At 49.5% G+C, this 67,695-nt stretch overlaps 1 protein-coding gene across 2 annotated transcripts; it reads right to left on the minus strand.

Moving 5' to 3' along the window:
* Positions 1-15,802: 15,802 nt before the first annotated feature.
* TEKT5 (tektin 5) lies at positions 15,803-60,574 on the minus strand. 2 transcript variants are annotated; one of them, XM_087449623.1, is made up of 10 exons: positions 59,999-60,574; positions 57,041-57,124; positions 56,350-56,420; positions 44,181-44,324; positions 40,130-40,352; positions 32,751-32,767; positions 32,384-32,401; positions 20,516-20,663; positions 20,273-20,427; positions 15,803-16,178 (listed from the first exon to the last, which is right to left on the minus strand). In XM_087449623.1, exons 1-10 carry the CDS (start codon positions 60,572-60,574, stop codon positions 15,962-15,964), a joined length of 1,653 nt encoding a protein of 550 aa, XP_087305749.1. In that variant the 3' UTR covers positions 15,803-15,961. The 2 variants fall into 2 exon arrangements, with proteins under 2 accessions (XP_087305749.1, XP_004438132.2); XM_004438075.2 differs by lacking the exons at positions 20,516-20,663; positions 32,384-32,401; positions 32,751-32,767.
* Between the last annotated feature and the right edge of the window lie 7,121 nt (positions 60,575-67,695).

Consider the following 67,695-nt stretch of genomic DNA (forward strand, 5'->3'; position numbering starts at 1 on the left):
GTGCGGACGTCTGCCAACCAGCCACCCACAGAGACAGAGAGACTCACCTGGGGCTCGTTAGCCAGCACCCAGCCCCCTCTCCTGGAGGTTTTGACTCTAGGGGAGGAAAGAGCCCAGGAATCTGCATTTTTTAACAGTACTTCACATGATTCTTATTATTGAGGGAGTTTGGAAACAAAGAATAGGAATTATAAACAGAGCTATGCACTGGGAAGGAAAGGAAGAGGAGAGGACCCATCCAGGAGATCAGGTGTGGCTTTCCTGGGGACTGACTGCGAGCTGAAGCACAAGGCTGTTAACTGGGTGAAGAGGGAGGGAGGCGTGTTCCTGGAGCAGGCACAGCATGTGCAAAGGCCCTGGGGTGGGAAAGAGGAAGAGCAGTGTGGCTGGAGCTTAGGAGAAAGGAGGAGCTGGAGACGTGGGTCAGCGTTAAAGTAGGGGTGGGGGTGACCCTAGGGGTCCTGGGGAGCTCTGGAAGGGCCTTTTGTGAGAGGGCTGACGTGACTGATGCGTTGAAATGATTTTTCATTCAGCAGATAACACACTGAGCCTTACAGGCCCCGGGAAAGATTCTGGTAGACTCAGGCTTCTCTCTGAACTCTTCTGTGGGGCCCGGGCAGAGGGAGGCCCCACAGGGGCACGGGAGCCCAGAGGCCCAGGCTCCGCCTGTCTCCTGGCCTTGGCAGACAGGAGCCTCCGCACCTGGTTTCTCTCCCAGCGGCTGTATCCACCTCTGCATCCCCCAGGCCCAGCAGCCAGTGGGCAGCTCCAGAGTGAACGTTTTCCAGTCCCACTGCCGAGACCCACCACTGGCTCCCTTGCCCCTCAGAAGGCAGTCCTGGGACCGCCCCCCCCAACATCCCCCCACCTCCTCTGCCCTCTGGGGTCACCTGCCAAGATGCTAACAGATGGGCCAGGGGAACGCAGAAGAGCAGTCAGCCCACCCCTCAGGGGACTCTCCTCCCCATCTCTGCATCCCGTTCTCCCACCACCATCCGCGCCCTGCAGTCTGGGCTGGCAGACCCTCCTCAGTCCCGCGGAGGCTGGTGGGTAGGAGGAGGCAGTGGGGGAAGGTGGGCAGTGCCCACAGAAGGTTGAGCTGCCAAGTTGGCAGGGAAATGGCCTGGTGACCCAAGTCCACTCAGGGGCCTGGGGGGCAGGGCTATAGCCTGGGCTTCATTTGCATACAACCATGAGGGGCAGGGCCCCAGGTGGGTGGGGCCAGGTCTCTGGCAAAATTCTTTTTTTTTATTGAGGTCTCATTGGTTTATAACATTATATAAATTTCAGGTGTATGTCATTATATTTCGACTTCTGTATAGACTGCATCGGTCTACTACCAAAATTCTAGTTTCCATCTGTCACCATATGTATGTGCCCCTTTACCCTTTTCACCCTCGCCCTCCCCCTTTCCCTCTGGTAAGCACCAATCTGTTCTCCCTATGTGTTTGTCTTCCACATATGAGTGAAATCGTTCCGTAATTGTTTTTCTCCATCTGACTTACGTCACTTAGCATAATACCCCCAAGGTCCATCCATGTTGTTGCAAATGGCATGATTTCATCTTTTTTTTATGGCTGAGTGGTATTCCATTGTGTGTATATATACCACATCTTCTTTATCCATTCATCCCTTGATGGGCTCTTGGGTTGTTTCCAGGTCTTGGCTATTGTGAATAATGCTGCAATGAAGACAGGGGTGCATATATCTTTTTGAATTAGTGTTTTCATGTTCTTTGGATAAATCCCCAGAAGTGGAATAGCTGGATCATATGGTATTTCTATTTTTAACTTTTTGAGAAATCTCCATACTGTTTTCCATAGTGGCTGCACCAATTTACATTCCCAGCAGCAGTGTATGAAGGTTCCCTCTTCTCTACATCCTCTCCAACACTTGTTATTTCTCGTCTTTTTTATAATAGCCATTCTGACGGGTGTGAGGTGATATCTCATTGTGGTTTTGATTTGCATTTCCTTAATAATTAGTGATGTTGAACATCTTCTCATGTGCCTGTTGGCCATCTGTATATCTTCTTTGGAAAAATGTCTGTTCATGTCCTCTGCCCATTTTTTGATCAGGTTGTTCATTTTATTGTTGTTGAGTTGTATGAGTTCTTTATATCTCCTTGCCTGCACAGTAGCCAGGCCCACCACCCCCATAACCTGGGGGACACCTCTGCCCACCCACCCAGCATCTTTGTCTCCTCTTCAACTAGATTTAAAGCTCCTGGACCCATTCCTAGAATCCAGGATAGGTGGAGGGGTGGGGAGGAATGCCCCCCAGCCTGTGAACTGGTGAAAATGCTCCTGGGACCATTTCTGGGAAAAGCCAAGTCCACTGGGGTTTATGAGAAACCAGGATGGGGAGGTGGGGTGGGGAGAGCGCTAGATCCCACCAGCGTTTTCTGGGTCCTTCCATTCCAAGTGTGGCTCACCCCCTTCATTACCCTCCTGGGGGCATCAGACTCTCTCCTCCTCCTCTTTCTTGTTCCAGGGGCAGCAGTGAGGCCCCCGTCACCAAGCTCTCTCTGCCACTTGCTAAATCCGTGTGTGGATCAGCGAGTCCTGGGCTGGCAAGGCCTCTGAAGGGTCCCCCTTGCCTGGAGCTCTCCTCGAGACAGCAGGGGTCGCTAACAGATACTGGGCAAGCGGGACCAGCCTAACCATCACGACCAGCTAGCGAGCCCCTGCCGTGTGTCAGCCTCTGCGGCCAGCACTTTGTAGACATTATCCCAGATAACTGGCTAAGTCCCTGTGAGCAGAAACTATTACCACTGTCCCCTTTTACAGATGAGGAAGCCGAGGCTCAGAGCGGTTAAGTGAGCTGCCCACAGTCACCCAGGGAGCGAGCTGTGGTGCCCAGATTTAAACCCAGAACCCCTCGGGAGCTGACTGGGGGCAGGGCCGGGACTAGGTAAGGCAAGTGAGGAACAGAATGTAAGGGGGCCCTCGGGGTCCTGCACGTGTGGCCCCTGAGTCCCGGGGTTTACATTTGTGTGTGTGTATCAATTTATGGTATAAATTTGCAAGATACCTTCCAATTTTTCAGTCCATATGTTTTCTCCTATCTCGTGGAAATGTTCCAGAGTCCACACAGGTATTTACTGAGGTAGGAGAATAAGGTTGGAGGAAGGAGGAGTGGGCTGGGGGCTCCAGCCATAGCTGATTCTTTTTTTTAAATTGAAGTGAAATTCACATAACATAAAATTAACCATTTTAAAGTGTACAACTCAGTGGTGTTAGTACTTTCACAAGATTGTACAAGCATCACCTTTATGTAGTTCCGAAATATTTCATCACCCCCAAAGGAGACCTGTGCGCATTAAGCAGTCACTCCCCCCATCCTTTCCCCACCCCCACCTCCCGACCCTTAAAAGTGAGGTCAACCTGAGAGGGAGCACCTCCTTATGTCCTGCCCTGCTAGGGCGGGAGGGTTCGCTGGCCTGCCTCTCAGTTCCCGACCAGGATGACCCCTCGTGGGGACAGGAGGCCACACCCACCTCAGGAGGGCCAGGTCTCTGACTCACGTCCTCAGCTGATGGGTCTCCCTCGCCTTCTGAGACCACCGACGGCCTGGGCTGAGCTGTGCGCAGCTGTGAACGCTCTCCCAGGACACACACACACTGCCAGGCCCACACCTGCCGGGCACGTGGCAGGGGAGGGGCCAGGCCGGCTGCCCCTCGGACGCCCCTGCTCGGGCTCTCCTGGGCCCTGCTCCCCATGTGTGCCCACCCCCGAGCCTGCCCCCAGAGGAGCGCCAGGAATCCCAAGCAGCATAGCTGGGTGGGGAGGAGGGAGGGACCAGCTGTCTCCGGGACCCAAGAATTCCTGCTGGGAGCCAGTCTGCAGTCACATGGGCCGGAGAAGGTGCAGCCAGGGGCTCAAAGCCCAGCCTGGAGTCCATGTGGAGACCAAGAATGTTCTGGGTGTTTTGGGGGAGGAATGGAAGGACTCCACATAGTTCCTTAGGAATTTTAATTGTGTCCTTTGAACCTGCCTCCCATTCCTGCCCCTCCCCCCGAGCCTGCTGGAGGGGACACTTGTCAAGAGCGCCCTGGAACCACAGGAGCAAACAGCCCGGACTTTGTGTGAGGGTGACGCGCCTTCTGGGCAAGGCAAAAAATGCAGGCGCCTCCTGCCCAGTGCCCTGTCGCCTGACACTGGCTGGGTGTGTGGGGTGGGGAGTGCCAATGGGGCCCATGTCAGCTCATCTTAGCTGTGCCGCTGTGGGCAAGTGACCTCATCTCTCTGTGCCTCAGTTTCCTCACCTGTAAAATAGGGATAACGACTTCAAAGGATGGGTGTGGGATGACCTGAGATAGAGGATATAAAGCAGTGGGAATCTTACAAGCATTCAAGATATCGTCTCCAATTATTATTATTATAGTTGCTGTTTGTTAGCAGAGAATGGAGAAATGCTGTTCCCCTGGGTCAGCTGCTTGGTGAATAAGGCTATGGGGTCTTCTGTTCCTTTAGACCACCCTGAAGGGCTGGCCTTCACCAATGGCCTTGCCAGACCCCTCTTGGACTCTAGGTCCACCCTAAAGGATCGCTTTTCCTTTATTTGGGAGGCTGTGGTCAGCGGTTCAGACCTTGAAGTCACACAGCTGGGCTTAAGTCCTGCCCCTGCCATTTATTCACTGTGTGACTATGGGCAAATTCCTTAACCTCTCTGAGCCTCCATTTCCACTTCCATAAAGTGATATGATAAACAGAACCCATGTTCTAGGGCCAAGTGATGATTAGATGAGATAGTACTTTTTAAAATGGCCTGTCACATAGTAAGTACTGAATAAATGTGAGGTGTTATTTTAAAAATACTACCGAATCCCCTTTATATGCAAAGTCATACTGAGCCTTAATGATAACCCTATAAAAGGGTGTTTGGCTGCCAACAATGAAAGAGTATTGTTGGCCCCATTTTCTGGATAAGGAAACTGAGGCTCAGAATGGTTAAGTGGTTCTCCCGACAGCAACACAGGTAGTAGGCAGTGGGGTCCAAATTAGAACCCACATCTAACTTGAAAGTTCTGCTTTCACCACCCGTTTTAAACATTGACTAGGAGACCCCTTCCCCACATGAAAGAGTCATTGTTTTTAGGATTTGTCAAGAAAAATCGGTCACAACAGAAGGCCAGTATTAATTCAATCATGTATCGGGTTGAACACAGTGGCATTCACAAACATTAGAATAGCAGTTCAAACACTGTTTGAGATATATTACGTATTTTTTCTACCCAGGCTCAAGGATCCTCTCCTGACTGGGCCCAGGCCACAGTCAGGGCGGACTCATCTTCACCTGCCACCGTGCCTGTCCCCCACTGAGAGATGATGGGCGCTTGTCTAGGGTGGTGATGGAGAAGGTGAGCAGCGGTCACATTCTGAGGTGATTACGCAGGGAGAGCCGCCGGGACCTGCTGATGGATGGACGTGGGTGTGAGAGGCGGCGAGGAATGACTCCCAGGTTGGGCAGAGTGAGTGGGGGGCGTTTACTTGGGGAGAGACAGGTGGTGGCTCTGGTTCTGGGCGGTGAACCTGGAGATGTTTTCAGGCGGGGATACAGGAGTCTGGGGTCAGGAGCCAGGAGTCTGGAGTTCAGTAGGGCGGAACGGGATTAACGGGGACTGCGTGAGATCACCCCCAAGAGCAGTAGGGGAAGGAGGAGACTGCAGCACTGGGCCTGCTCATGTTAGAGGCTGGGAGGGTATCTGAACAGACTCTAAAGGTCCAGGGTCCCTGTTCCCTGAGGGGTGGCTCCAGCCCTGAGTGGGCAATGAGTCTTTTTATGTTGATTGAGACCTGTGCGGGCCATGAGGTAGCCGTCACCAAACCTACAACTGAGGGAGTGTGCGGGGGGGAAGATGGGGCGAGGGTCCAGGGAAACGGATGCTGGGGCTCAAGGGTCTCCTTTCTGGGGTCCTCTCGATGGAGTGGAGCCAGGCCTCTGAGTATAAGACAGCAGGCAGTGGAGTGAATGGAGCCCTGGAGCTGGACTCGGGTCTGCAGGGGGTTCTGGTCTCAGTTACTGCTTCTCCAGTGGGAATTAAAGTGCACTCCTTGGCTCAAGTCTAGACATCTTACTAGATATCCTCAGGTTTCTTCAAGCTCTGTCATTGGTGGATGACTCCATCTTTGTCTTATTGAGAGTTTGTACCTGTTTTTAACCTGCACCTAAGCATCATGATGGAAATGGGTCGTCCTGGGTTGTTCATAGTGGCATTCATTCATTCATCCATCCCACTCTTACAGAGCTCACACACTGGTGGAGAGACACACAATAAATGCAAGAGCATGATTACAGGTGGTTGTAAGTGCTGTGAAGTATGTAAAATAAGGTAATGGGATAGTCACAGAGGTGGGGGGAGCAGTGAGGTAGAGTGGTCAGGGCAGCCTTCACTGAGGAGGTGATATTTGAGCTGAGACCTGAATGACAAGCTGGAGCCATACACATGGAGTGTATTCCAGGAAGTGAGGACCACAAGTGCAAAGGCCCTGGGGAAGGCATAAGCTGAATGCATTGAGGAATGGAGAAAAAGAGTATGGCTAGCACACAGTGAGTGGGGAGATGAGTAGGAGCAGAGGCTGCGGAGGGAGGCAGGAAGCAGATCATGCAGGTTTACAGAACACAGATGCCTGGGTTTTACTCAGATCACAGTGGGAAAGACAGTGGACTACTCAACAACAAAGAGGAACCAACTCTGAAGGCAACAACGTGGACGAATCACAAAACAATTATGCTGAGTGCAAGATGCAAGACAAAAAAAGAGTACATAGTGTATGACTCCTTTTATAGAGAATTCTAGAAACCACACACCAATTGATAGTGACAAGAAGCAAATCAGTGATCACCCGGCCGAGGGAGGGATTACCAAGGGGAAGGAGGAAGCTCTCGGGGGTGATGGATTCATTCGCTATCCTGACTGTGGCTGTGGTTTCCTGAGTGAACGCTTACATTAAACGGACCACGTCGTACTCCTCACATATGTGCAGCCTGCCGTGCGTCCCTCACAATCCGTGCAGCTGGAGAAGACGGCAGTGGGAAGCGCCTGGGGGTTCAGTGGTGAAGGGACATGTGGGTTCAGTGGCAGATCTAGGGCAGAGGCCGGGGTTCAGGCGGGGCCTGGAGATGTTCCCAGGCAGAGGGAAGGGGGGAAGAGGATGGGTCTGCGTGGAGCTAGCGGAGCTCAGCTTCTGGGCACCTCACACCCAGGTGCCTCTTCTGACCCGGTGTTGAGTAAAAGACGGCCCTGCAAATTCACTTTTCAGGACATGAGGGTACATTTGAAGCCCATTTTTAAAAATCTCATGTGACTCCTCAATGAAACAGAGTTGTTTTCCCCTGGGATCTCTGACAGAAGACTGTGGCTGTGAGTCCCACGAAGGCAGGACTCGGCCTGGCGTGTGCCCTGCTGGGGCTGCAACGCCCAGCACGGATGTTGACATGTGTCAGGTGCTCGGGGAGTATTTCAAATGAAGACGTGAATGAAGGAAGGAATGAATGAATGAATGGAAACCACCTCATTTGGAGCAAGGCCATTTCCAAGGGCAGCCCTTCTATGTGTCCTAAGCCACAGCCGCCTTCATTCCCAGACCAGACGGTACAACTCTGGGGCCTTCAAGACCATGTTCAGCAAAGACAGACTCAGTCTGACCCCCCAGCTCTCCTAACTGGGGCGAGAAAGTGGACCGAGACCCTTCTGCAGGTTTCCTGCAGCAGGCCTGGGAATTCTGAAGAGAATTCCCTAACTCCACCTCTAACTTGCTGTGTGACCATGAGCAGGTCACTGTGCCTCTCTGGATGGGTCTTTCCTTTCTGAAAAATGAGGGCTTGAAAGTGTCACCTCCTGAGGCCCTCACTAGCTCCGTCTACTCATTCATCCATTCACCCAAGAAACAACCTGTGATTCTAAAGGTTAAAACCAAAAAACAAGGGGCTTCTGGATCACTTTTGTTAGCCAGAAAATGAGAAATCCCCAGGACTTTTGCATTCCTAGAGCATTGCTGTTGAGGTTTTACTATACTTTTCCTGGACTCAGTTTTGCTGAATTAGTGAAATGGAATTGAGAAAGAGAATAGTGTTCAAGTTGTTAAGTGTCCTGGCCCCCAGCAATTCCAGGCGTCATGTGTCAGACCCCATGCACCCCAATTGGGAAGTGGACTGCAAGGATAGAGGGTCACTTTTTGTGTCTGGCACAATAATAAATTCTGAACAATTTACACAGGGAGAAGCATGGTGTCATAGGAACTCAACTGGACAGGAGCAAAGTGACCTGGTCCTTACCCAAAGTCTGCCTCCTCTGTAGTTGTGTGACCCCATCTGAAGTCCCTTCTCTCCAGCTCCTGGGCCTCAATTTTCTAGGCTGGATCAAATGGTCTTTCAGGGAGCCTCAACAAGGTGGAGTGACAAAATCAGTTGCCTAAAGGGTCAGCAGGCAACATAAGTGAGTGAAGTAGGACCAGTGTGTGGCAATAGGGAGTGGTGGGGACTGTGGCAAAGTGAATGTTCCAAGCTCAGCATATCAGCTACGCAGGGGAATGTGGCTGCAGGGTAGCCAGACAATCCCATCTTTGATGCAGAATTTATTTAAATGTTGGCAATTAATTCAATACAGTCATGTGCCATATGATGACGTTTTGGTCCATGATGGACCGCATATACAATGGTAGTCCCATGAGATTAGTACGATAGAGCCTAGGTGTGTAGTAGGCTATATCATCTAGGTTTGTGTAAGTACACTCTTTGATGTTTGTACAACAACAAAATCACCTAATGATGCATTTCTCAGAATGTGTCCCTCTCATTAAGCAAAATTTGACTGTACATTTTTGAAGGCTTCCTACAACTTGGGACTCAGGTCCATGCCCATCAACCTGTCAGTCCCTACATCTTCAACTCCATCTCCTTTCTTGTGGTTTCTCATTTTTTCTCCAAAGCCTGCTGGATTTCTAGCACAAGTCTGCTCTTCTGAAAAATGCTAAAATGTTGGATTAGGCCATGGAGGCAGGGAAAAGCTAGAAGCATGAGTACACGCACGCACACACACACACACACACACCCTACTTAGGGAGTGGTGAGTTCCCTGAAGCCAGCTCGACAGCATCCCTCCTGAGCCAACAGGGAAAGCAAGTCAACTGGAGATCCTCCAGGTTCTTCTGATTTGTTCTCAGGCCTGGCAGGGAGCCACACTCGGGGTTGTCTCTAGGATTTCCTGCCCGGGCTGCAGCGGGGATACACCCTGTGAGGCTGTTCAGCGTGCCAGCTCCTGAGGGCCCGGAGGGATCCCGCATCACTGGTCCCTCAGTTGTAAACAGCAGACAGGTTGGGGGGCTTACCTCCCCACATCCAAATGCAACCACACTCTTTTTCTCTTAACACTCAGAAATAACCCAGTGATCCAAGATGGGTATACATGCATTTGTATATACTTGTTTGGCCATTTACTGTTCGCCCAATAAAGCATTTATGGGACACCCACTGTGTGCAGGGACTGAGGGTACAGAGGTCACTAAAAGCTCAGGGAAGCCCCATTCCCTCCACTTCGCCTTCCTCCCCCTCACTCTCCCAAAACCACTTCCTCCAGCTCATCCAAAGCCTCCTGGGCACCAAAATTTTTTTCTTATTAAAAAGATTTCTTGGGGCTGGCCCTGTGGCTTAGCAGTTAAGTGCGCACACTCCGCTACTGGCGGCCTGGGTTCGGATCCCGGGCACGCACCGACGCACCGCTTGTCCGGCCATGCTGAGGTGGCATCCCACATACAGCAACTAGAAGGATGTGCAACTATGACATACAACTATCTACTGGGGCTTTGGGGAGAAAAAGGGGAAAAAAGGAAGAGGATTGGCAATAGATGTTAGCTCAGGGCCGGTCTTCCTCAGCAAAAAGAGGAGGACTGGCATGGATGTTAGCTCAGGGCTGATCTTCCTCATTAAAAAAAAAAAAAAAGATTTCTTAAAAATGAGCAAACCCAACATCACTAATAATTAGGAAAATGCAAATCAAAACTACAGTGAGATACCACCTCACTCCCATTAGAAAGGCTACTATCGAAAAAACAGAAAATAACAAGAAGTATTGACCAGGATGTGGAGAAATTGGAACGCTTGTTGGTGGGAATAGTATGGTGCTTCCTCAAAGTTAAACATAGATTACCATATGACCCAGCAATTCCCCTTCTGGGCATACACCCAAAAGAATTGAAAGCAGGGTCTCAAAGAGACATTTGTACACCCATGTTCACAGCAACATTATTCACAGTAGCTAAAATGAGGAAGCAACCCCAGTGTCCATCGACAGATGAATGGATAAGCAAAATGCAACACATACATATAATGGAGTATTATTCAGCCTTAAAAAGGAAGGAAATTATGCAATATGCTACAACATGGATGAACCTTGAGGACATTATGCTAAATGAAATAAGCCAGTCACAAAAGACAAATACTGTGTGACTCCACGTATATGAGGTAGTTAGAGTAGGAAAAATCACAGAGAGAGAGAGTGGAATGGCAGTTGTTAGGGGCTGGGGAGAATGGGGAGTTATTGTTTCATGAGCACAGAGTTTCAGTTTGTGAAGATGAAAAGAATTACGGAGGTGGATGGTGATGATGGCTGCACAACATTATGAATGTATTTAATACTACTGAACTGCATACTTAAAAATAGATAAGATGATAAATTTTATGTTATGCGGATTTTACCACATTAAGAAAAATTTTTTAAAAAATTCTTAACACTGAGCACACTCAGCACCCATACCTTGGTTTCTAAATACTGTTCTCCAGTAAAGGAATCAGGGTGTCTTGGAGAAATGGCTGATTCTAGGGCTGGAGCAGAAAAAAAAAAAAATTCAAGATGAGCCTGGCGTATCTTGTAGTGCCAGAAAGTAAAAAAGTGCTCAAAAAGCAAAAGGCTGGGGGCGTGTCAAAGGGATACAGGAACCAACCTGAAAGGGCTCCCGCCCGAAGCTGGAAGGATTGGAGCAACATAATAAATAACATAGTATTGGATTATAAGCTAAGTATAAAATAAATGTCCATGCGTACATGTTGATACAAATAAAGGATAGGATAAACAAGGGTGAAGGGACACACCTCTCTTAAGGAAGAGTTACAAATAACACATGTACATTTTCCCCTTCCAACAGGTGGAGCTGAATCCTCCCTGCCCTTGAGTGTGGGCTGACTTAACGACTCTCTTCTCAAGAACAGAGCATGGAGAGGGAAAGGCAGTAGCCGTGCAGTAGAGGAACCTGGCAGACACCACTTTAACCAACTGACCAGGGTAACGTCACCACGGCATCACGCTGACGTCACCAACATCACCAGCACGCCATGAGGACGTCATGCACATCACGAGCGACGCCGTGCGGACGGCATGACCATCACCAGGGGCGCCACGGACGTCATGAGCTCCCTGATATGAAGGGATGAGAAGGGCACTCCACCTCTGTAGTCTTCCCCCAAAACCTGTAACCCCGGACTAATCATGAGAAAAACATCAGACAAACCCAAATTCAGGGACATTTGGCAAATACCTTCAGATACCTACCAATACAGGTACTCTTCAAAACTGTCAAGGTCATGAGAAATAAGGAAAGACTGAGACACGGTCATAGCAGAGGAGGCTAATAACTAAATGCAGTGTGATACCCTGAATTGGATCTTAGAAAAGGGGTAAACAGTGGAAAAACAAATAAATCCTGGAGTTTAGTTAATAGTGATGCACTAATGTTAATTTCTTGGTTATGACAAACGCATCACAGCGAACAGTCATGTAAGATGCTAACATCAGGGAAGGTGGGTGAAGGGCACGTGGGAACTCTCTGTGTCGTCTTTGCAACTTTTCTATAACTCTAAAACTATGGCAAAATAAAAAGTCTATTTAGAAAAGCATTTCCTGCTGATTAACGAAGGAACACATGTTCACCGTAGATAATCCATAATATAAACAAATAAGAAACCGGCAGTTGCTTACAACAACTTTGTTAACATTCCAGGGCATTTCAATACGGTCTTTTTTCCTGTGCACATCTGACACAATTGAGAACAGGTCAAATCACCATTTTGCACTCTATGCTTTTAGCCTTACAAGCACATTCCTTCAGCGTGCAAGTATTTGGTGAGCATCATTTTTGTAGCTACTTAATATCCCATGACTTGATTGTCCTACACTTTACTTAGCCGCTCTCTCTGCCATTGGACATAACTTTCAGAGGTTTCTTATGATAAATAACTCTTTAGTGCATACCTCTGAGTTTGCATTTGGGACAGTTTTCTAATGATAGAGTCTTAAGAAAGACATGCATACATCGAAGGGCATGGATACTTTTAGGTTCTTGAAACACAGTGCCAATTTGCTTTCCAAAAGTGTACACCCATGGGTACCCAGGTCAGTGGTGAAGGGGTTCAGAACAGGCCTCCCCAAGGTGCGCCACGTGGGCATGTGGAAATATTTTGAGCTAAAGGTAATTGAGACCCCCATGGGCTCAAAAGAAACTTTTGCCTCTCCCTTAAAGAATTTAAATTAGGGACCTTGCCCACAATAAGAGTTATTACTCTTATTAAATACTGCTATGGTCTATGGTGCTATGGACTCCCTCCTGCCTGCAGCTGTGACTCATAGGTGGGATGTATTAAATAAATTTTATGATCTAGCTGAAGGGCAGGGCAAACCTCTAATTATTGAACATCTGCTCTTCTTATCGTCCTCTGAATTACCGTCCTCCTCTCTGAAGCCCCAGGCCCCTATCCCATTCCTTGGCTCAAGATGGCATAAATACTTCACTTTACATTTCTGTGTCCTCCCTCTCATGTATGTGGGGCCTCTGACCCTCTTGTGTATGTGAGGTTCCCGTATGTATGAAATTAAATTTGATTTTCTCCTGTTAATCCATCTTATGTCAATTTAATTCTTAGACCAGCCAGAAGAACGTAGAAGGGTACAGGAAAATTTCTTCCTCCCTTACAATGGTATATTTAGGATGCTTGCTTCCAAAGGACTTTCTTTATTCTTCATCTGAACATCCCCACTCTTACAACTCCCTCTGCGATCCCCTTGACATTGCTTCTTCCAGCCTCTGTTTGCCTCTCTGTACCCCTGCCCCGGTCCTCTGCCCACCCCAGCATCCCATCCCACCAGTGGACCTCTCTCTCACTCTTCAGGATCTCCCTGCACCAGCCCATCTATTCCTGAGTTTTTGGCTTTCTCCTGTACCCCAGGCACAGCTTCTCTAGCCTCTCTCGTGAGCTCCATGACCACATTTCCACTTGCCTTTCAGGTACTTACACCAGGACATCCCTTGGGTGATGATTCAAACACCACACATGAACGAGAAGTTGTCAACTTCTCTCAGCCTCTACGTACTGCCCCCCTCACTCCACTCCTCAAGGGCACAGCATCCCCCAGCACCAGCTGCCCAAGCCTGGCATCTTTGCCCCATCCTGGTCTCCCACTTGCCCCTTACACCCCACACTCTAAGGATTTTGCCTTCAGCCTCATGAATGTTCCCCAAGCACTTGTCCTAATCCTGGCCCTCTGCATCTCGCACCTGAAATTCTAACAGCTTGGTCTCCCCACCTTCCTCCAACTTCCTTCTCCTCTGCATGGGGGAATTATTTCTAAAACAGTAATCTGGTCATGTCACATCCCCACTTTAAAGATGCTATGGACTCCCTCCTGCCTGCAGCTGTGACTCGTAGGTGGGATGTATTCAAGGCCTTAAATAGCATTGAAACTCATTTGGAGGAAAATTGACTTTTCTATCCTCTTTCAAGCAAACTTACCTCAAGGACAAGTCTCCAGTGGATGCTAAGAAGTCTTTAACGTCTCTTTAAGACTTGCTGATCTCCCTTTTGAACAAAAGGAGAGAAGGCTTCAGACAAAATGACCTTGGCCAGAAAATATGACCTAACTGGACATCATCAACAGTATTTTGTTCTGTTCAACACTGGGCAAAGCAGTTTTCCTGTTTACAGTCATACTATAAATTTGCCTTTAAAATAAACTTGAGCTTTTTTTTAAGCACGACAATCTAAAGATTGAGTGAATAATAGTAAAGGTGGTACTTGGTTATAGCAAAAGTTGTGGGAGTGTTATCTGAATTCTTGCTACTCAAAGTGTGGTCCTGGACTATGAGCATCATCTAGGAGCTTGTTAGAAATTTGGAATCTCAGACTCCATCTCAGACCTACTCACTCAGAATCTGCATTTTTAACAACGTCTCTGGGTGATCTGTGCATGCACATTAAACTTTGGGAAGCAATGATGTGAATAATGAAGTCTGGGAGACACTGACCTCAAAAGTCTCAAATATTTGTCCTTCATGATCTGGCCTCAGCCAACCCTTCCAGATGATTCACACACCTCTCCGAGGGCTTCTCCCCCCAGGACAATGGCTCCCTGCCTTTATCCATGCTGTTCCTCCTCTCACCCTCTTCTGCCTCAACCTCCTCATCACTCACAACTCAGCCCCAACAGCACTTCTTTTTCCTCTTGTTTAATTGAGATGAATTTCACATCACATAAAATTAACCACATAAAGTGAACAATTCTATGGCATTTAGCACATCAACAATGTTGTGCAACCACCTTTGTCTAGTCCCAAAACATCTTCATCACTCCAAAATAAAACCCTGCACCCACTAAGCAGTCACTTCCCATTCCCCTCTCCCTGGCAACCATCAATCTGCTATTTCTGTGGATTTGCCTATTCTGGACATTTCATATAAATGGAATCATACAATATGTGGCCTTTTGTGTCTGGCTTCTTTCACTGAGCATGACGTCTTCAAGGTTCATCCGTGTTGTAGCAGGTATCATTGCTTCATTCCTTTTTTTTTTTTTTTGTGAGGAAGATCAGCCCTGAGCTAACATCCATGCCAATCCTCCTCCTTTTGCTGAGGAAGACTGCCCCTGGGCTAACATCTGTGCCTATCTTGCTCCACTCTATATGGGACGCCACCACAGCACGGCCTGACAAGCGGTGCATTGGTGCATGCCTGAGATCCAAACCTGGGTCACCAGCAGTGGAGTGCACGCGCACTTAACCACTATGCCACGGGGCTGGCCCCAACTTCATTCCTTTTTAATGGCTGAATGATAGTCCATTGCACGGGTGGACCACATTTTGTGTTCCCATTCACCCACTGATGGACATGTGGGTTGTTTCCACTTTTTGACTACTGTGATCAGTACTGCTATGAACATTCGTGTACAAGTATATGTTTGAGTATCTATTTTCAGTGCTCTTGGTTATATACCCAGGAGTAGCATTGCTGGGTCGTATGGTAGTTCTATGCTTAACTTTTCAAAGCAATGTCACTTCTCCATAGAGCTTTACCTCAACCCTTATCTGCTTCCTCCTGCCCCATCCACAGAATTGATTTTGCCTCCTTCTTCTCCCAGAGCAATTTCTAAGACACCCCATCTAGCAAAGCTGGGATTCAAACCCAGGACTTCTGATTCCAAATCCTATTTTTCTGCACTGCCCCCCCACGGCTGACAGTCACCTCCACCTTGGACTGACCTGATGAGGACGCTCAGGTCGGGAGCTTGTTCAAGGCCACACAGCTCCTCAGTGACAGCTGGTCTCAGGACTCTCAGCTCCAGTGTCCAATCTTTGGACACCATGGTCTATCCTGTGCTCCTAAATGGACAAACAGTGAAATACAAATGCGGCCTCTTCCTCCTGGGGATGCTGACATCCCTCCATCCCCGAGGGATCACAGTCTGTCTCCTCCTGGGACCTGCCACGATGCTGGTTCTGCAGCAAGGAATGACCTCCAGGATCTTCTGTTTTGGCACATTTATTTTGGCTTTTTATATATATATATGTTTTTTTTTCATGATAGGAGGAAAGGGAGAAAAAGACACTTTCTTTTGTTTTGTTTCTCTGCCTTTTCAAATTTTATGCTGCATAAGGACCCAGCGTGGAGCAGCGCGCCAGGGGCCGGTGGCGACGGCTCAGGTGTAGCCCGCCAGGCGCGGGGTGCAGGGGAAGGTCTTGCGCATGCCCATGCACTTCTCCTTGTCGATGCAGAGGGTGTTGGCCTTGATGGCCAGCTCATGCTCCAGCCGGCACTTGGTCATCACCAGCAGCTGCAGCGTGTCCTGGGTCTCCTGCAGCCTCAGCTTGAGGGTCTGCAGGGTGTCGTCGATGGTGAACACTTCGTTCACGAGCCTGGGGCGAGAGCAGAGGAGAAGGCACAGTTCATTCAGCCGTTCCACACAGATGCACCTACTATGTGCCAGGCACCGCGCCAGGTGCTGGGAGATGGCGGTGAGCCAGACGGGCAAGGCTTTGCCATCAAGGAAGACAAGGGCAGAACGGGCAGGTAAGTAGATACACAACAGAGCTACCGAGGGTGATAAGCACAAAGGGAGAAACAGAAAGGATGTTTAGGGAAACAATCTGGTGGCTCCTCAGCAAGTTAAAGATAGACTTACTATATGACCCAGCAATTCTGCTCCTTGGTATAAACCCACAAGACCTGAAAACAGATACTCAGACAATACTTGTACAAATACTTGTGCAGCACTAATCACAAGGGTCAAAAGGTGGAAACAACCCAAACGTCCCTCAATGAATAAATGGATAAATAGAAGGTGGTCTGTCCACACAATGGGATATTATTCAGCCAAAATAAAAAGGAGTGAAGCCCTGATACCTGCTATAATATGGATGAGCCTTGAAGACATGATGCTGAGTGAAAGAAACCAGACACAAAGGTTCTATATGGTAGGATTCCATTTATATGAAATGTCCAGAGCAGGCAAATCCATGGAGACAGAAAGTAGATTAGTGGGTGCCAGGGGCTGGAGGGAGGGGATAGGGAGTGACTGCTAATAAAGGATATCTTTTTGGGTGAAATGAATGGAAATATTCTGGCGGTGGGTGCACAACACTGTGAATGTACTAAATGTCACTAATGGTACATTTTATATGTGTTTTATTACAATTTTTTTAAAAACCTAGATAACAGGGCCAGCCTCATGTAGATAAGATGGTCACGTGTGGTGTCTGGTCTTGGTGCCCTGCTCAGGTCCCCTTACTGGCTGCGGCACCTGTGTCCCAGCTGCTGTGAGTGTTGGCTGCTGATGGCTCATAGGTCCATCCTTCTCCAGAGAAGCCCATAGCTCACCGACGTGGGGTGCAAAAGGGCGTCCCCCGCCTCAAGGTGGGAACAGCTCCGTGCGTGGTGTGATTGGTGCTCCAGAGCCCCCCGTGGGATCAGGCTGAAGCTGGGCTCCCCTGTCCCGCTCCCCACTCCCCTTCTCCTGAAGCTCTGCTTCTGTGGAAACTTCCAAAGCCACCAGGAAAGATCCTTCTGAGGAGGGAATTTTCGAGCTGAGAAAAACGATGAGAACGAGCTGGCCATGTGAAGACCAAGAGAGACGTGTCCTACAACAGCGCTGCCCCAGAGGACTCTGCAATACTGGAGATGTCCTATATCTGCGCTGCCCAATACGGTGCCACGGGCCACACGGGTTCATGAGCACCAGCCCTGTGGCGAGATCAACTGAGGACCTGAATTTCTAACTGCATTTCATTTTAAATCATTTAAATGTAAATGGAAGGGCCACATGCAGCCAGCGGCTACTGAACCGGACAGCACAGGTCTAGAGAGAAGAGCATGGGCAAAATCGAGGGGCTCAGATTTTGTTCCCAGTGCAGTGGGAAGCCATTGGGGCAGGGGATTGAAATGGGGGGGATGACGTGCTGATTCAGATTTGGGGATAACCTCCAGGCTGCTATGTAAAGATTAGACTGGAAGGGAGCAAGAGTGGAGAGAGGTTAGGAGGTTATTTTGATATCCAGATTGAGTGGGTTGAAGAGTGTCCCCCAGTAGTTATGTCCAAGTCTGAACCCGCGGTGCCTGTGAATGTGATGCTCTTTGGAAATAGCATCTTTGCAGATGTAGTTAAGGATCTTGAGATGAAATCATCCTGGATTTAGGATGGGCCATAAATCCAGTGAATTGGTCTCCTTGTAACAGAAAGGAGAAGGAGATTTGAGATCCAGAGGGACCCACAGGGAAGACCACCACAGGGAGACGGAAGCAGATGCAGTGAGGCAGCTACGAGCCAAGGAAGGCCAGGGATTGCCTGTGACCCCCAGCAGCCAGGAGAGTGGTGTGTACAGATTCTCTCTCAGAGCCTCCAGGAGGAGCCAGCCCTGCTGACACCTCAGTTTCAGACATCTGGTCTCCTAAAGTGTGAGAGACTAAATTTCTGTTGTTTTAAGCCACCCCGTTTGTGGTAATAAGTTACAGGAGCCCTAGGAAATGAACACACCAGGTGAGCCGTGAGGGTGGCTTGGTTGTGGGGCTGTGCTGTGGGTCCCACCTCTGGGGGGAAGGGACAGTGAACTGTGCTCAGGACTGGAGAACATGCTGCTGGAAGGACTCAAGTTAGATATGAGGGTGAACTTCCCCACATCAAGCCTGGGCTAGGGAGAGGTGACAGAAGCAGCTTGGAACCCCTTCCCTCCTTGGAGACCTCTAGATGAGCGCAGTCCAACAGAACTTTCTGCAGCCATGGAAATGTCCTGTTCTGTGCTGTCCAACACGGCAGCCCTAGCCACACGTGGCTACTGACCACTTGAAATGCAGTTTGTGCAAATAAGGAACTGAATTTTATATTTGATTTCATTTTAATTAATTTAAATTCAAATTTAAATGGGTGTTCATTCTAGGGAAGTGGGCATGGATGGGACCTGAGCGATTAGAGGGGGTCAGGAGAAGAGGGGCCACCTGTAGAAAGGAGGGGAAAAAGAAGGCCCAGAGGGGGCAATTCAGCTGCGGGAGAGGCAGACAGCTCGAGTCCTGCTATCTGCTCAGTTCCCAACACAGTCGTGCACACACACATACACACAGCATGCACACATACACACATATACACACCACACACAGACACAGACACGCACATACCCTGCCCAGGGCTCCCGAGCCAAGCATGCCCCATCCATGCTCCCTGTCTACCCCTCTCGGTGGCACAGCTGGTGGGCAAGGAGGCAGGGAGCTTGTCCCAGAGCGTTGGGTCTTCCAGGACGACATCTGGCCGCTCCCCCACAAGCCCTGTTCTGTGTGAGCCCCCTGGGGTGGACAAAGGGGTCATCAGAGCCCTCTGCCCCCCGCCCCCGGGGGTGCTGGAGCCCAACCTGAGGGGCTACGAAGCAGGGGCGGGTGGAGGAGGGATCAGGAGAGCCTTCCCCAGCCCCTCGCCCAGGACCTGGACCCCTCCCAGCGCAGCTGGGTCGGGACCCCAGCCACACCGGGCCCACTTCCAGGGATGAAGACCTCGCAGGCCTGCAGCAGGCTGAGGAGCAGGCGGCCAGGCCTCCAAGTTCAATGCCTGGGGTCACTTTGCCTGCCCACTCCCCCAACACACACACCAGCTTTCCCTAGGTGATGACCTCAGGCAGCACCCGAGGCCGTGTAAACATCCTTACGTGGACCCACCCGGCATTTCTCTCAGCATATTTTCCCCCTCTCTTTACTTCTCCAGCTCTCTTCTCCACATCTCTCCACTTCTTGGCTCAGAAGGAGGATAAGCCATCGAGTTGTGGGGAATTTGTTACGCAGAAATAGAGACCTAATACAGTGCCCCTAGCATGGAGGGAAGACAGCAGCCAAGTGGCCTGCCCCGAGTCACACAGCACATTCACGGGAAAATAATCCCCCGTGTATGAGGACCTGTTCCTTCTATGCCTGACCATCATCCCACTCCAAACCTCTACCTCACGCTCACGAACCCTGTCTCTGGGCCTGTGTGAGCTTTTCACCCCCTCTCCTGTGAGGAGGCCCTTTGTCAACAGAAGCAGCCCCTCCTTAGCTAAGTGGGTCAGGCGGGTTAAGCTACTCCAAGGGCTCACAGGTGAGAACTTTACAAAGAGGGCGATGGAGAATGAGTGAGGTGTGAGCTGGGCTCCTCTTTCACTGGCGCCTGGAGAGAGAGGGGGTAAAGCAGCCAAGGGCCCAGGCCACATCTCTGGCCTGGGAGGCTGCCTCTCGTTGGCTTTTAGGAGAAAGCTAGAGGGTCCGGGAGCACAACAAAGCTACAAAACCGTCCCTCGTTAGGCAAGTGAGAAGGCTGCAGTGCAGAGGGGCGGGCCTCCGTGATGGGGAGGCTATCAAGGGCACCCCCAGAACTCCACACCCCCGCCCAGTGCCCTGTTGGGTGTGGGACTAGATGTTCTGCAGGGTGGGTGTCTGTTGCTCAGGTTTCCTGGGGGCTCCCCAGACCCACCCCTCCCTCCCGGCCCCCACCACTCACTTGAACTGCGGGATGTCCCTGCACAGCTCCACGTTGGGGCGCCAGGTCCGGCACTGCAGCCTCGTCTGCGCCACCTTCAGCGGGCACTCCTTGGCCATGATGGACCTTTCCAGCAGCATGATGGTGTTCTCTGCCTGGAAGATCTCCTGCAGCGTCTGCAGGGAACATGCGAGGTGTCATGGAGGGAGCGCAGGTCAGCTAGTTCAGCTTCCCGTCAGGTGCCAAAATGACTCCTTCCCCAACCTGGAACACCTGTGGGCACAGGGACCTCGCTCTTCCCAAGACAGCCTTGGGAAAGCAGCTTTGGGACACTGAGTGCTGTGGGAGGAGCAGGCGCCATGGGTGGTTTTGTTTCCAATCTCCAATACCCACCGGAGTCAGCCAATGAGTGCTCAGTGCGGGGGGAGGCCAGGGAAGGAAGGCCTTTAAAATGAACAGAGATAATCCAAAAGAAGAGTTAATCTCTAAATCCACTTTAATCTGAATTAATCTAGGTGGTTCTGTATCTTTTTACAATACAGAGTTTACCTTCCTAATAACTAGGTCAGTAAATAAACTAGGAAGAAAGAAAGGAAGGAAGGAGACAGGAAAGGGGGAGAGGGAGAGTCAAAATTTTCTATTTATCTGTGGAAATATTTTCCCCAATAGAATGCCACCATTGTGCCCTGCAATTGATGAAAGCCCAGAGCCCAGGGAGGGCCAGGAGGGAGCCTGCTGGGGACTGGGAATGTTCTATATCTTGATCCGGGTAGAGGTTTCATAGGTGTAAACACATGCCAAAAATCATCATCAAAATTCATCAAGCTGTGCCCTTTACTGTGAGACTGTTGTACCTCAATAGAAGATAAAGCAAAAAACAGGAAAAGGTCAACCACAAGAAAAGATTGGCAAAATGTCGATATTCTTGTTGGGAACAGGGAGGAGGGGAGTCTCTTATAGGATTCTCTCTACGTCCGTGTGTTTGAAATTTTCCATAATAAAAAATAAAGGAACAAGAGGATGGATAAAGAACTGGCATGCCAGTGCAGTCCATCTCCAGGAGGAACCTGATCTTGCCCTTAGCCAACCATGACCACACCGTCACCTCACTGTGGAGGAAACGTCCCTTCTGCTCCCTACCACCCCCTGATAGCCCTCGATGTGTGAGCAGTTCTAGCTGTCATGGTGACCTCTCCTACAAGAAGGCTCTTTGTGGGGGGACTGTGCTAACACCCCTCCCAGACTTGGCAGGGCCCAATGGCGAGGTGATGTGTGCTCTGTTCCTGACAAGCGTGAAGCGGTACCCTGCCACGATGCCCTCCTACATCCTTCCTGCAGCATCTGTTTGCTGTCTCCCTCACTAGCATGTAAGCTCCTAGAAGTCAGGGCCTCGTTTCATCCACAATGTAGCTCCATCGCCAGGAACAGTGCTCGGTGCAGATTGAGGGCTGCCAGATGAAATACAGGACGCCCCGTTAAATGTGAATTTCCAATTGACAAGAAAGCATTTTTCAGTATATGTCTCAACCATTGCATGAGACATACTTAGACTAAAACATGATCAGTTGTTGATCTGAAACTGAAGTCTAACTGGACATCCTGTATTCTTATTTGCTAAATCTGGGAACTCAACTCGTTGTAGGAGCTCAATAAACATTCGTTGAATGAATGAATGAATGAATGAATGAGTGAGTGAATGAATGAATGAATCACAGTGGGATCTGGAAGTCTTGATTTTTAGCCAGCTCCCCAATGGTCCTTATGTACACTAAAGTTTGGGAACAACATGCCCTAAGATTTATACAGTCCCTCCATCTCAGATTTCGATATTGGGAAAACTTGTTTGCACGTGAACACACCCTTGCTCCTGAATGGGGTGGGGATCACAAGTGCAGGACCCAGTCCCCGCCTTCAAGGACTTCACAATCATGCTGTGTTTCCCTTTTTTGTGAGCTATGAAATATTAACAAATCATAACAGGTACTGGGAAGACTATTTTAGCTGGGTTGGGCCCATATTCTATGGGCACCAAAAAATTGCTTACAAGACAATTTTTGCCAAAGAATTAAAGTCCTGGCTTCTCTACAAGCTTAAGAAAAAAGCCTAGAAAGAGAGCATTTTGCTACTTCAAGAGGATAAAAGGACACCCCTTTCCTACTAGGGTTGAGATGACTGGCAGAGTAACCAGCAGGCAGAGGGCTGCTCTGCTCCTTCAAAGCCCACCGAGGAGGAAGGCCAGCGCCCTCGCCTGGTCCTCAGAGAGCCACCCAGAATCAGAGTGACGGCAACCACACGCTGGTTAAACATTATCCCATCAGAATGTTCTGTGCTGGCATGTAAACACTCTGTAGGGGAGCACCTATTAGAAGTCCTGAGGATTTTCCTGAGAAACATGCCCCAGATATGCAAAGCTCAGAAAGCCCCAGCCCAGGCTAGTACAGAAGAAAACCGAGCCTTCTATAGATGAACGATGCTTCTTGGCAACACACTGCTCAGCGGGGAAGATAGCCCCTCACTCTACCATCTAGATGTTCCTACTCAGGGGGAGCCTGTTGCTGGGGTGGCATGAGGGGGACGTTACCGAGGGTTCAGCTGCTGGTGGTGCCCGCCTGCCCTGCCCCAGCCCATGAAGGCAGCTCCCAGGATGCTCCTCTCTCCCTGGGGAACCGAGGCTGCACTTATCCTGGCTTCTTTTGTGTGCTCGCTCCACCCCCTGGTCCCCAGCTCAGGGCTCGGCCAGCCTCAATGGGAGCCTGAAAGTTTACAAAGGGCCTGTCTCTTGAGTCCAGGGCCAACACTCGTTCATGTGCTCAATCATTTCTTCATTCACTCATTAATTCACGGACTCACTGATTCACTTGTTGACTTAACAAAGTTCACTGAGCAGCTATTAAGTGCCAAGCACTGTTCTGGGCAGTGGATATAGCAGTGAACAGAACAGAGAGAAAACCTGTCTTTGTGGAGTTTACATTCTAGCGGATCATTCACTCACTCCTTTGCTCCTTTATGCAACAAACATTTGTTAGGCACCAACAAGCGCTCACTATAATTTCGCCATTGCTTTCTACAGCATCACGGAAGTTCCAGTTCCTTCCCCCTCCTCTCTGTTAAAAACACGTATTGGATGCCTTTGGTGTGCAGGACACTGGTGGGGGACGCGGCCACAAAAGAGGCACCCAACACATGTTTGTTTCAGGCCTCCAGGAACTCCTGCGAGAGCACAGCGGAGGGACAGGGACACCGCAACACGATGAACGGGAGTTCCTGGAGAACTGACACTTATCAACTCTTTTCCCAGCCTGCTGACCACATCCAGGAGCGAGCCCCAGTGTGCTGCCAGCCTGCCTTGAGCACGGCCTCCCCAAACCTGCTCCCCTCCCTTGATCAACAAAGAGCAGCTGCCAAATCAAGAGGCTTCTGCAGGCAACAGGCTCCGGCTACGTTTTATCAAGTCTGCTCTGCTTTCGTTAGTGTATCTTCCCAGCCACCCTCCGTCTTTGCAAGTGCTGCTTGTTTTCCATTTATAGAAGTGATATAAATACATTTTAAATGACTGTATTTTAAGCATTTTTCAGTGATTCCATTTAAACAAAAATATACAGTAAATAACAGCCCAGGTGGCACATGGATATGGCAAAATCGGGAAGGTGTCCAGGACTGACTGAATTTGGGAGGCCCCATATCACACCGCGTGTCTCCCAGGTGCACAGATAGAGCAGGTGGGAGAATCGAGAGGGAGCTGGGGAGCTAAGCAGGCAGTGACAACCAGAACGAGGATGCTAAGAGGATCCACGGCCACTGTGAAGTTCCCTGCTTCCCAGTTCCTTCCAGGGCTGGCGTCTGCTGGTGTCGGGGCGGCTGGAACCAACTGCTGCTTGTGTCTCCATGCCACCACCCCCGTCCCTGCTGGCACTTCTTGAGCAGGCCCGCCAGTAGATTTTCCAGAACAGTAGGGGTTTCCCAGAAGTGGCCGCTCGAGAACCGATCAATGACTCACACCCAAGGCAAATCTGCCCAGGAGGGTGTGTTCTCTGCCAGAAATGTTCCCCGTAACCTCTCATCTAGCCTCTGTCACTTACAGCCGGGGTCATCTTCATGGGAAGGGAGAAAACCCCACACACACACATACACACACACTCCATCTTGGGATCAGCCCCTGCCACCCACCCCAGTCCTCCCAGCCTGTGCACCTCCAGAAGTCCTGGGTGCAGTGACTCAGCCTCCAGAAGTTTGAGGAATGTGACTCCCCAGGGTGGGGAGGCAGAGACCCCGTGGGCTGACCAGGGGCAGGAGCTGGAGACAGAGCAGCCTTGAACTTCACGCTAAGGAGGAAACTAAGGATTTGCTCGGTGCCACTGCAATCTTCACGTGCCAGCCTAGCCCACCCTGGGTTTTGGCCTTGGCATCTGAGCTTTGAGCTCTAGGTCAGCTTGGTCCCAGGACCCCAAATTCCATGACGTCCCCTGGGAGAAGAGCCCCGAGTCTAAGAGGGTGACCCACGTATCCCAGCAAGTCCACTGCTGGGTATATGCTGGAGGAGACCTTTACCCAGGACCACTAGGGAACATCATTTTTTTTCCTTTTTTTTTTTTTCCCGCTGACAAAGATTAGCCCTGAGCTAACATCTGTGCCAGTCTTCCTCTACTTTATATATGAGTCGCCACCACAGCATGGCTGATGAGTGGTGTAGGTCTGCACCCGGGATATGAACCCATGAACCCTGGGCCGCTGAAGAGGAACATGCCAAACTTAACTACTAGGCCACGGGGCTGGCGCCTAGGGAACATCATTTTTAATCTACCAATTTGCAGGTGCTCAATGAACACTAGCTCCCTGGAAGGAGGAATACACACCGTGGGGCGTCTGGTTAAGACAAGAGTACAGACATTGGCATCAGACTGCTTGGGTCCACCCAAATCCCAGCCCCAGCATGTCTAAGCTGGTAGACCTTAGGCAAGTGTCCTAAGCTCTCTGAGCCTTTCCAGTAAAATAAGGATCACAATCATTCCCATTCCACAGAGAGGAGGTGAGGGATTAGCACTGGGCCTGGGAGAAGGAGCTCTTGGAAACCTCAGCGAGTGTGTAAACCCCTTCCTTCCTCCCCAGCACACAGCTGGTGAGACGCATACACAAGTTCTCCTTTGCAGTCACACACAGAGCAATGGTGCTGCCTCCCGCTCTTCCCAAAGCAAGTGTGTATGTGTGTGTGTCTGTGCGTGTGTGTGTTTCTCCCACAAACACACCCTGGAAAGTGTCACAAGAAAGTCATCATGCCCCGTCTCCGCTTTCTCTCTCTCTCTCTCCCCGCTCCACCAGTCCCTGAGCCCTAAGCTCCGAAGGGGAGCCCTGAGCCCCAGGAACGCCCCCACCCCCTGGGTCCCCAGCGATGTTAACCTTTCTGCTCCCATAAAGCCGAAGAAGTGGGGAGAAAGAGGCTCCTTGGGGCGCAGCCTGGCTCACCCGTGGCTGGGCGGGGTCGCTGGGGATTGGCCCAGGGGGTCACCCCATGGGAGGAGTCTCGCCGGGAGCTGGAACTCACTGGAAGGGGTGGTGGGAGAAAATGGCTCCAGCTTGGCTCCCCAGCCTCTCTCTCGCTCAGTGCTCAGCAAGCAGCAGGCTGCCTGCCAGTCAAGGCTTCTATACCGGGGGAGGAGGAGTCCCAAGCTTCTCATGTGCAGTGCAAGGGGGGCGGGGAGGGGCGGGTCACTTCAGCTCACTGAGCCCCTCTGCAGTCACACAGATCTAGGTTCAAATCCCAGCTCCTGCTCCTCCCCGCCGTGTGACCTTGAATGGGTCACTTAACCTCTCTGTGCCTCATGCAATCACGTACTAGCATCTACCGAGCCCCTTCACTCAGGAGCCCCTTCTACCAGTGCAGACACTGTGCGGGGCACTGGTTTTCTTGTTTGTAAAACTGGCACAATAATAACAACTCACCCACAGGGTTGCTGTGAGGATTAAATGAGATAAGGAGTGTAAAGGGCTTAGTCTGGTGCCTGGCATATGCCATGGGACTGCCCTGCATCCCCACCCACCCCCAGCCCCCATCCGGCAATGTTCAGTCTGGGATGAGATTTTTCCTTTGGGAGCATTGGTCCTTTTTTTTCTTTTTAATGTAAGACAATAGGAAACTCAGATTCACTTGACAGTGAGCCTTCACATTGCAGGCAGCCTCAATTCCCTCAGATCCCCAGTCCAGGGCTCAGGCTTAACCCCCATCAACCCACTTATTTGGGAGTAAGGGGTCAAGGCAGGGGTCACCTGCAATGGAGGACGACGCCCTCTTCCTCAGCATCTGGAATGAGGGGAGGCTGGAGAGCGAGCTACGCCAGCCGGAGGCAGATGGGGGCCACCTCCCCCACTGGGGGACCAGAGCTCTTTTTGCTAACCACCCCCTCCACGCAGGGTGCCTTGGAGGTGGGAGTCCTGGGCGGGAAGTCAGGAGATCCGGGTTCCCACCCAGGTCCTAACACAAAGCAGCTGTCGAGCTCACACCCCCTCAGACCCCTGGGCTGCAGGGGCCCGACATTCCATTATCCAGCAAATAGGGACTCGAGGTCTGTGCTTCCTTGCTGGCTAGGGTGCTGCCAGTGCTCCTGGACCAGATAACGTGCTCTATACAAGCCCCAACCCATCATCCATCTCCCACACGTGCTGGGAGCCACTTCCTCCGAGACCCAGCCTGAGACCTGTTAGCTACAGGTATGGCTCTGGGGAAGTGTCTGTGTGTTTGATTTTGTCTTTAAGTCTTCAAGTCAACCCCCTTCACATGGCTGGAAGCCCCAATGCACAGCCATCCGGAGCATCTTGACGATGCTCTAGACAGTGGACAAATTTTTCTGTAAAGGTCTGGGTGGTAGATATTTCAGGGTTTATGGGCCACGCACGCTCTGTCACAACTACTCAACCTGGCCATTGTAGTGCGAAAGCAGCCACACCCAATATACACGTATGGGGGTGGCTGTGTTCCAATAAAACTTTATTTACAAAAACAGGTGAGGGGGGCAGCTTTGGCCCTGGGACCAGTCGTTTGAGACGCCTGCTGTAGCCCAGCATGGAGGAAGTCCTGATCCATCTAAGCAGCCCACCTCATACAAGGCTGCTGCTCCTCTGAGGTTTCTAGCATTCAGAGAAGAGAATCATTTCTCTAGTGCCTCGCTACTCAAAGTGTGGTCCACAGATGAGCATCGCTCGACTTGAGCGCTTATTAGAAATGCAGAATCTCAGGCCCCAGGCCAGAGCTACTAACAGAATCTGCACAGTAACAAAACCCTCAGGTGGTTCATATGCACATTACAGTTTTAAGGCTGGGGAAGGACATGGTGGGATTTGTAGTCTGAGGCAGATCTCTCTGGCCGCCATTTGCAGGGTGGACAGAGGCGGACAGCAGGAGGCTGGTGAGGAACTGAGAGGCAGGAGGACCACGCCAAGGTGGGGGGGAGACGCAGAAGGAACGAGGCCCCAGGAGTATACAGAGGCAAACGGGGAGCGCGGGTAACCGATGGAGTGTGCCCAGCGAGGAGAGGCAAGATTCCACAGATTTCAGCCTGCCCAGCCCCTAAAATCAGGTGGAGCATTCTAGAAGAGAGGCTTGGGAGCCACCAGCCTGCATCTAAATGCCAGCATCACACTGTCAAGCATGTGGCCTTGGCAAATCGCCAAACCTCTCATAGCCTCAGTTTTCCCCAACAGTACAATGGAGGTAATAATAGTATCTACCTCAGAGGGTACCTGCAAGGATTGAGTTAGGTACCCCATGTTTAGCACTGTGACTGGCACATAGCAAGCACCCTATAGATCTGGGTTTCTAAACCTCAGTATTTTCTAACCATCCATCCATCTATCCATCCATCCATGTATCCATCTACCCATCTATCCATCCATCCATCCACCCATCCATCCATCCATCCATCCCTCCATCCATGTATGTATCCATCTATCCATGTATCCATCTATCTACCTATTTACTACTTTTATCCTTTCTTTTTTAAAATCAAACCTTAATGCCAGGAGACCAGGGCTTCCCAGCCTCGGCACTATCGACATTTGGGGCTGGGTTATTCTCTGTTGTAGGACCGTCCTGTGCACTGTAGGATGTTTAGCAGCATCCCTGGTCTCCACCCACTATATGCCAGTAGCACCCCTCTGCCAAGTTGTAACAACCAAAAACATCTCCAGGCATTGTCAAATGTCCCGTGGGGTGCAAAACTGCCCCATTTGAGAGCCACTGATGTAGATGTTACCTGTTATTACTGTTGCTGTTATTAGGCTGTGCTGGAGGAGTGGCAGAGATGTTCACATTAACTTAAACCATGAACTCTGGAGCCAGATACCTAGATTCAAATCCTGGCTCCAACATTTACTAGCTGCTGGTGGGGGTGGGGGTCACTTTAGGCAAATCACTTGTCCTCAGTTTCCTCATCTGTAAAATGGGGCTAATAATGATCCCTTTTCATAGGGTTGTAGGAGGGGAGGATGAGTTAACATAAGAACAGCACTCAGAACTCTGGCTGCACACAGTAAGGTTAATACATCTTTTGTGGTTATGGGGAGTTTTTTCTTCTTTCTCCTTCGCCTTGCAGCAGGATGGCATACTAGACCATGATCACCACCCTCAGCCCTTGTATGGGACCAGCTGAGGGCAAACCCCACCCATCCCCTCCTGCCCCAGCCCCCAGAATGAGGAAAGTGTGAGGTCTGCGCTGGAAATGGTCTCTGGCCTTGTATGGGGTGTGAAAGTCAATTGCCAGATCTGCCTCGGATAAAACCGACCTCGGCTCAGCGGAAAAGTGCACTGATATTCCTGACTGGAACAGAAATCCACCTGAAGGCTTTGAAAGGGGGAATGTGTTTGGCAGCGTTGTCTGCCCTGTAAAACTATCTGCCTGCGTCTCGTCTTGCGACAGTAGAGAAAGACTCTAAGGCCAGGAAATTACTTTTGATGTGGAGGAAAAACACGGATTTAGCAGTTCCAACCGGCTTTTGGCTTCTGGGTGCTTTGTGCAACCTTTGCAAATTTATTGTTTTCCCAATTGCACGAAGCCAAGGGGTTTCCAAGGAGACGCCTGGCTCGGTGCAGCTTTCTCAGCTCAGGAAGAGAGAGGGCAGCTTGGAATCCTTCTTTTGGTCAAGTGGTGGAAGATTTCCAAGTGCAGCCAAGCCCAGGAGCCAGGAGAGCGAGGAAAGCTCCAGAGGACCTCGCCGGAAATTCAGGACCCGGAAGCACCAGAGTCAAACTCTGCACTCTTGACACTTGGGGACAGATACTTCTCTGTTGCGGGGGCTGTCCTGTGCCTTGTAGAATGCACCCCTGGCTTCTACCCACTATCTGTTAGCAGCACCCCTCTTCCGAGTTGTGACAACCAAAATGTCTCCAGACATTGGCAAATCCACTGGGGAGTATTCACCCAGGGCGAGAGCTCCTCCTCCTCCGGGAGACAGATGTTGCGTAAGCCCTGCTCACAGCTGCTTCTGTCCAGAGGTGGCCACCTGCCTCAGACAATGCCAGACCAATACAAATGTCAGCTGCTGCGAGGCTGTCTGGGGTCAGGGGTCCTGAAAGTCCTGGAGGGGTTTGGAAACGGCTGGGGGCCCCCTGCTAGAGCGGACACTTGCGTGATTCTGTGAAAATTCAGGGTAATCCACTGTCTCGGTTTGAGCATCTCCTTCTTAACATCTAGCACAATTTTTAATTAATTGTGTGTTTACTTCTTTTTTCAATCAATCTCCCTACTAGAACATAAGACCCCTGAGGGCAGGGATCTTGTCCCGGTCATGTTGTATCCCCAGCACCGAACTCAGAGTCAAGTACAGGGGGCGCGCAAAGTAAATATCTGATTCAAGGAGGGAGGGAGGGAATTAGGGAACACCTGTTGCATGCCTGCACCTGGGAGACATACCTGGAGGACTTGTTAGAACCCAGATGGCTGGGCCCCAGCGTTTCTGATTCATTAGGTCTGGGATGCAGCTTGAGAATGTGCATTTCTAAGTTCCCAGGTGATGCTGATGCTGCTGGTCCAAGGACCACACCTTGAGAACCACTGGTCTGAACTCTGAACCTTTGGTTCTCAGCCTTGGCTGGGGAGAGTTTAAAAGGCTGGATGCCCAGGCCACAGCCCAACCAACGAAATCAGAATCCCTAGAGAGGGGACCCAGGCACCTGGGTGATTCCAACGTGTAGCCAAGGTTGAGGACTGCGCAGCTGTACCTTCTCACTTGATTCTCACAGCTGGCAGGATTATTCCTTTCTTACAGATTAGGAAACTGAGATTCAGAGGAATGGGTTACTTCCCAAGATCTTTAGCCATACCAAAATTCAACCCTGGACTTTTGATCCCAGATGCCACGTTCTTTCAGACACTTTGCTTGCCCCTCCCCTTCAGCAGGTCATAAATCAGACCATGGCTTTTTACCATTTTTATAGCTAATAGTCACTGAGCACTTACGAGGTGAGCAGCGCCGATGCTCTTATTCTCACAAAAAATATTTGCCAACCATTATTGCTCCCATTTGACAGGGGGGAAACTGAGGCACGGAGAGGTGGGACAACCTGACCTTACTCATGCAGCCAGGAAGTGCTAGAGCCAGAGTTGAACCCAGCCGCCTGCCCTGCACTGTGGGGCTCACGTGCGGGAGATAAAGAATGTCGAGATGGAAAGGGACTCTGGACCAGGATGCAAAGCAGATGTGAAAGCCGGGGGCGCAGGTGAGGTTGGGCAGCAGGTCCCAAGCAGGTGAGTAGCCGAGGACTCAGAGGTGGGCAAGTCACAACTTGGAAGAAATTAGGAGCCTGCTGGGACATACCTGTACCCAGGAGTTGCCAAGGCAACACTGTGCCTCTGCCACACTGCTTCTTATATTCTCATCTCAGCAGTAACCAATCCCAGTGATTGGCTTCCAGTCAAAGCATATGATTGGCTGACACCAACTGAAGAGTGCAGGAGGAGGAGGGAAGTAATAGCTTCCTTGAGCATCAGTGGTGGTCACTAAATGAGCTCAAAACAGCCTCATTTGTACTGTCCCCCCGCCCCCACCCCACCACGCTGACCCTTGATCATTCTCTCCCCGCCTCGTCTGGTCCCTCCAACTTTCTGCATTTGTTGGCTACCTTCCCAGCTCTGAACCTTGGCTCTGTTTTCCTGATCCAGCAGCTCCTCTCCCATTTGGCACAGTGTCACTGTGGACAGATAACTGGTGACACAGCCCCACCCCAACCCCCGCCACCCTGCCATTTGGCACAGCCCTCAGAACCACCCATATCTGAGCTCTCGTGGACCCCTCATGCTGGATGTCCCCAGGCACACACTGCCCAGGCACAATGATGAGACCTGAGCCCAGTGACACTGAGAGCCTTTGATTGCTCTTAGCTAAGATGAGTATCCGGCAGAGACCTACCACATGTGGCCCTGAGAGTTAACTTGCCATACCTACATATCATCTATACAATTATTTAATATTTTTGTTCAAATCAACTCCCTTTCAGCCTTTGACAAATGTATTTGAAATGGAATCTTTATATTATTGCCACAAGTGGAAAACTAGTGTCCCTCACCATTAATAGAGGGTATAACAATGAGAAAATAGAAAAAAAGAAATTAATTCTAAGTTCTGCTGTCTTTCAAACGTTCAAAGCCTGCCTGAGGCTTGACGCCTTGTTGTTAGAAAGGGAGATGGCAAATGGAAGAGATGTTAAGGACAATTAGCATCACCTCCAGTCTTGCTCCTTGACACCATCAGGATCGATGGAGAGAACTTGAAAAGAGAACTTTCTCACCGAAATGCAGTGGTATTTACGGCCCGGCCCCTGCCCCTCCTCACCCGACTGCCCACGGCTCCACTTCCCCTGGGCTGGGCCAGTTTTAGAAACCAGAGCGTCAGTAGCTTGGCTGCGGGCACCGGGGCTGGACGGGATCCTGCTGCTTGCAAAGCACAAAAGCATTTCCCACTCCACAATGGGTTCCAGACCGCCTCGGACAAACAGAGGGGCTGGCGGCAGCGCTAGGGCCCTCAGATCGCCGGCTGCGGGCCCTTGCCCCTCAGACACCGTGCCTTCCTGCCCTGGCACTGCCTCCCAGGGAAAGGGTGGTTCTCCTAGTGTCAGTGACCACCGGGAAATCAAAACCCCGAAGAAACTTCAGAGCAAAAGCAAGGCTTTCACAGTTAAAACTCAGAGCCCCGCTGTGCTCTGTTAAACCTTTCCACGTCTGAGGGCTGCTTTATAGATCTGCCGTCTTGCACTTCCCCCGAGGATGCACAGAGCAGAACATGCCAAGGCATACGCCTCCTGGAACCAGGCCAGCAACGCGAGTGAGTGAAGGGGGCCGTGATGGATGGAGGGTGGCAGGGACTGAGGCAACCTGGAGGGTCCCAGCCCTGTCCAAAGAGATGCAATCCTGTCCACTGTTCCCCTGTAGGAATGTGGGCACAGAGTTGCTAGAACCACCAATTTTGCAAGAGATTCTGGAAATCTGAATTTTTATGTGAAATCTTCATTTTTTACCAAAATATTAAAAAACTCTACGAAAGTGCATACAAATGTATTGGTAACAGCAAAAACAGGAACCAACCCTAATGTCCATCAAAAAGTGAATGGATAACCAAATTGTGGTATATGGGGGCCGGCCCTGTGGCGTAGTGGTTAAGTTCGGTGTGCTCCACTTCGGCGGCCCAGGTTCACAGGTTCGGATCTCGGGCACAGACCTACACCACTCATCAGCCATGCTGTGGCGGCAACCCACATACAAAATAGAGGAAGATTGGCATGGATGTTAGCTCAGGGCTAATCTTCTTCAAGCAAAAAAAAAAGAGGAAGATTGGCAACAGATGTCAGCTCAGGGCAAATCTTCCTTAGCAAAAAAAGAAAAAAAATTGTGGTATATGGATACAATATATACTAGGGGTATAGCTATACAATGCAATATCCACACACTACATACCACTCAGCGATAAGAAGGAGTAAACTAGGAATCTCAACTATGCTGAGTGCAAGAAGCCAAAGGGAAAAAAAGAGTGCACAGGATACGTCTCCCTTTATATAATATTCCAGAAAACGCAAACGAATCTCTAGACAGAAAGCAGGTCAGCGGTCATGCCGGGAATGGGGGAGGAGGGACAGGAGAGAGTGAAGACAGGCACAAGGAATCCTTTCCTGTGTTCACTCCTTGACGGAGGTAGTGGCTTCTTGACACATACATGTCAAGACTTCTCAGACTGCACACTTGAAATACGTGCAGATAATTATGTGTCAAGTATAAAGAAAGCTGTTAAGAGAAAAACGTGAGGGGCCAAATAATATGTGGGCCAAGTTCAACCCGGGGACGACTAGCATTTATCCTCTGATATAAACCATTCGGTCAACACTGACTTAGAATTCACGTGCACCGTGCATTTTGTGAGGCGCTACGGTTGCAAAGGTGAGGGGTGCAGGGAAGTTCTCACAGCAGCAGTGGTGCAGACTGGCCTGGCCAAGGCGAAGATGGTGACCCACGAACTCTGGCAGGTGTTACCCAGAGAGAGCCTGTCGCCCGCACTCTCCGGCTAAACTGTCAGGTTTTCTGAAGAATCTCACGCAATGGAACTTTCTCTCTCTGTAAATCTAGTTAGACCACTCAAGAATCGAATGCCCTGTTAACTAGCTGCCAGCTAACCAGTTGGCAACGTCAAAAGTAAACAGAGCAGTTAGGTGACCACGGCCATCATCTGGGCAAGAGGTGGTGGTGGCCCAGGCCACGGCAGAAGCAGAGGAGAGAGTGAGCAGTGGTGAGATTCTGAAAGCAGAACCAACCGATTTGCTGATGGCGCGGATGTGGGGTGGGAGAGAGAGAGGCACCCACGAGGACTCCAAGGTTTGGGACTGAGCACCTGGAAGCATCTGGAAGCATCTGGAAGTCAGAGCCCCTGACTGAGATGGGAGGGCTCCAGGCGGATCAGACGGGAGGGTGAAAATTCTTGGGGTGAAAGTTGGCTCCCCCTGTTTGCTCCCTCTGACCACAAGAAAGCCTACGCACGTGCGGTGAGAGCTCTTGCGAGGAAGCAGAGAAATCCGACTAATCTCTTTGAGAATCCGATCCATGCTGTGCTTCTGGCTTATCCGGATCCCCCAGCTCCTAACATCAATTGCTCCGGCCACATTAATGACCAAGATGGGAAAATGAGATTTTGACTCAAGGGCACGGGTTGCTGGGGGTGGCAGGAACCCCAGAGGGGCGTTTGCGTCTGCACAAATTGGGTACGATCTGTGTGATGGGCTCAGCTGGCCTGATCCCTGAGGCAGGAGTGACAGGGCTTGACCTGGAACCTCGGAAGCAAAATGCAATTAGAGAAAATCTGATTAGAAGTGGGTGACTGAGGTTTGCCTTTTGCAAGGATTTGTTTCCCCGAATATTTTGAGTCTGGAAAGAAGGAAGAGAGGGAGGAGGAGGGAGAGGGAGAGAAGGGAAGGAGCAGCTGCATACCCAGATGTTTGTCAAAGCCAACGCACTCTACAACCTACACTCTGCTACTCTCTACCAGCAGCACTGGCACCCCCTACCCTGTTCAAAATGCAGATTCTCAGGCCAAATCCCAGCCTCGCTCAGTCAGAATCTGCATTTTGATGCAACCCGCAGGTAACACTGAGGATTACTGCACACGCAGTAAAATTTGAGACGCACGGGTCTACATTGCTGTTTTCCCAGAGTCACGTCTTCACCTAGCATCCTTACCAATTTTGCCACATCCCCTCACACCACTTATAACATGATTAGCAATCTTTTCTTCAGATCAATTCACTTTTTAAAAAAAATCTTGAATGCATTTATTTTAAAATAAAACTTTATGTCACTATTATCAGTGGATAATCAGCATCATTTGCCATAAATGGAAACAACTATAAAAACCATGAAACCAGATGAAAGTAAAACCATGTTATTCATCTCTGGCTGGATACTGTCGCCTGCCCAGAGTTCTTAGCCTGAGGCCGGGCTCTCTGTTTAAAAGGGAGATCAGCTGGTGTTAAAGAGGTGAGAAAGAAGATGTGGTGTGTATAGACACACACACACACACACACATACACGCACACACTGGAATACTATTCAGCCACAAGAAAGGATGAAATCTTGCCATATGCAACAACATGGATGGACTTTGAGGGTATTATCCTAAGTAAAATAAGTCACACAAAGAAAGACAAATACCGTATGATTTCACTTATATGTGGAAGATAAACAAACAAACACATAGATATAGAGAACAGATTGGTGGTTACCAGAGGGAAAGGGGGTGGAGGGAGGGTGAAAGGGGTAAAGGGGGACATGTGTATGGTGATGGATGGAAACTAGACTTTTGGTGATGAACACGATGTAGTCTATATGGAAGCCAAAATATAATGTCCACCTGAAATTTATACAATGTTATAAACCAATGTGACCTCAATAAAAAAAAAAGAGGTGAGGCATTCTAGCATCCGATCAAGATTTTCCTCTTGAGATCATCATAAAGATTGAAAAAAAGATGAAGAATGAATAACTTTCTCAGTGTGTGATTCAGTGATATTAACGCTGCGTCCATGTGACACACCAACTAGCATCTCCCCGCCAGGGTCTGGTTCCCACAACTTGAGAATAGAGCTGTTCTACAGCAGTGTCCCTGCCCCCACTCTCCTCCCCCAGGTCCTTGCATCTTCTCCCTTACATGAAGAGTCCCCTCCCTGAAAGGCTCACTTAACTGGGTAATTGGATGCAGGTGCAGACTGATGTTTGGCTGGAGACCCCCAGGGTCCCTGGCTCTCAGGAGGGATCAGTTCGGGGTCCCCACATCTCAGGAGGGATCAGATCTCAAAGGCAGCAGCCCACTCGGTGGTCATCAACAGCTTCAGCCCAGAGAAGTCACCAGCCTCTCTCCTAGCAGTGATCAATATGCCTGGGAGATACGCCAGAGCCCCAAAGTGCAAGGAACCAGGACAAGTTACAAGGTTTGGGGTGTGGCAGGGATGGAACCCCAGGATCACGGTGAACAGCTAAGGCTGTCTTTGCAGCCCCAAACTACCGGGGGATTCAAAGTCTGCATGGGGAGCAGTGTAGACCTGGCCTTTCAAAGTGGATTCCTAAGACCACTTGGGCAATAATTGCGTTGCAGCACAGGTTAGGATGGGTGCCTAGAATTTTCCAGAAATGCCTCTTGCCAAAGGGAATCACCCAAGCTCAACAATTAACAGTTAAAATTTTAAAGGGAGCATTTCAAATCCTCCAGCTGAAGCAAACACTTGAAAGGTGAAATGGTTGCTATACATTTATCTTCATTACATCAACTCCTTCTTTTATTATCTTAGAGATAATAAAAACACCGTGTGATATAGTCACCAACCAGAAGTCCTTGCTGAGGCAAATGTCAGTTGTATCGTGTTGAGGTTTGGTGTACTTCAAATGGGTACTGGCTTATTTGCAAAACAGCTTGTTATTAAATAATGACTATTAAAAATCCCCATGGTTGCAAAAACTCTCTGATAAGCAGTGATGAGACTGTTAGTAATAATTCCCTGGAGAAATTTGGGAAAAGAATAGGTTTTGCTCCCCACCCCCACCCAAAAGACCTTTTATCTCTCCATTGATAATAATATTAATACTTATAGTTACCTTTTATTGAGTGTTTACCATGAGCCAAGTACTATTCTAAGAGCTCCATAGATATCAACTCAGTAATCCTCACAGTAACGCCATCAAGCAGGATTTCTTACTCCCTGCTTCACAGATGAGAAACCAGCCACCAAGACCCACCAAAGGAGCCTTCCCAAGTCATCGCCAAGCCTCAGACTTCACACCATGAAACATGACAGTAAACTGTATTTGATTCACCATATGAAATGCCTCATTAAATGAAAATGCTTGCAAAAGAGCTAAAAGGTGGAAGCAACCCAAGCGTCCATTGAGGGATAAATGGAGACATAGTATAAACAGTCAATGGAATATTATTCAGCCTTACAAAGGAAGGAAATTCTGACACATGCTATGACATGGATGAACCTTGAAGATCTTGTGCTAAGTGAAATAAGCCAGTCACAAAAGGGCAAATACTGTAAGATTCCACTTATAGGAAGTACCTAGAGAAGTCGATTCACAGAGACAGAAAGTCGAATGGTGGTTGCTGGGGGAGAGGGGAATGGGGACTTGTTGTTTAATGGGCATGGAGTTTAAACATGGAGTTCTTTCAGTTTGGGAAGATGAAGAGAGTTCTGGAGATAGACGGTGGTGATGGTTGCACAACAATGTGAAGGAACTTAACACTGGTGAACTGTACACTTAATGGTTGCTATGGACTGAATGTTGTGTCTCCCCAAATTCATATGTTGAAACCTAATCCCCATTGTGATAGTATTAGGAGGTGGGATCTTTGAGAGGCAATTAGGTCATCAGTAGGCTCATTAATGGGATTAGTGCCCTTACGAAAGAGACCTCAGAGAGCCCCCTTCTGCCACGGGAGGACACAGTGAGAAGACAACACCTATGAACCAAGAAGCGGGTCCCCACCAGACACTGAATCTGCCGGTGCCTTGAAACTGGACTTCCCAGTCTCCAGAACCGTGAGAAATAAATTTCTATTGTTTATAACCCACCCAGTCTATGGTATTTTTGTTATAGCAGCCCAAAGGGACTAAGACAATGGTAAATTTTTCGTTATGTATATTTTACCACAATAATACAACAATTTTTCCCATAAGAAAGAAAGAAAATATTTGGAATTAAAAGAATTCACTCATTCATGCATGATTCTTTAAAAAACATCAGTACAAAACTCAACATTGTAGACTCCTTTCATGCATTGCACAAAGATTTAAGGAGTGTCTACTGCGTGCCAGGCAATCCACTAGGTGGTGGGGGTACATAGTTGAATCAGGAGCGATGCTCTGGAGGGATGCAGACAAGTAAATCAACTAACACAGTAAAATCACAGCCACAGACACAATGCTTACTGGCTACCAGGCACTCGTTCAGCTAGTTTACCTATGTTAACTCAGATAATCTTCCTGGCCGCCCTGAGGTCGGAAATATTATCATTCCCATTCTACAGATAAGGAAACTGAGGCACACAGAGGTTAAGGAGGTTGTCCAAGGTTATAGAGATGGTGGAGCCAGGCAGTCATGTTCAATCAACGCTTCTAACCATACACTATGGGGTGGAAGGAGTGATAGAAAACTACACAAAACTACATTTGTAGTCGGCAAACCACAACCCGTGGGCCAAATCCGTCCCACTGCCTAGTTTTCTAAATAAAGTTTTATTGGAAGACAGCCATGGTTATTTGTGTACATACTGTCCATGGCTATCTACATCAGCAGAATGGAGAGGCTGTGACAGAAACAGTATGGCCTGCAGGGCTGGAAACATGAGCTGGCCCTCTATAGAAGTTCGTCAACCTTGTTCTGGGGGATGAACAGGAAATGTTCAGTGAAGGATGGAGGGAAGGCACATGTGTCAACTCTGCCTTCCCAAGACATTTCACATCCCTCCCTTCCCTCTCCCATCTGATGCCACCCCCTTAGCACAAGTGGCTGTCCACTCTCACTGGACGCCTTCCAGAGCCTCCTAACCTTCTCCCTGTGTCCACTCTTTACCGCTGCAACCCTTTCTCCACCCAGGAGGGAAAGAGATCCACCCAAGGATGAGATTGAATCCCAATGCCTTACATTGAAAACCATTCGAAGGCCCTCCTCTGTTCTCAGAATAAAATCCAAACCCCTCACCAGGACCAACAGGACCCTTCCTCCAACCTCATCCCACACACGTCCTCGCACTCACTGGCCTCTCTCAGGAATACTCTGCCCACCATCCTTTGGCTGCCTAACTCCCTGGCGATCTGCTCTTGATGTAAACATCCCTGCCTGTCTACTCCACCCCGTGTAAGGCCCCCACGAGGATCTCTGTGCATCTCCTTGCTTCTTCCCTCATACCGCTCATTACACACTTGCAATTATTTTAGAGAAACTTCTGTTTTATCTGCCTCCTTCATACCCCAGGCCAAAGGGTGGTATAGTGGGTGGGCTTACACTGGCCCTGTAATTTCCATTAAACTCTGCATGCAGCACCCACGCCCCCCGCAAATATATGTACAATATATATTTCTATAACCCTGTTTGCAAATACAGGTTCAAGGCTGGTCCCCTGTCTGCTGGCCCCTCCAATCAGATTGTCATCCCTAAGTCCTTCCTGGGTGTAAATTTTACAGCCACCACTGTGCCCCGACCAGAAGGTAAGTCCCCCGAGGACAGGGACCAGGGGACCGTTGGTGCGGCTCCTCTTTTCATTCCTGGTGCCTGGCACAGCCTCTGGCCCCCAGGAGGCACTCTAAATTTATGTGCAGCAGGGAGGATAGATTCCATGCAGAGAGGACGACACCCCCAGAGGTGTGAAACAGCGGGAGGCATTCCAATAAGGGAGGGGTGGTAGGAGCCTGTGGGTGGGGGAGGGCAGGAGAGAGGGACAGGGTCAGACAGTCCTCCACTGCTCAACTCAAAAATCACCCCACCCCTCAGCAGGGTGTCCTCATGCTGCTGAAGTCTTTGAGGGTCAAAGGTTACATTTCCAAAGATGCTGATGTGGGCGGAGAAGATCCGCTCAGCCCCGTTTCCTGGGCTCTACACCCACCCTCCCTGGTCACGCTCAGCCACAGGTTCCTCAGATGGAGTGAAGGGCCCTGGGGGCCATCAGCAGCCTCTCGGGTGCTGCGGTGACAGCCAGGCCAAGCTCCAAGCTCCAGCGTCCGGCGAGCAAGGAAGGATTTACCCCAGATGCTCGAATCTCCCCAGGAAGCTCACGGGGGAGCCGGGCCAGACGCCGCTGAGCCCCGCGGGAGGAAGGCCCGGGTCTGGCCCAGCGGACGGCGGTCCTCGGGCGCACCTCGCTTACCTTAGCCAGCTGCGTCTGCAGCTTATTCCTCACGTCTGTCACCTCGGCGACGCGGGCGTTGAAGGCCAGATTGGTGTTGGTGAACTGCTTCCACATCTGATCCGACAGGGTCTCAAAGAGGTTCTCGGCCTCCTCCCGCAGCCGGATGGAGTTGGCCCGCATGTCCTGCGAGTGCCGGATGTTGTCGTCACTGAACTTGGCCCAGGTCTCGGGCACGGAGATCCTGCAAGAGGTGCCAGGATGAACTTAACACAGGTGAGGAAGACGGGGGCTGGGGGCAGGGCTCGGAGAACCCCCAGCCCGGGATGTCTCACCCTCGGCCTCTTGACACTTGGGTTGGGATCCTTCCTTGCTGTGGGGGGCTCTCCTGTGCACTGTCGGATGCTTAGCAGCATCCCTGGCCGCTACTCATTAGATGCCAGCAGCATCTCCCCTCCGGTTGTGACAATCAAAAATGTCTCCAGACATTGCCAATTGTCCCTGGGGGAGAGGGCACAATCGCCCCCAGTTGAGAACCACTAATCCAAACCCCTCGTTTTGCAGGGGAGGCAGCGGCAGCCTCGAGAGAGCAGCTGATCTACCCGAGGGCACTTGGTGAGTTGCAGGAGAGGAGAAATTCCCCCAAAGAGCCCTTTTCCCTAACACTCCCTCCCACTACCACCACCAAAACCAGAGAGACAGGCCAAGGAGCAGGCTTCAGCACGAGGCTGGCTGCGGGGTCCCTTCAGTTCAGTGATGAGCGCACAGCCATGCGACCTGCACTGACTCATTCATTTAACGAACGTTCTTTGAACACCTACCACACGCCAAGCCTAGCTCTAGGCACCTGGGACAGAGCCACAAACAAGAACGGCAACACCCCTGTCCTCATGGTGATGAATTTCCAGCGGAGGGAGACAGACAATAAGTAAAGAAGATATTTACACACGGTGTTGTGTGCTATGAAGGAATTTAGAAGCAGGGTGATGAGAGAGAGACAAATGGAGTGAGGTCATGATGTGTCAGTCAAGAGCGTAAAAGGAAATAAATGGAATCCTCGGAGAGTGTTGAGGTGCTCATGGACTAGCAAACGCAGGAGGCTGTCAGCACCCCAGCTGTGAAGGGCACGAGGAGAGGGAGAGGTGGGGGAGGAGGAGCGCGGAGGAGCACCACCTGGGGAGGAAGGAGGCAGGAAGAATAAATCCCCAACATCGTTCTCCTCCTGCCCTCCGTCTCCTGCTGGTGTCCCTCCTATCGGCTGAACCCAACTGGGAAGCAGATGGCAAAGGGCTGCAGAGGGCAGCCTCCTCTATAAGACTCACAGCAGGGAGGCTGGAGAATGGATCTGGGAGGACAAATGGAGACACAGGCTAATTAGAAAGGGCAGGCAGGGAAGGCTTCTCGGAGGTGGTGATGAATAAAGGTCTCAGTTTAGAAAACAGAAAGTTCTTCCTGGCAGAGAATGTAAATCCTTGCAACAAGCAACCAATATATTGTATGGGGGTTTCTCCTCTGGGAAGCCTTTGAGAAGGAGAGACGTGCATTTCTTTGAGCTGGTTTCAGGATCTAGCTGACTAGATAACTTTTCAAGGTCTTTTTTAACCAAGAAGTTTCCAGTTTTTAAATAAAGCAGATTTTTATTCTCAGGCAGTAGGAAAAAAGAGACTCAGTTTTCTGAAATAGAAGTCTCTTTTCAGTCATTTAAAAGCACACTTAGATTGCATGGTGAATAGAAAGTTGTTAAAGAATATATACAATATGGGTTGTTTTGCCTGGCTTTTGCAGGAGTTAAAATCAAGAAATAAACAGGGGTCTCGGGCTTCTGGAGATGGGAGAGGGCACTGTGTCTGATCCAGAGCTTTCATCCAGCAAAGACCTGAGGCTCGGAGAGGTGAAGTATCTTTTCCAAGGTCACACAGCTGCTCACCAGTGAGGAAGAAAGGAGGAGGCACCAAGGACAGCAGACAGAGACCCACGGATTGACTGCCCGTATCTGCCGCTGCTGAATGGGACACTGTCAATGTCCTGAGCAGCAACCTCTAGGCCCTCGCTCTCCTTGGAGCAGACAGCTGAGCTCCCCAGGGAAAATAACCCGCTTAATCATTCTCCCTGGGGGGAGTCTGCTAGAGGCAGCCTGTGTTCTCGCAGGGGGTGTGCCTCAGGAGGGGGGCGAGCTTTCTGGAGCGGGTCCTCTAAAGATGGAGGAGACAGCAGGCTCTGCTGGGGAGGCAGGAAGGTGCCGTGGTAAACACACATGGGCTCAGATCGTGGCTCTGCCACTTGCTGTGTGAGCTTGGGCCAGTCACTTCAGCTCTCTGAGCTTTCGTCTCCTCATTGTAAAATGGGGATAATAACGGTGCCTACCCCGGGGTTGCTGAGTGACTAAATGTGAAACCCCTATTACGGCACCTGACAATAGTGAGTGCTTGAGAAATGTTTATCATTCATGAGACACTGTGTGTAAAGCTCTGAGCACAGTGCCTAGCACATAGCAGACATTTGGTAAAAGGCATCTACTGTCATCATTGTCATCTTCTTCATCATCATCATCAGTTAATCCATGGCAATGAGAACAATAGGGACCAGAGATACTCAAGTCAGAGTCTCTCAACGTCCTTTAACCTGCCCAGACACGGCCCTGCTTTGAGACAACCCCAACTACAAAGCCCTGAGCTAGCGCATCTGGAGAGCAATAGTCACCACCAACGGCAGCTCTGACTTTCCAGCTGGAGTCGCTGGACGGGGGACTTTAAATAGCAGACCCTCCTGGGCATGGAAATCAAGTCTCCGCCAGCCTGGCCGCCCAGTTTTCAGGGAGACATCTGTTTGAGAAGGGAAACCTCCGGACTCCCCGTCCAGATGGGCGGCCGTGGCTGAGGGGACAGAGCCCCCTGAAGGCCTGCCCACCTCTTTGGCGCCGGGGGGAGTCAGCCTCGTCAGGAAGAGGAGGTGGCACCCCGGGAGTCGTGGTGCTGGAAACTGCAAAGGTCCACAGTCACTACGATCCAGAGAGGGACCCCAGGCTGGGCCAAGGCGACCGCCAAGAAACTCCTCTCCTTCTTCCTTCTCTCCCTCCCTCCCTTCATTCAGTCTCTCATTCAACAAACGTTTACTATACGCCTACTATGTGGCAAGCACAACTCTATGTGCGAGAGATTTTTTTAAAACAGGACCGAGAAGGACACCACCCTCTGCCTGTCCCCAGAGGCCTCACTATCCCAGCCCTCAGACTGCCGACTGGGACAGCACGCCTCAGTTCTGCATGACGTTCTGTAATGCGGTGACATGCCCAAGTCAGGGCCGGGCATACAGAAGGCACCTACCCCATAGCTGCTGTGACCAGAAAACAAGGTCGTACAGCAAGTACTCAGTAAACGTCAGCCATTGTCATTTCCCTTCACCAGAAGCCCCCCTTTTACACTCACAGCCACCCTGGGAGTGGGCACGATTTTTACTCCAGTGGTATAGATGAGGATACAGGGCCCAGGGAGATGAGATAACCTGCTCAGGAGTTAGTGTAGACGCCAGATTAGAAGCCAGGCAGCCTGGCTCCCAAATCCACTCTTAAACCACTTCCAGTGCTGGTGGGCGTCAGTTAGCTCTCCCCACCGAGACTGAATCCCTCCTCCTTCTGGTTACAGACGTGGAATTGCCAATCGAGGTGCCCCAGCATGCCCCGGCCGAGCAGCAGGGGCCACATGGCCCTCACTGAGCCAATCGCTCGCTCGCTCTTGCTGAAATTTGAATCTTGGGCAAAACGAGGCAAGAATGGAAAGATAGTGGTGCTCTGACAACATATCTGATTAGTTCCCACTCCCTGGCTCTTTCAAGCTGCCAGAACCTTCCCCTTGAGTCTGTGGCTCTCTCACAACCTTCCTGTAAATTCCATCTTGTCTTAAGTTAGCCAGAATTGGATTCCGTGGCTTGTAACACAGGATCCCCATTCATCCACACCGCCTCACGCATGACTGGCGCACGATGCCTCTTTACGGTTCCTTGGCAGGAACAGACTCAGAAACCCTCACTCCCAGCAGGCACGGCCAGGGGTGGGGACCGGGAGCCCAGTCCTTACGTGCCGTCGACTTTCTCTATGCCGTGGAAGAAGCTGATGCAGTCTGACGTGTTCCTCAGGTTGAAGCACTTCTCATCAATAAACTGGGCCGAGCTTTTGTCCTCGAGGTCCCTCTCCAGGGCGTGCTGAGCATCTCGGTTATCCCTGGGGTGGGGGAAAGGATTTGCCTCTGGATTGTGCACTTACCCAGAGGCCCTCACCCAAGGTAACCCGGCAGGTTGGTGCAGAGCCACTGCTGAAAGTCAAATCTCTGACTCCCAAGACAGTGCTCTGTCCACTCCCAGTGGTTTCTCAGCCCTCCTCCCACCTTGACGCCCCCACCATGTACCCAGGGCCTCCCCTACTCTCTCACCCTCCCCCTAATCCATGCAGACCTGCTGTCATTTACAATAGGGGTGGGCAAACATTTACTGTAAAATGTCAAATAATAAATATCTTAGGCTTTGTGGGTCATATGGTCTCTGTTGCAACCACCCAACTATGCGAGAAAGCAGTCATAGATAATATGTAAACGAATGGTCATGGCTTTGTCCCAATAAAACTTTATTTACAAAAACAGGTGTGGGCCAGATTTGGCCCTCCAGCTGCAGTTTGCTGACCTGATTAAGAAGAGACAAATTCAGACTCTGGACAAAATCAGTTCACAAATCATTGTGTCTGACTCTATGCCAGACACAGAGGGAAAAGACATGACTAAAACCCAGTCATTACCTTCAAGCTGCTCACAAATTTGTGTAAATAAATACAGTAAAACTACACCTGGTACAGAACTGTAAGGGCAACAGTGCAGGCTTGAAAAGGATACGAAGTAACACAGAGGAGGATGCCATTAACTCAGGGAGAGGGAGTGGTCAGGGAAGGCCTCCAAGGGGTTATCTGAGTTGGGTTTTCATAACAGGAGTAGACATTATGGACAAAGTTGGGTGGGGGAAGGAGAATTCCAAGCTGAAGGCACCACATGTGCAAAACCAGAGAAGCTAGAGACTTCCAGCTGTTTAAAGACCCGTAAGCAGGGAGAAGTCAAGATGGCGGCGTAGGCAGACTCTGAACTCACCTCCTCCCGCGGACACAGCCAATTTACAACTACTCGTGGAAAAACTACCCCTGAGACAGAACTGAAAACTGGATAAGAGGAACTCCTGCAGCAAACGACAATCCTAACTGAGGTAGAAGAGGCAGAGACACCCTTCTGGAGAGGAAAAACGCCGCCTTCACAAGCCACCAGCTTCATGGCCGCCCGGGAGCAGCTCACAGGTACGCAGCCTCCCTGGAGGTGCAGGGCCCAGAGATGGGGAGCGCCCCCGCTGTGGGCATTTTGTGGACCCAGCACAATCGAGACGAGTGGCATAATATCTGACTTTGCCTGCTACTAAAACATTGGGGAGTACCCCCAGAAAAGCTGGTTCACAAAGAAATTAAAACCAGCTCTTAAAGAGCCCACCGCAAACTCACCCGTTTCAGACAGCAACCTAAAATCACCAGAAAGAAAGGTGCACAGTGCTTTGGTGAAAAGAGACTCACCTGATAGGCCCTGTGTGCATCTCGGTGAGGGGTGAGACCTCTCCAGGGACTGGGACATTGGCGGCGGCCATTGTTGTGGCCTGGTGTGGGTGTGCTGACGAAGACGCCATTGGAGTTCTCCCTGGGGCCTGCTAGCCCAGGGTCTGCCCCACCCGCTAGAGCACTGATTTAATCCAGCTCAGCGAAGGCAGGCAGCCCACCCTAGAGACTGGCCCCACCCAACAATAAGCCCTCAGGCAACTTGTGGGCCTGCATATATTGGTGACTGGATTCTCTGCAGCCTGGCCACTGGGCCCACTTCAGTGGGGCAGGGCGTGCACAAGGAGCAGGTGGAGAGTATGGGGCAGTGGTAGAGTGTGTGGGGCTCCCGCCGTGGAGAGACTGGGTCCACATTAGGAGGTCGGGGCACACACACGGGGCAGGACTGTGTTGACTGTGTGTGTGGACCTGTGGGCGGCAGGGATTGTCAGCTGCAGAAGACTTGTGCTTCTCAAAGACCCACATGGGGGTTTGCCCCACCTTCCAAAGCCTGAAACAATTGGGTGCTCCTGTGCCTGAGGCCAGCCCCACCCAGCTGCAATCCTCAGAGAGCTGACAAGAGACCTAAAGGCTGGAGGCTTATAGCAATTGTAACGCCCTGAGCCTAACAACCTGCCACGCTGGGGGCCTACTCACTTAAAAGAAATACTGCAACACAAATGTGGTATGAGAACTTGCAGCCAACTGTGCTGGGGCTTCCCGCACCTGATAAAGAGACTGAAGGGCCCACAACAACTACAAGCAGCTGAGCATTACAACAGCCGGCCAGGAGCATAACTCGGCCTCCCTGGGCGCCTACAGGGAGAGCTAACAGGCCACAATAGAAGGACACACGTAGCCCACATAGGGGCCACCCCTGGAACATTGAGAACTGAGGGAAGCACACTGCAGGCCTCCTAAGGTGTCACTTACATAAGGTCACCTATCCAAGAGCAGGAGACGTAGCTGAGCTACCTAATACGTAGACACAAGCACAGGGAAAGAGGCAAAATGAGGAGACAAAGGAATACATTCCCAGTAAGGGAACAGGACAAAACCCCAGAAAAGAACTAAGTGAAACAGAAATGAGCAACCTACCCGACAGAGAGTTCAAACAAAGAGTGTTAAGGATGCTCACTGATCTGGGGAGAAGAATAGATGAACTCAGTGAGAATGTCAACAAAGAAATGGAAGATATAAAAAAGAACCAATCAGAAATGAAGAATACAATACTGGAAATGAAAAATTCACTAGAGGGACTCAAAAGCAGAGTAGAGGATACAGAAGAAGGGATCTGTGAGCTGGACGAAAGACTAGAAGAAATTACCCAAACTGAACAGGTAAAAGAGAAAAGAAATAAAAAGAGTGAGGACAGTCTAAGGGACCTCTGGGACAACATCAAGCGCACTAACATCCGTGTTATAGGTGTCCCGGAAGGAGAAGAGCAAGACAAAGGGGCAGAGAATCTATTTCAAGAAATAATAGATAAAAACTTCCCTAACCTAAGGAAGGAAACAGACATCCAGGTACAGGAATCACAGAGAGCCCCAAACAAGATAAACCCAAAGAGGCCCACACCAAGACACATCATAATCGAAATGTCCAGAATTAAAGATAAAGAGAGAATCCTAAAAGCCGCAAGAGAATGTCAAGTTACATACAAAGGAAACCCCATAAGGCTATCAGCTGACTTCTCAGCAGAAACCTTACAGGCTAGAAGAGAATGGCATGATATATTTAAAGTGCTAAAAGGAAAAAACTTACAGCCAAGAATACTCTACCCAGCAACGTTATCATTCAAAATGGAAGGAGAGATCAAAAATTTCCCAGACAAGCAAAAATTAAAGGAGTTTGTCACCAAGAAACCAGTGCTACAAGAAATGTTAAAGGGACTGATTTAAGGGGAAAAGAGAAGACCACAAATAGGAAAAATTATCTATTTCCATGATAAGAGGGTAATGGATACAAATGCACAAAAAAGAGGTTAGATATGATATCAAAAACATAAAAGGAGGGAGGAGGGGAGTTAAAGAGTACAGCTTTCAGACAAAGGTCAAACTAAAGAGACCATCAATTCTGTATAGAAGGAGAAAGGAACAGAGAAGGACTACTAAAACACTGAGAAAAAAAAAAAGTTAAAAAATGGCAGTAAGTACATACTTATATCAATAGCTACTTTAAACGTCAATGGACTAAATGCTCCAATTAAAAGGCATAGGGTGGCTGATTGGATAAAAAAACAAGACCCATATATATGCTGCATACAAGAGACACACTTCAGACCTAAAGACACTCACAAACTGAAAGTGAAGGGATAGAAAAAGATACTCCATGCAAATGGCAATGAAAAGAAAGCTGGGGTAGCAGTACTCATATCAGACAAAATAGACTTTAAAACAAGAACTGTAGGGCCGGCTCTGTGGCTTAGCGGTTAAGTGCGCGCGCTCTGATGCTGGCGGCCCGGGTTCGGATCCCGGGCGCGCCCCGAGGCACCACTTCTCCGTCCAACGCGAGGCCGAGTCCCACGTACAGCAACTGGAAGGATGTGAACCTATGACATACAACTATCTACTGCGGCTTTGGGGGGAAAAAAATGAATAAATAAAATCTTTAAAAAAAAAAAAATAAAATAAAACAAGAACTGTAAAAAGAGACAAAGAAGGGCATTACATAATGATCCAGGGAACAATCCAACAAGAGGATATAACACTTGTAAATATCTACGCACCCAATGTAGGTGCACCTAAATATATAAAGCAATTATTAACAGACATAAAAACAGAAATAGACAGTAGCACAATAATAGTAGGGGACTTGAACACTCCACTTACACCAACGGATAGATCACCCAAACAGAAGATCAATAGGGAAACATTGGCCTTAAATGATACACTAGAATAGATGGACCTAGTAGATATATACAGAGCATTCCATCCAAAAACCGAAGAACACACATTCTTTTCAAATGCACATGGAACATTCTCCAGGATTGATCACATATTAGGCCAAAAAACAAGTCTCCATAAATTTAAGAAGATTGAAATAATACCAAGCATCTTTTCTGACCACAATGGTATGAAACTAGAAATCAACTATAGGAAGAAAATCAGAAAAGCCACAAATACGTGGAGATTAAACAAAATGCTACTGAACAACGACTGGGTCAATGAAGAAATCAAAGAAGAAATCAAAAAATACCTGGAGACAAATGAAAATGAAAATACGACATGCCAGAATTTATGGGATACAGCAAAAGCGGTTCTAAGAGGGAAGTTTATAGCAATACAGGCCTATCTCAACAAACAAGAAAAATCTCAAATAAACAATCTAACAATGCACCTAAAGGAACTGGAAAAATAAGAACAAACCAAGCCCAAAATCAGTAGAAGAAGGGAAATAATAAAAATCAGAGCAGAAATAAATGAAATAGAGACCAAAAAAAAATAGAAAAAATTAATAAAACCAAGAGCTGGTTCTTTGAAAAGATCAACAAAATTGACAAACCTTTAGCTAGACTCACCAAGAAAAAAAGAGAAAAGGCACAAATAAGTAAAATCAGAAATGAAAGAGGAGAAATTACAACAGACACCTCAGAAATACAAAAGATTATAAGAGAATACTATGAAAAGCTATATGCCAACCAATTCCACAATCTGGAAGAAATGGATAAATTCTTAGAATCATACAACCTTCCAAAACTGGATCAAGAAGAAGTAGAGAATTTGAATAGACCAATCACCAGTAAGGAGATTGAAACAGTAATCAAAAACCTCCCCAAAAATAAAAGTCCAGGACCAGACGGCTTCCCTGGTGAATTCTACCAAACATTCAAAGAAGACTTAATACCTATCCTTCTCAAACTCTTCCAAAAATTGAGGAGGGGGGAAGCTCCCTAATTCATTCTATGAAGCCGACATTACCCTGATACCAAAACCTGACAAGGACAACACAAAAAAAGAAAATTACAGGCCAATATCACTGATGAACATTGATGCAAAAATCCTCAACAAAATACTAGCAAATCGCATACAACAATACATTAAAAAGATTATACACCATGATCAAGTGGGATTTATTCCAGGGATGCAGGAATGGTTTAACATTCACAAATCAATCAACGTGATACAACACATTAATAAAATGAAGAATAAAAATCACATGATCATCTCAATAGATGCAGAGAAAGCATTTGACAAGATACAGCATCCATTTATAATAAAAACTCTGAATAAAATGGGTATAGAAGGAAAGTACCTCAACATAATAAAGACCATATATACAAACCCACAGCTAATATCATCCTCAATGGTGAAAAACTGAAAGCTATCCCTCTAAGAACAGGAACCAGACAAGGATGCCCACTCTCACCACTCCTATTTAACATAGTACTGGAAGTCCTAGCCAGAGCAATCAGGCAAGAGAAAGAAATAAAAGGGATCTAAATTGGAAAGGAAGAAGTGAAACTGTCACTATTTGCAGATGACATGATTTTATATATAGAAAACCCTAAAGAATCCACCAGAAAACTTTTAGAAGTGATAAATGAATATGGTAAAGTTGCAGGATACAAAATCAACATACAAAAATCAATTGCATTTCTATACACTAACAACGAAGTAGCAGAAAGAGAAATTAAGAATACCATCCCATTTACAATTGCAACAAAAAGAATAAAATACCTAGGAATAAACTTAACCAAAGAGATGAAAGAGCTGTACATGGAAAACTATAAAACATTGCTGAAAGAAATTGAAGAAGACACAAAGAAATGGAAAGATATTCTGTGCTCTTGGATTGGAAGAATTAACATAGTTAAGATGTCCATACTTCCTAAAGCCATCTATAGATTCAATGCAATCCCTCTCAAAGTTCCAACAACATTTTTCACAGAAATAGAACAAAGAATCCTAAAATTTATATGAAACAACAAAAGACCCCGAATAGCTAAAGGAATCCTGAGAAAAAAGAACAAAGCTGGAGGTATCACACTCCCTGATTTCAAAGTATACTACAAAGCTATAGTAACCAAAACAGCATGGTACTGGCACAAAAACAGACACACAGATCAATGGAATCGAATTGAAAGCCCAGAAATAAACCCACACATCTATGGACAGCTAATCTTTGACAAAGGAGCCAAGAACATACAATGGGGAAAAGAAAGTCTCTTCAACAAATGGTGTTGGGAAAACTGGATAGCCACATGCAAAAAAATTAAAGTAGACCCTTACCTTACACCATACACAAAAATTAACTCCAAATGGATTAAAGACTTGAATGTAAGATCTGAAACTATGAAATTTCTGGAAGAAAACATAGGGAGTACGCTCTTCGAAATTGGTCTTAGCAACATATTTTCAAGCACCATGTCTGACCGGGTAAGAGAAACAATAGAAAAAATAAACAAATGGGACTACATCAAACTAAAAAGCTTCTGCACAGCAAAGGAAACCATCAACAAAACGAAAAGACAACCTAACAACTGGGCGAAGATATGTGCAAACCATACATCTGATAAGGGCTTAATCTCCAAAATATATAAAGAACTCATGCATCTCAACAAAAAAACTACCAACCCAATTTAAAAATGGGCAAAAGACCTGAACAGACATTTCTCCAAAGAAGATATACAGATGGCCAACAGACACATGAAAAGATGTTCAACATCATTAACTATCAGGGAAATGCAAATCAAAACTACAGTGAGATATCACCTCACGCCCGTCAGAATGGCTATAATTAACAAGACAGGAAACAACATGTGTTGGAGAGGATGTGGAGAGAAGGGAACTCTCATACACTGCTGGTGGGAGTGCAAACTGGTGCAGCCACTATGGAAAACAGTATGGAGATTCCTCAAAAAATCAAGGATAGAACTACCGTATGATCCAGCTATTCCACTGTTGGGTATTTATCCAAAGAACTTGAAAACACCAACGCCTAAAGATACATGCACCCCTGTGTTCATTGCAGCGTTATTCACAATAGCCAAGACTTGGAAGCAACCTAAGTGCCCACCAAGGGAAGAATGGATAAAGAAGCTGTGGTATATATACACAATGGAATACTACTCAGCCATAAGAGACGATGAAATCCAGCCATTTGTGACAACATGGATGGACATTGAGGGTATTATGCAAAGTGAAATAAGTCAGAGGGAGAAGGTCAAATACCGTATGATTTCCTTCATTAAGTAGTAGATAATAACAACAATAAAGAAACACGTAGAGAAAGAGATTGGATTGGTGGTTACCAGAGGGGAAGAGGGGAGGGAGGAGGGCGAAAGGGATAATTCAGCACATGTGTGTGGTGATGGGTTGTAATTAGTATTTGGGTGGTGAACATGATGTAATCTATGCAGAAATAGAAGTATAATGATGTACACCTGAAATTTATACAATGTTATAAACCAATGTTACTGCAATAAACAAAAAATTAAAAAAAAAAAAAAAAGACCCGTAAGCAGCTCATAATGGAGGAATCAGGAACTGGGCAGGGTCAGGGATTGGGTGGAGTCAAGGACTGGGCAGCATCAGGCATTGGGTGGAGTCAGGGACGGGGTGGAGTCAGAATTGGATGGAGTCAGGGACTGGGTGGAGTCAGGAACTGGACGGGGTCAGGGGCTGGACGGGTCAGGGACTGGGTGGAGTCAGGGACTGGACGGGGTCAGGGGCTGGACGGGGTCAGGGACTGGGTGGAGTCAGCGACTGGACTGGGATCAGAAACTGGGCGGGGTCAGGGGCTGGGTGGGGTCAGGGACTGGGCGGGGTCAAGGGCTGGGGGGCGTCAGGGACTGGACAGGGTCAGGGACTGGGTGGAGGCAGAGACTGGACTGGGATCAGGGACCAGGTAGAGTCAGGGACTGAGGTGAGGAGAGGACAATGGGGCCCCGCCAGGACTTGAGCCCGCAGGGCTGGTATCTTGGTTAAACTTAAAGGCCACTGTTTGCCAAACTCCAGACATTGGAGAAGCACTTTCTAATTCTCGCCATATTATCAAAGTAGCTACACTATTATTTACTCACCACTTTTCTTCTTTTTTTAAATCACTTTGAAATTATAAACAAATGTATTTTAAAAGGAAAATCTACATCACTATCCTTAAAAGAAAACCAGTAACCCTTTCCATTAATAGGTCACCTCAAACATAAATACTAAGTAAACACTAACAGAATCCTAGCTAGAATCTGTTGTCTCCAGAAGGTTCTAAGCCTGAACTTTTTTCTGTTTGTCTCTTGATTGAAAAAAGGAGATTAGTCAGTGTTAAAGACACACAAGCATCCATTGGGACTTTCGCCTTGAAGAACCGGAAGAAAATAGAGAAGGGAAAACTCTGACTGGGCCAGCTGATGTCCAGACACCAACTAGAGTGACGCGTGCACATCTCCCACTGGTCTCTCCTTCCCCTTCTGCCTCCTCTCATTCTCTTTCTCTCTTTCTCTCCCTCCGTCTCTCTGTCTCCGCTGTCTCTTCCTCTCTCTCTCTCTCATCCTTGTCTCTTTCTGACTCATTTCTTTTGGTTTCTCTCTGTCTCAGGCTCTCTGTGTCTCTCCCTGTCTCTGCATCTTTCTCTCGTTCGTCTTTCTTTCTGCCGCATCTTTCTTGGTTTCTCTCTGTCTTGGGGCTGCCGTGTCTTTCTCTCTCCCCCTCTCCTCTGTCTGTCTCTGTCTATCTTTTTGCCACTTTCTTTTTCTGCTATAGATACTGGGAGCTGGTGAGGGGCTTCATACAGGCCAAGAGCAAGGAAATGAAATCCTGATGGTGGGCCCCCACGTTGGGGCAGGAGGAGGGCTCACGCTGGGGCCCTTGGGGCCTTCTGAATTGGCAGAGCTGTGAAGAAATGGGGCCCTTCCTGCCTAATGAACCGGAATGTGAAGAAAGACCAGAATGTGGAAGAGAAACGTGCCGGAGCATTGGAGGGGAGCCTGGGCCTCAGAAGCCCTGGTCAGCTGGCCCAGCCTCCTGGCCCTGGCTGATGAGGCTGGGAAAAGAGGGGTCAGCCTCTGTCTTTCCTCCTCGGCTCATGACGGAGAGCCCTGCCGGTGCCAAGGCTCACCCTGCTGTCAGCTCACCAGGGAAACTTGTCTCCTGCCCAGTCGGGAAGAGCCTCTTCTGCTTTGCTGGGGCGCCTGGTGAGGTGAGGACACGGCCCTGCCCAGACGGGGGCCTCAGGCCTCGCCCAGAAACCACGAATCAACAGCCCAGAGCCTGCCTGTGCGGCCACTGGAGGAGGTCATCAGCAGAGCCTCCCACCAGCGCGAGGACACACTGAGTTCTGCCCCGCTAATGAGGCTCTGGCCAGTTCTCAGTTAATTAGTGGGCCCTGGCAGTGCGAGCTGCCTCCCTGCAATGACAGGCATCCTCTGACAAAGGTCAAGGTCCAGCAGCCTCAACCCAGGGCGCTCGCCTCCAGGCAAAGGGGAACGCCCCTCCTCCTGCTCTCACGGCCTCCCCAGCCTCTCTGCCTTGGCTGTTTTCATCTCTCTAGGGGCCTGTCCCCACATCTCCCTCTCTCTTCTCCTCTTTCTCTGTGCCTGTCCCTCTCCATCTCTTTGTCTCTGTCTCACCTCTTGATTTCTCTCTTTGTCTGGTGCATCTGTGTCCCTCTCTGTCCCCTTGTCTCCTTGCTCCCCATCTCTCTCTGTTTATTGCTTCGTGTCTGTCTTTCTGTCTCTCTCCCCCTCTGATGTCAGTGCTCATTCTGTGTCTCCCAGTCGATGGGACTGTCTCCGTCCTTCTAGTCTCTCGGGTCCCCCAGCTCTCCCCACCTCTTGCTTCATCGCCTGGGTTGCACAGGCAGCCCTCCTCCCTCCCCAGTCTCAGGGTTTCTCTTCCAGGATCCAGCTCCCCAATTTCAAGTCTGGGCTTTTGTTCACTCTGCCGGCTCAAACTGCCCCCTTTCCCAAACTTCAGCCCTGCCGTCACCCCAGCACCGAGTTCTGTCACAGCCCAGTGTCAACCACAAATGGAAAACCATTCTCTCCTGCCAAAAATAGGTGGTCATAAAAATTAGGGCAAGAAAAATACAATAGGGCTGGCCTGGTGGCAGAGCAGTTAAGTTTGCGTGCTCCACATCGGTGGCCTGGGGTTCGCCAGTTCGGATCCTGGGCGCGGACCTACTCACCGCTCATCAAGCCATGCTCAGGTGGCATCCCACATACAGCAACTAGAAGGATGTACAATTATGACATACAACTATCTACCGGGGCTTTGGGGAGAAAAAAGGAAAAAAGGAGGAAGATTGGCAACAGATGTTAGCTCAGGGCCAATCTTGCTCAAAAAAAAGAAAAAATCTTAAAAAAAAAAAGAAAGAAAAATACAATAAAGACACGTGCCCGCCCAAAGTATTCCCTTTGTTAAACTTTCCTGTTTATATACAAGTATTTAAGGTTTTTTTAAGTGAATTAATTTATAGACAAATATTAGGCAAATAATAGTCCAAGTGGTAGGTAGAATTGTCAGAAATCAGGACAGAGGCACAAGTGACAAATTCAACCCTGCTTTCATCCATTCAGCTGTCACTCCAGCCACCGCTGTGTGCATCTCACTTCGGACCCCTCCACCTCTGATGTCTCCCTGGGTCTTCCCAATGTGTCTGCCCCGACCCTGCCCTTTGACCTGCAGGTAGCTTTTCAACACTGCCCGGGATGCTATTCCATCCTGGGAGCTTCTCTCCTATCCCTGCCCCTTAGTTCTCACTGCCTCACTGGAGTTGAGGGGCTGCCCTGTGTGTGTGTGTGTGTGTGTGTGTGTGTGTGTGAGGGGGGTGATTGCTGTTTCTGGGGTACAGCAAGCCAGGACACCAAGCCCCCAGAGCCTATCTGCAAGCTACCTGACCCCTGAGCATCCCATCTGGGCTGCCCATGTGCCCTACACAGCAGGAAGGGGCAGCCCTGGCAAGGTTGCCAGCCCGCCTCGTGCTATCTATGTCTGAGTGAATGCAGAGGAGAAACTAGCAGAGCAGCGGGCCTTGCAAGTGTTAAAGGCAAGCGCCCAGCTCAGGGCCGAGCAGGAAGCCTGCCTCCGGGGCAGCTGGGTGCCAAGGGCTTTGCTATGGGCCCCAAGCCCCGTAAAACTCATCCTCCCTTTAATTATGAGGGGAGCCTCCTGGCTTGTCATAACACCAGTTATGTAACCTTCCAAGAACAAAAAGCTGATTCCTTTCGATGACTCTTGGTGCAAGGCATCCACCAGGCCCCCCTGGAGATGCCCTGGCCCCTCACCTTGATGCCTAACACCACCCACTCTCTGCTATTTCCCAAACTTCAGAACTCGCATGGGGAAGCCACAGGCCAAGCGGGGCCTCAGTGAGGCCAACTGCTTTTGCCAACCAAGCCCTCAGTGCAAACAAGAACCACCAGTGATGTGCTGACTCACGGAAACCAACTGTGCACGTCTTAGTAACAGGTAGACTGAAATCAACCACAGTGGCAGCATTTACACCACTGAAATTGGCAAAGGCTACAAATCAGGATTTTTTTTCTTTCCTGGAGAGCTGGTTGTTAAACATTCACCAGCACACCACTGACCAAAAGAACCACCAAGAGGTGGGGGGGCCCACCTGGCTTGCCCCCAGAAAAGTGGGATACCCAAAACAAACGCCAAGAAGAGCGAGAGAGAGCAGCACTTACCTCATCTGGATTTCAATTCTTTGAGCTAATTTTCTCATCTGATCTTGGCAACATTTTAGCAAATCTACTTCCTGCAATGAAAAATGTCAGAAACAGCAGTGCCCCTTAGAAACTCACGGCATCCTGTCTCCTGGGCCAGTGCCCCCACCCCTCGCCTCTCACTGCCCACCCTCGACCCCATGAGCTGAAAGGCCAGGGCGGGGTCCATTTCCTGCCTCAACCCACATGACCCCAGGGTCAGATGGCCAAGGGTCGACCGTGGAGGCTCCACACTCTTTATCCTGCTTTCTTTCCTTTTTATATACTGCCAGATTAACTGACAATTTAGCACCTACTATGTGGCAAGTGTTCATTTATAGATCATTTCATCATTGAATTAAATAATGCATATGTGGTACAGTGTGTGACATACAGTTGCGCTCAATAAATGCTAGCTTTTATTGTTGTTATTTACTGTATTATTATGACAATGCCCATTTTGGAGATGAAAACACCGAGGGCCAAATGACTTCATTTCTCCCTGTTCCTAAACTGCCACCCAGGTCCCCACCCATGCTTTCTGAGCCCTGACTTTACATGGGGTGACACATGTGGCCTCTGCTCCTGACAGGCAGCCCAGAAACCTCTCTGACCAGGTAGCTGTCCCTCCTCCCTTGGGGGGTGGGGCTGGGCAGCCCCAGAGGTGCCTTACCCGGATAAGGTTTTTCTCCACATTGTCGTGGACCAAATCAATCCCGATCCTCTTCTCGCGATGGTACAGACACTCCAGGGCCACCTGCGGGGAGCAGCGGGGAGAGTGTGTGCTTCCTGCAGCTCTAAGTAGACCGGGAGCCAAGCTGACTCACCCTTACCTCTGCCAGGACCTGTTTTATCCCCGGGAAACCTGGATGCTTCATGCGGCCTCATCGCTGTGCATGCGGGTGGGCTCTGCCTCCCCCTCGCCCTCAGTGGGGGCTGTGGGGTGCCATGACTGCGGACAGGAGCAACACCCGTGCACATCTCACAGGTCTGCTGTGCGGGTTAAGTCAGCTTGACGGGTGTAAAGCTCTCAGATTACTGTCAATAAATTTTGCCTATGAATATATGTGAAAACCCCTCTTGGGAGATCTCTAAATGGGGGGAAAGTTTGGAAAGTGACCAGGACCAAGTGAGACCCAGGCAACCCTGCCCCACAGCCGTGGACCCTACAACTGTCATGGGGACATGAGCTGATCAGAATAGAAGACAGGAGAAGGCGTGGCTCAGGGGGGCTCCTGTAACAGAAAACACAGAGAGAATGGCGATTGGGCCACTAGGCTGTGATGTCACAAAGAGCACCAGGAATGGGAAGGAAGGAGCATGAGGTCTTGGTGTCGGGATGCAGATGCACGCGGGAACTCAGAAAGGAGAGGGATTCGTTGACTCCACAAGAATTTACTGAGCCCCTTGTCTGTGTCACACTCGATCAAGGTACTGGGGACATCACAATGAACTAAACAGATGGTCCCTGCTCTAAGGGAGTTCTAACAGAGGGGCAGAACACACCCAAATAAACACGTAAAGAAACTCGATCATTTCTGACTGTGATAAGGGCTGTGATGAAAACTGTCAGGGTGATGTGGGTAGCTGAGGGGGACTTCTCTAAGGAGGTGACAGACCGAGACCTGAATCATGAGAAGCAGCAGAGATGAATGGGAATAATGCACCAGGAAGAGGGAACAGCAGGTGCAAAGGCCCTGAGGCAGAAGGAGGAGCAGACATGAAGCCATTGGGACTGGAGTGGAGAGAGGGAGGCTGGAACAGCGGGCAGGAGCTGGGCTGTGGGAGGGCTAGAGGCTGTGACAAGGAATTTAGATGTTAACTACTGTGCATTAGGAAGCCAGTGAGGGGAGTTTTAGCAGGGGAGTGTGGCGGTCCAGCTTAAGACTTATAATCTCCCCTCTGGCTGCTGTCTGGAAAGTGGGTTGGAGGGGAGCAGAAGTGGGGACCAGGAAGGAGGCAGTCACCATTGTCCAGTGAGAGGCTGCCTGGACGGAGGTGCTGGCCTTGGAGATGGAGAGAAGTGGATAGAGCCCAGATGCCTCCGGTCCCTGTGCCACCACGTGGCTGTCAGAGCAGGCCACATGTGACGGGGCAGAGCTGCGTTTTCCAAACAGGCTGGGGGAGTGAGAAGAGAGTGGGGGAGGAGAGCAATAGCTTTTGGATGCTGCTTTGGGTCTCCGAGCAGGTGAGAAAGCTGGGGGCGTAGGGAAACAAGAGGACCCGCCTAGTGGTCAGAACCTGTGCCGTGTCTCCAGGGGGAGCTGGAGGCAGGCCCTCTACAGAAGTCCCCACCCCTGACACGGAGCAGAAACGGCTGCAGGAGTTTTCCGGGCAGGAGATTCTGAGTCCCCACAGGCTCCAGGGAGCCGCAGAACATCATCCCGTGCGGCCAGGATGAGCCCCCACAGCACAAGGCAGACAACACGGGTTCCTCACCTACTGTCCACTCCAGAACCCAGTGAAAAACTCACTTACCCAGGCTCCTCTGCAGCCGGGGAGCCCCTGCGAGTTCTGGCAAATGGGCTAAAAACGGACTCACATGATGGGCCTTCTGGAAAACTGACATTCCCTGATAAAAAGGGACAGACACAGCCGGCACATTTGCCCTTTGCCCTACCCCCATCTTCCTGCCCCAAATGAGAATATCAAAGTGCTCGCTGCAAGCAGGAGCTTGTGATAGGAGATACGAAGCCTCCTTGCAAGCAGGACAAAAGCCACACACGAAGGATGGCCGAGCCAGAGATAGGAGCCTGGGTCTCTTTGCCATCAAGTGGAGGCTGCAGCAGCCTCATCTGTTTCCCTCTGGAACCCTCATTATGACAGAAAAATCAATCCCTATTTGGCCGAGCCGCTGTAGTCAAGTATCTGTTACACGCGGCCAGAAGCAGTGCAACTGATCCAGGATCAGCCTGCAGACCGGGAGACCGAGAAGTGTCGAGAATGTTCACAGTTGGGTGTTTATTCATTTATTCAACAAACACTTATTGAGTGCCTACTGTGTGCCAACACTGTGCGAGGCTGGGAAGACATTCACAACGTTGGGCTAGACAACAGGCAATCAGCACAGACACGGCTCATTAAGGACCAGCACCGACATACTGGGACATCACAGCTGAATATCAGTCCTGAACACATCGGTGACAGAGCAGACAAAAATCCCTGCCCTCGTGGGGCCTATATTTCTAGTGGGGAGAAAAACAATAAAGAAATAAATGCATAAATTATAGAGCGTGTTAGAAGGTGTTAAGAGCTATGGAGAAAAATAAAGCAGTTATTTTAAGTACGTCCTCTGAAGACCATCACACACACACACACACATGCACACACACATGCACACGCATGCACTCACACGCATGTAACGTCTTGATGCAGTCTCTGCAATGCTGATGCAATTGCAGAATTCTCCCAAGGAGAAAAAGAAATTCGGTTCCATCTGAGGAACCGTGATTTGACTGGGATAATCCTGAACTGACTGAGATTCTATTTTTCACCTTAAAAACTGATCGCAGATGAGGACGCGGCTCTAACCGACTGCAAGGCGCCGGTCACCGTGGCCTTCGCTCCCGGGAGGTGGCGCGCGCGCGGCTGCAACGCGGCGGCCTCCGCGCCGCCCCCGCCCCACGCTCACCTTCAGTGGGCAGTTCAGCTCCTCGGCCGCGCACTCCAGCCGCTTCTTGGCGGTCTCCATGCTGTGGTTCTCGTTCAGCAGCCTCTCCAGCTCGTAGCTCAGCTCGGACTTCCAGAAGCCGATGTCCCACAGCCTCTGGCCCAGGTTCCGGCAGGTGCCCTCCTGCATCTGGCGCGTCAGCTGGTCCTTGTCCTGCATGAGCCGCGTGGAGTCGCCCGTCAGCCGGCCGGCCCACAGCCGCGAGGCCTCGGCCCCGCCGAGCTGCAGCTGGTTGGACTGGTCCCAGTCGCGGGGGCTGTAGCGACAGACGAGCGCGGAGCGGAGCACCGGCAGCATGGTGGGGGGCCTCAGGGGACTTCTGCACGTGATTCCCTCATCCGGGCAGGTCTGGGCGTTGGAGACCTTGCAGAAGAGGCCGGGTCTCCACGAGTTGAGGTAGCGGTACCCAGGCAGGTAATAGGGCTGGTAACATTCCTGGATCACCGGGGCCGGCACGGCCGGAGGCAGCGCACTGACGCCACAGGCTCTCCTGGGGCCACAGTAACTGGCGGTCTGAGTGGTTCCAAGAAACTCCATCCTCCCCCATCAGCCCCGCTCGGGCAAAACTCTGCCCAAGGGGACCAAGGCACCCAGGCAGGGGAAGGGGCTTCTCTATGACTTGGCACTGTTGTCATAAAGCCTGGGGGAGCGGGGCTTTCCTGGGCCCTTGCTCCCCTTCAGGTCAGCTGGGGCCCTACCGTCCCAATCAAAACACACAAAGTCAACCAAGTGAATATGCGTTTCTCCATCCACAGAGTTGGGGGTGCAAGAAATGGCGTTTATCTATTTTACCATAACAACTGCACCTGCCTTTCCAGACTCTGCCTGCGGGAGAAAATGTAATGCGGTCCACTCCAGTCAGCCCCCCAGCTCAGGGCCAGTGCGGCCAAGGTCAGGTCTTTCCCTTCTCTCTTTGCCCCCAAGATGGCACCAAAGTGGTACGTCCACAGCGTGGAATACTACTCAGCAGTAAAAAGGAATGAACTTGACACGTGAAACATCACGAACGACTCTCAAACGGATTATGCTAAGTGGAAGCAGCTAGACTCAAAGGCCACATCCTGTATGATCTCATTTAGACGACGTTCTGGAAAAGGCAGATCCATACGGACTGAAGACAGAGCGGCCAGGGCTGGCGGAGGGGGGAAGGTTGACCTCAAAGCAGCACGAGGAAATCTGGGACACTGACAGTACTGTTCTCTGTCTGGATTGTGGTGCGGCTTACACAACTAAAGGTATTTGTCAAAACCCGTAGAACCGTCCACTAAAAAAGGTGAATTTTACTGTATCTAAATTATACTTCAATAGTATGAACTTAATGGGGGGGGTGATTGTGAGCTCCAGGAGGCAGAGACCATCTCTCTTTGGCTCTGCATTAAGTCCCAGCACACCGTTGAATGAATGAAGGAGCATCATAATAAGAGTTTTATTATTCCAGAAAAAGTATTCAAGCCCCTATTCTACAACAATATTTTTATCCCATCAAGAAACGTTCCCCCCTCCTTGGCTGGTGGAGTGACAACAAAATCTCAAAGTATAGGACAAGAGGGGTGCTTGACTTGTGGGGTCTTTCCCCGCTTTGGAAACGGGAAAGAGAGGAATCTAACCCTCAGATGGTCCTTGTTAGTGGAGTGTGATGGTCTGTGGGAATTTTCTCCCCAGTTGCCTAAAACCAGGACTGAAAAACAGAGTGGATATGAAAGGACTAAGGCAGAAAGAAATAACGTTTGTTAAGCACCTTCTGTGTACCTGATGCTTTACATATACTCATTTATTTAATTTCCACAGATAACCTATAGAGAAAGCCTTGACACCTTCATCTTATAGGGTGCGGTAAGAAAATCAGGCGCACCCACAAGGCTCACCCTGCAGGATCCTTTAAGCTGGGACATGACACACAGGAAGTGCCTGCACCTCGAGGGAAGCCAAGAAATGGGCCAAAAAGATTCAGGTATTTTTTAAGCACTAAATGTTCATGGTAAATTAATAATGTGAGAAATATCTAAGGGTATAAAATAAAATTTAGATTTTTCTCATCACCCCTAGCTACTTCCCGTCTTTTCAGATGTAACTACTATTATCAGATTTCTATATTTTTCCAGAGATATTCTATACATATACAAGCATATATAAATCTATATCCTTTTTTACATAAATGGTAAATACCACACGCACCATTTTCTGCATAACTCTTGGCAATCACTTCATTTTGGTTCATACACATCTACCTATTCCTTTTCGTAGCTGCATAGTACTCCATTATACAAGGTGCTATTATTTACCTGACTGTACTCTATGACTGGGCATTTCAGTTGTTTCCTGTCTTGCTGTTACAAACATTGCTGCAATCAATGTCCTTCCATGTGCACTTCTTCAAGTCAGGTTTATGAGGGTACAATTTTCACACAGCGAAATTCCCGCTCTCAGCACACAGTCTCCTGAGTTCTGACAAAGGCACACAGGCACGCCACCACCACCATCAAGATGAGAACATTTCCATCACCCAGGAAGTTCCTCTTTGCCCTACCCTCTGCCCCTGGCCCCGGCAACCACCAACGGGCCCCCTTTCCCCACAGAACGCCTTATAAACGGGATCACGTAGTACACAGTCCCTTGAGCCCCGCCCCCTCCCTTAGCATAAAGCTAAGTGCAATCAATATCCTGCCACACACATTTCTGGGCATGCCGGAGCATAACTTCTAGAAGTGGTTACAGGATGGAAGAACATGTATATTCTTTACTGGGATATACATCGTCTTGAAGTTTTCCCTCCTCCTGTGGGCCTCTGGGTATCTGCTTTATTATCATATATTTTTTATGTGCACGTATATTGTCCTAAAGCTTTTCCCATCCCGTGGTCTTTGGGGGGAGCAGCCAGGTTTTCCTTGAACCCTGGCAATGGCTTCCAATTCAGACACGGAGGGACATTAGTCACAGGTGGTGGCTCCTGCCTGTTTGCCTTGGCCGGGAGCCTGGAGCTGTAGGTGTGGGGGCACTCAGGCATGAACACCAAGGCCCCCTGCCTGGCACCAGTCACAGGGCTGCTGTGAGAGGGGGGGCGGGGCCTTAGAAAAACCCAGAGACCGCAAAATCAGTCCCTTGGTGACTTCCAGTGGGGACAGCTCACTGCAGGCCAGAAGCGTCTGGGGCCTGGCTCACCTGGGCTCCAGGTCGCTTGCTGGAATGATGGGAGGAGATGTATGAGGACAAAGCCCACTGAGAGTCAGCCACCTACTTCGTGGGACTGTCACCAGAGAAACTAACTCGTCTGCCTTTCGGCCATTTGGGGCTCTGGCTTGATTTTCCTAAGCAAGATGGGGCTCCTGGAAGAAAAGAGTTGATCTCAGAGTCCTGATATTGACTTAGCAAATACTGTATATATACATACATACATATACATACATGTATACACATGTGTATATATACGCCTCGTGCATTTTTTCTGCTGTAAAGAGACAGAGAAGAGTCCGTGTCAGGGGTGGGAAGTTGGGGAGAGCTTGGACAAAGGAGTCCGTTTTCTCAGACTTAAGTACCTGCCTCCCCCTTCAGTGAGTTTACACGAACGCCAGTTGAGGGGTCAGTGACTATGGGCTGAGGGGCTCCAGTGGCCGGGACGTGTACACAGAGGGAGATCTGCTCAATGCTGTCCAGGCAGAGGTGGCCTTTCCCTCGAGCGGAATCCCAGTGCCACCCCCTCTCCCAGTCTGGAAAATGACAGTAATTGTGCCTCCCCCGGACAGGAGTTGTGAGAATCAAATAAGAGCATACAAGGTACTTACCAGCATGGTCAGTGTTCAACAACTGTCATTGCTATTGTTATTATTTACACCACACTTGCCCCCTCATTTCATTTACCCTGCTGATAACGCCGGGAGGTGGGTGTTATTCGCTCCCTCATATTACAGGTGGGCAAACCCTCACAGAGGTGAATTTGTTTGCCCAAGGGCACACAGCGAGTCTCCAGAAGCGGCTCAGGTTTGCCCTCTCTGTTTCCCCCAGGAAAGGAGAGCCAGAGAAATATCCTAGACATACTTCCGATGGGGTCGGCGGGGAGCTCAGAGAACATCTCAGTGAAGTCGGGTTTCAATTTCCCCCCCAATATTTTAGTATAAACATGTTCAAAAATGCAGTGGTTTTCAAACCCGTCCTCTGATGTGGAAGGTTGTCTTCAAATAAACTCTCCCAGAGAAGCAGAGCACGTGACACAAAAGACCCTGAGGTGCTCTGGCTGGGGGCACTGGAGGTGGGGGCTCCACAGAGCACAGCGGGAAGCCCCTGGGTCAGCCCACCGCCATCACCATTTCACAAATGAAGGTCCCCTAGCCAGGAAGCGGAAAAGCCGGACTCGATGTCCGGGTTGTCTGAAGCCACACTAACGGTCTAGAGAAATGGCGTGATTGTTAGGATAATCAAAAGGCATTCTCTTACATTTGGAGTCATGTGCTGGGCGTAAGTGTGGGTGTATTCATTTCCTATGGCTGCCATCTCACAAATCACCGCAAAATTAGTGACTGAAAACAACACAAATCTATTCTCTTACAGCCCGGGAGGTCAGAATTCCAAAATGAGTCTTAAGGGGTTCAAATCAAGGTGTGTGTGGGCAGAGCTGGTTCCTTCCAGAGGCTCCAGGGGAGAATTCCTTTCCTTGCTCTTTCTGGCTCCCAGGGGCTGCCCACATCCTTTGGCTCGAGGCCCCTTCCTGCATCTTCAAAGCCAGCAGCATGGCATCTTCTCTCCCCTCTGACCTGCCTGCCTGCCCTCTACGAGAACCCTTCTGATCACATTGGACCCACCTAGATAATCCAGGGTAATCTCCCCTCTGGAGATCCTTAATGTAATCACACCTGCAAAATCCCCTTTGACACGTAAGGAAACATATTCACAGGTTCTGGACATTAGGATGTAGACATCTTGGCGGGGGTAAGGTTATTCTGTCCATCTCAGCGAACAATATAGAAGAATGCTGGGTGACAGGATGTGGATTGTCCAAAATGTGAAGAGACTCAAGGGGCGAATTGGAACATCTCCTAAACCATTGCTTTTCCCAACGTCTCCTTTATTTATGGTGCATTTTTTTTTTCTGTGAGGAAGATTAGCCCTGAGCTAACATCTGATGCCAATCCTCCTCTTTTTTTCTTTTTTGCTGAGGAAGACTGGCCCTGAGCTAACATCCATGCCCACCTTCCTCTACTTTATATGGGACGCCACCACAGCATGGCTTGACAAGCGGTGTGTCGGTCTGTGCCCGGGATCCGAACCTGCGAACCCTGGGCTGCCAAAGCGGAGTGCATGCACTTAACCGCTGCACCACCAGGCCAGCCCCCTATGGTGCATTTGTTTTAAGTTCTAGAAACCGATACTCTCTCACCCAGCCTTACGTTCCCATCTAGTTCTCTTGATTTGTGCCTCTCACAGTTAACGTGCCCACAAATGATCTTGCTAAAATGCAGATTCTTCTTGAGTAAGGCTGGGCAGGGCCAGAGATGCTGCATCTCTTACAAGCTCCCATGTGAGGCTGCTCCAAGGACCACACTTGGAGGAGCAAGGCCCTGAAAAAAGTTCTACGAAGGAAAGGACCTCAACTGTATCCACAGACCTTAGAATACCTGGAATGTAGTAAGTGCACAATTTGGGTTTGTTGAATGAATGAAAAAATGGATGGATGAAATGAATGAATGGATGATGGGTGGATGGTTGGATGGATGATGGATGGATGGATGGATGGATGAGGGGATAGAACTTCAGATGCCATTAAATGAGAAAGATACGGGCCAGCCCTGGTGGCCTAGTGGTTCGGCACACTCCACTTCAGAGGCCCAGGTTCGGTTCCCGGGCGTGGACCTACACCACCCGTCTGTCAGTGGCCATGCTGTGGCTGCAGCTCACACACAAAAAGAGGAATATTGGCAGCAGATGTTAGCTCATGGCGAATCTTCCCCAGCAAAAAAAAAAGAAAGATAAATTGAAAACAGCCACAGCTCAACCAAAACTTACCAAAAGGAATAGCAAAACTTGACAACTCAGTCTAAAAGACCCAAGGAATCAACTTCCAAAAATTTAGGAAGTAAAAATACTAACAGTAAGGCCCTTTGAGCATGACTGTTAGGAAACTCCTTAGCAGTGCCTAACCAAGGGTGGGGCAGTGGGGTTTTCAAGGTTCATCCATGTTGTAGAAGGCATCAGTATTTTGTTACTTTTTATGGCTGAATAATATTGCACTGTATGGACAGACCACCTTTGTTTATCCGTTCAGCTGTTGATGGACATTTGGGCTGTTTCCACGTTTTGGCTGCTATGAACATTCTTGTATAAGTCAGAGTGTGGACGTATGTTTTCAATTCTCTTGAATATATACCTAGGAGTGGAATTGCCCAGTCCTATGGTAGTTCTGTTTAGGTTATTGTTGAGTTTTAATAAAATGTTTGTGAGTTTCAAATCAGCACATTTTTATCACTTATTCTTTAATAAATATTGTAGTAAGCATAGATTCAAAGGAGTAATTCGGGGACCTCCCAGCTAGGCAGTGAGCCCCACACATGCGACCTCCGTTGTACTCGCTTGTTTTGAGAGTAAGTTCCCATCAGTTGGGAATCAGTGGCGCTGTCTTTGGGTGCAGTTCCCATCTCTCACCCTTTGGGGTGGTTGGTATCCCTGCGTTCAGACAGCAGACTCACCATAACCAAGGAGAGCTGTGATGGGAAGATGAAGAAAACAGAACACAGGTTACTTCCATTCTGTCCTTCTCTGCGACCACTTCAGAGTTTTTTTGGGGGGCTTTTTTGCTGAGGAAGATTAGCCCTGAGCTAACATCTGTGCCAATCTTCCTCTATTTTGTATACGGGATGCCACCACAGCATGGCTGACAAGCAGTGTCTAGGTGCGTGCCTGGGATCCGAACCCGTGAACCCCAGATCGCCAAAGCAGAGCATGCCGAACTTAACCACTACGCCATGGGGCTGGCCCCAGGAGTTTTTATTTGTGTTTAGAATGTAAAACACTGAAGTAGAGTGTGACCTGCAAGGTGTAATAAAATTGTCTGGAAAGCAGATATTTTAGTTCATCCATGAGATTTTTACTGAACTCAATATCTTCAAAATTGAAATGTAATCTTTTTATTTGTCAATTGTATCAAGACTGAAAAACGAACCAGAGACATAATTCTTACTGAATATTGTTGTACAGAGGAGGAGGGTGTACACCAGGTAGACCACTGCTTGGTGGTCCCTCATCCACTACAAGATGTTTTCAATCTCTTTTAAACCATGCAGATGGAACACTCACTCTCCTTCTGAGATCTCCGTGGGAGGTGGAGTAGGAGAGGTTGGGCAGATGGGGGGGGGGACTTGACTGACCCCCGGAGTGGGTTCCAATCCTCCACCCCAGTTCGGCCTCCCAGACTTTGAAGCCTCCCGGCCCGGCCCAGCACTGACTGTTTTCCTGCAGTCTCTGCCTGGACGTGCTGTTCTGAGACGGCTGCCTGACCTCCGTGGGCTGTAAGGGAGGGCTCCCCTCTGTGAATTTGATGCGAAACCCGTCTGTCTGCAGAAGGAAGGCATCGAGGCTGTCTCAGGTGACGGCTGGGGCAGCGTGTCTGACAGAACTTTCTGCAGCATCAAATCAGCTCACTGAGTCAGCGAGCATTCCTTGGGTGCCCCCTG

This window comes from Ceratotherium simum, chromosome 26, assembly GCF_057802395.1.
Source record: "Ceratotherium simum simum isolate JZ-2026a chromosome 26, ASM5780239v1, whole genome shotgun sequence".
NCBI lineage: Eukaryota > Metazoa > Chordata > Mammalia > Perissodactyla > Rhinocerotidae > Ceratotherium > Ceratotherium simum.

Coding starts and splice junctions, on each gene's coding strand:
- TEKT5 (XM_087449623.1), bottom strand. CDS start 60,574: ATGGAGTTTCTTGGAACCACTCAGACCGCCAGTTACTGTGGCCCCAGG. Junction 44,325..56,349: donor AGAATTGAAATCCAGATGAG/GTAAGTGCTGCT, acceptor CCCCCACCCCAG/GGATAACCGAGATGCTCAGC. Junction 40,353..44,180: donor ATAGAGAAAGTCGACGGCAC/GTAAGGACTGGG, acceptor CACCTCTTGCAG/GATCTCCGTGCCCGAGACCT.